The sequence below is a fragment of the Chenopodium quinoa genome, unplaced genomic scaffold (genome assembly GCF_001683475.1).
Source record: "Chenopodium quinoa cultivar QQ74 unplaced genomic scaffold, ASM168347v1, whole genome shotgun sequence".
Lineage (NCBI taxonomy): Eukaryota > Viridiplantae > Streptophyta > Magnoliopsida > Caryophyllales > Amaranthaceae > Chenopodium > Chenopodium quinoa.
In genome coordinates this window covers 1,704,349-1,776,437 of record NW_018745533.1, presented here as the reverse complement: position 1 = coordinate 1,776,437, position 72,089 = coordinate 1,704,349, and the positions used below count along the sequence as shown (strand labels likewise).

Genomic DNA, 72,089 nt, shown 5'->3' with positions numbered 1-72,089 from the left:
TACAGGTTTACATCATGTCCCATAGTTTGTAGGGCTGGCAATCCCTGACCCGACCCGATAAACCGAACGAACCCGACCCGAAGTTACTGAGAGAAACCCGAACCCGACCCGACCCGAACCCGAATAACCCGAATTCGACCCGATTTGACCAAATTTTCATATTTCGTAATAATATTTAGTTTTACACTATTTTTGATTGTTTTTAAGTATAACCTGAAATCGACCCGAAATCTGATCCGAAGCTGACCCACTGACCCGAATTGCCACCCCTAATAATTTGTGTCCCACTGGTGTTCCACTAAATATGATTGGTTCTTAAAATATTTATTTGCCTTTTAAAATTTGAGAAGTGGGACCTTGTAATTATTACAACCAATAATATTAAGTGGAACACAAATGGAACATGAAAAATAGGACAGGGGATTTAAACCCACTTTTTACATGATGATTTACAAAAATATAGCTTTTAAGAAACTTATTTACAATTTTGCATTGGAATGAAACTTATTTACGAAAATATAGTCCACGTAAGATTGGAGATACATTTGGGGTACTTTTTTTCTTTAGAGACAAACCGCTACCTTAAGTAGCGGTTATAGTCTAAAACCGCTACTTGAGGTAGCGGTTTGTCATTAGTACTCTTAGTAAAGATACATTTAATCAATTTATGAAGGGTAAAACCGCTACCTCAAGTAGCGGTTTTAGTACATAAACCGCTACCTGAGGTAGCGGTTTTACTTTGAAAAATAAAAAAATAAAATAAAAACTTATCCGAGCCTACGTGGACAGTAATTTCGTAATTAAGTTTCATTCCGACGCAAAAGTATAAATAAGTTTTAAAATAACCATACTTTCGTAAATCATCCCTTTTTACATGCTTCTTTCAAATTTAGAATTCCAACTTGTAGTTTTTTTTTTTTTGACAACACTTAGAGTTGTTTTGTTGATTACAAATTGGATAAATGATGTTGAATAAAGAATAATCGTTCACTTCGGCCGACCTTTCGTTGTTTCGTTCCTGGTGAAGTGAGCTCTCTATTCTTAATTCTAGCACAGAGCAACGTCCAATTTTCTAAGGAATTTTACTAATTTTCCTTTTTCAAAAATTTATCAATCATATTTCTTGCATTCAATACATGTATTGATTTTTTTTTTGCAAAAATTGACCTCAACACCTTAAAGTATGGCTTAGATGCACTGAGCACCATGAACTCTGCTTAGTAGCCAAAACACCACTAACTATGGTAACCGGAATTTTTCATTTAAGACACATGGCGCACTTAACAGCATAATTGTTGATGTTTTGGCTACTACACAAAGTTCAAGGTGCTTAGTGCGCTTAAGTCATACTTTAGGGTGTTGCAACCAATTTTGGCTAATTTTTTTTGTTTATCATGTATTTTAAAAAAACACAAACTTTACAAAAAGCCCGATTTACAGTAAATTATTGAATGGCGAAAGACTTACTACTTGTACTTCTTTTTTCTTCCTCTTTCAAGATCATCTTCCTCTTCAAATATATGGCAGCCAACAGAAAAATTAGACTTGGCGACATCAACCATCTTCATCTACTAAAAAAAAAACACTACCTTTGCACTAACTCTGAAATATTAATCCAACTCTTCAATCTTCTTTTTCTCAAATTTTAATAAAAATTTCATAATTCTTCCCACTTTCTCTCTCCTCCCAATCGATTCCCAATGTACATCAATCTACATAACTCAAAATCAATTCAATTGTTTTTCCCTTTAATTCTATATTATCAATTGTGAGAAATGATATATAGATACTACAATAACTAGGTTTTGTTTCTTCACTTTTCTGGGTTGATTCGGGGTTACGACTTACGAGATTGATAAAGTTCACGATATCAATGGCAATGTCAGAACTCTTGAGTAATTTTTTTTTTAATTTTTATTTTTTTGTTGTTATGTGATTTTGATCTTTAATTGTTATTTTGATCTGTTTGAGTGATTGTACTATTTTTTCATGACTATTGTTAATTTTGTGTTTATTTTTGTTGATTTTGATACTCTGTTTTGCATAAGTAGCTTGATTACTTTTGTGAAGAAAAAAAAATGGTCACTTTTGTGGAAAAAAAGGAGTCACTTTTGTGAAAAAAAATGGTCACTTTTGTGAAAAAAATGGTCACTTTTGTTAAAAAAAAAGGGGTCACTTCTATAAGAAAAAAGGGTCACTTTTCGCAAAATGCTCGATGTACAATACAATTATTGTAATCCGGGGGCATACAAAAGTTTTTGTTAAAAAAATGTAATGTTATATGTTACCCTTAGGATTAAGAATAAGCATTTAATATCTTTTCTAATAATATCAAATTAGGATAAATGATAAAATCACGCACATATTAGTCTAATTAATGTTATTTTTTTCATTTTAAACTCCTTATATGTAGCCCTTAGTATATACTCCCTCTGTCCCGAAATAGCTACCATAGTCAAACTTTATGGGACACACTAGTTTGACTTATTTTTCCATCATTATATATTAATGAAAATTATTTTAAAATTACATTATGAAACTTTAAATCAATAGATTTAATACCTATATAACATATAACTTATAATAATAAAAAAAACAAACATTTTTATTATGCTAGTAAAACGTTATAGTCAAATCTTATATATGAATAGTGAAAAAAAAGTCCAACGGTCAAGTTATTATGGGAAGGAAGGAGTATAACAATTTCTTTTAAAAAAAATGAGGTTTGAATACACTAAAGTGGCTAACGCGCGCGATGCGTGCGCCGCCATAGCTAATCATGATCGGAGAGTTTTTTCACGTTTTAGTTACATATTTAATAAGGAAAAATATATATACAAATATTATTTTAGGGGTATAAATGTCCGCACACTATTTTAAATATTCACAAAAAAATAGAAATCATTATCATTGAAAGCAGAAAAAAAAACCAATTAAATTAATGAAGGCAAAATTAATTTTTTTTGCATATTAATGTGGGTAAATATATAAAAGCACATTTTTAAATGGTACAATACAACACACTATTTATAAGAGGTTTTTATTTTTTATTTTTTTTTTAATTTTTTTTAAGTGTGATTTTATAAAGTAGGAAAGTATTGAAAATTGTATTAAAAAAACAAATGAGACAAATAGAAAATATTTGTGGGAGTAAGTATTTAAGTAGCTAATAATAACCCTTGAATATTTAAAGTCTACTCTACTTTTCGAGATTAAAGAACATCGATTAGGCTTTGTTACAGTTTGACTTAGGATATGTTCACATTTACTGAACTGAACTGAACTAATTGGAGCTGAACTGAACTGGATTGATTGGAGCTGAACTGAACTGAACTGAGCTAAAATAAATATTTTATGAGAGAGGGAAATTAAGAGCTGAACTGAAGTGAACTGCTTGGAGCTGAAATGAACTGAACTGAACTGAACTAAACTGAACTAATTGGAGTTGAGCTGAACTGAACTGAAGTTAGGTAAATGTGAACAGGCCCTTAATTTGTATGACTTTATTACATTTTCACTTAGGGTCTGTTCTCATTGACTAAACTCAGCTGAATTGAACTGAAATGAACTGAACCGAACTGAGGTGAGCTGAACTGAACTAAACTAAACTTATTAATTAGTAATTTTTAACTACGGATTAGTGATCTATGATTATTTATTATTATACATGTGTATATTATTATTATTATTATTATTATTATTATTATTATTATTATTATTATTATTATTATTATTATTATCGTTGTTGTAATAAGAGCTTACAAGAATGAAATTTGGCTTTATATCATTAGCAATATCATTAGACTTAAACTAAACTGAACTAAACTGAGTTGAACTGAACTGAAAATAAACGTATGAAAACAGGGTCTTGGTTTGTATGAACTTATTAGAACTTCTGGAACGTATGCTATGTAAACTAATTTTATTGTACTAGTAGTAAACTTGTTTTCACTTATGAGATTTTTTTGTGAAGTTATGAGAATTATTTGTGACGGTATCATAATTTATTTTCAATCAATGTGATAATGTGATATTACTTAGGGTCTGTTCTCATATGATTATTTTCAATTCAGTTCAGTTCAACTCGAATAAGTTCAGTTCAGTTCAGTTAAGTTAAATTCAGTTTAGTTCAACTGAGTTCAGTCAATGAGAACATGCCCTTACTCCATATCTTATTGAACTTATTTTCTTCCCCGTTCATCCATTTTTAGGTGTCCTGATGTAGTAATGTACTTTTTTTTGGGGGGTGTTATATACCGCCATCCAAAATGATCAAAACCGCCAACATATAGTATGAATTGACAACCATACCCTTAGTACTTCATGACTATCTTCCCTCTTGTCACCAATCACTAACACCTTGACACCACCACCCCAATTGATGACTACCACCACCACACTGACGGGCGACGACGACCACCACCACAACCACCCTGATCAGCGACCTACCACATCCCCCTCAAAAATGACCCACCACCTTCCTTCTTTGGCGGAAAGGTGGTGGTTTTTTTTTACAACCGTACCAACCGGAGCTCAAAACCGGTTACCGGACACGATAACCGATTTTGGGCTCCGGTTACCATGGAATCGGTTAAGGTGCACGGTAACCGGAGCCCAAAACCGATTACCGTGCGTGGTAATCGAAGCCTAAAACCAGTTACCGTGCGTGATAACCGGAATCCAAAACCGGTTACCATGCACGATAACCGGTTTTGGGCTCCGATTATCGCGCACGGTAACCGGTTTTGGGCTTCGGTTACCGCGGTTGCCTGAAATTAAATATATATATATATATATATATATATATATATATATATATATATATATATATATATATATATATATATATATATATATATATATATATATATATATATATATATATATATATATATATATATATATTAAACCACCACCTTCCCACCGGCGAGGGAAGGTGGTGGGTCGTCATAGAGGAGGGTATGGTGGGTCGCCGATCAGGGTGGTGGTGGTCATCGCCGATCAGAAGGAGTTATGGGTCGTCGGGAGGAAAAGGGGTGGTGAAGTAATAAGGGTACGATTGTCCATTCACACCGAATGTTGGCGGTGATGATCATTTTTGTTGGCGGTGTTTAGCAATTCACTTTTTTTTTTCTATTCATGTACAATTGTACATTATTTTAACTCATGTTTTTGCTTAATACTGTACATAATATCAAATATAGTTATATGAGTATTTGCTGAATCGTTTCAATTTTTAGTCTTCGAAACTCAATTAAATATTATCAATCAGGGTTACAAGTTATCATTTGTGTTGATCAAAATGAAACAGTACACTTAAAAAAAAAATTATTTTTACCAAGTAAAGTTTTGAGTTATTGAAAATGTTTACATTTCAAAACTATGAGATCAGATATCAAACTTTGTTATGAATTTATGAGTCTAGTAGATTTTCTTAACCTGCCCCCACGAGTAAGTATTACCCACTATCAAATATAGGTAATACTATCCAATATCACAATTTTTTTTCCCTTTCCTCTTCATCTTTTTTAGGGATGTTAATGGGGTGGGGCGGGGCGGATGTTGGCCTTCCCATCCCCATCCCCATCCCCACCTAATATTTTCATCCCCATCCCCATCCCCGCGGCGGGTCCAATTTTCATCCCCATCCCCGCCCCACCGGGTACAACTCCAAAACCATCCCCGCCCCACCCCCCACTTGGATATCCATCCCCACCTAATCCCCACCAAAGACCCGCCTAATCCCCACCCAAGATCCACCTAATATCCATATCTCAAATACACAATCTTACATAATTAATACGAATTATAAAATAAAACATTCTATATACATTTTTGTGTTATAATATAAGTGTCGTACAAAGTGTTATAATTATTCTTGTATTTCATGTAATTATTTTATAAATAGAATAAAAGTATGTAATTTTACTTTAAATGATATATAGATGTGAGTATGAGGTGGGGATGGGGCGGGTACGAAGCGGGGCGGGTGGGGCCGTGCGGGGCGGGGATGGGGCGGGTACAACTTAAAATCCACCCCCGCCCCATCACCCATGGCGGGTATTGTTTTTATCCCCATCCTCGCCCCACCACCCGACAAACCGAGACCCATCCCCGCCCCATTGGGGCGGGGATGGGGCGGGTCTCCTACTTGACCCGCCCCACTGACATCCCTAATCTTCTTCCTTCCTTAAACCCTTTCTCCACCTCCATGAATAGCTCCCATTACCGGCCAAACCTACGCCCACCACACCTTCACCTCCAACAGCAAGAAACCCACCCCACCAGCAAAAACACGCAACTACCTCCATTAAAAATTACCGGAAACCACCCAAAAAAACATAACCCAAAAATGAGAGACACAAACCTTTTGCTTTATTAGCCATAAAAAACGGTGAGTTCTATGCTGGAAATCGTTGAGTTCGATCGAAATTGACGACGGTAATTGTTTGTTGGTGCTCAGTTATTATTAATTTCTATGCTGTTATTATTAGTTTTTATACTGTTATTCTTGGTTTGTATACTATTATTATTCTTAATTTATATACTATTATTGAGAGGAGAGAGAATACATTTTTACAACATGAGTAAGTAATATGTGAAATTACATTTTTATCCCCGGTATGAGCCCAACGAGCCCATTACTATGGTGATTTTTAAGGGAGGTAGTTGCGTGTTTAGGATTTCGACCAAGGTAGTAGCTGGTGGGGTGGGTTTTTTGCTGTTGGAGGTGAAGGTGTGGTGGGCGGAGGTTTGGCCAGCAATGGGTGCTATCCATGGAGGTGGAGAAAGGTTTTAAGGAAGGAAGAAGATGAAGAGGAAAGGGAAAAAAAAAAAGGGAAAAAAAATTGTGGTATCGGGTAGTATTACGGTATTACTTACTCCTAAGGAGTGTTAGTGAAACCCTAAGACTTATTGGTAAATATGTACACATTGTGTGACAGTCTCTTTTACTGAGTCAAGTTGAAATTCATTTTTAAGGGCTGACTAATGACTACGTAAGTATTGTAAAAAGTCGTTATAATCCTTTTAAAAAAAGGATAAAGGGTTGATTACGACTTGCGTACATGGTAATACTACTTCGTACGTAGTATTGGAAAAAAGTCTTTCTTATGGGCCTCATTCATGCTGCTAATATGCTATATTTCTCTTTTTGACCTCAATGCTGCTAATATGCTATATTTCTCTTTTTGACCTCAATGCTGCTAATATGCTATATTTCTTTCCAGCTTCCCCCCTTTATTTTTTTTGTTGGAGAAAACGCATTAAGCTTATTATACTAATTAAGAGACAAGGTGTCTGTGAAATTGAGAATACATGAGAGTGAGGGATAGCTAGAGTACTTAGAGCTTTTCTCTCAGTTTCAGGAGATCATGCGATCAATTCTCACTCTCACCCTCACTCTTTGTGGCTTTTTAAACGCAAAAAAAAACATAGGTATTTGTAGGGAATAATTTCAAGCCTTTAAAATCCCACTAGCTTGAACCCCACTGTGATCATACACTAAAGTACGGTGGCGTCCAAAAGGTAAGAAGATAGAGCAAAAGAGTCGCCAACAAGTTTTTAAGGAACTTGTAAACCGTTCACGAGGTGAAGGTTACACCCCTTAACAATCCAAGAGATCGTCAACTCCATAAGGTCATGAACCAAATAAGGGTTCGGGGATGAAGGTACAAATCCAACCTAAAAGAGATTGAACCTGCCCTAATAATAGGCCTCTACTTTATTCTGCTCGTATTCATGTGCGCTTTCTGACTAACATGCAATCAATAAGATCAACCCTAAACCTGTTTAATCTATGTTGGTTGAATTTAATGCACAAATAAACTATTATTGGCGATCACTTGAATTATAAATACAATTAACCTAACAAGATTATTAATTATCTTATTAAGCGTGATTGCAAGTATAAAATTCCCTTTAACATGCAATAAAGGTGATCAAGCAATAACAATATAAAATACAATACATATCAAGCAACATAATAAATAATCAATATCATTAATAACAATAATATTAATCATAATTATAATAATCATGATCATGTTAAAGCATAGCAAGATCCTAGGCATGATACTAACAAGATTAATAACAAACCCTAACATGTCACTAAGCAATAAAAATCAAAGCCTTAGCCCTAACATGATACTAATAATAATAAATATTAGGAAGAAACTAAAAGGCGTCATAGCAATCATATTTAATATTAAAATTACCCTAGACATGATACTAGGAATGATAACAACAACATAAACATGGTATCTACATCGTAAATCAATTAATCAATTAAAGTACTTACTTGGATGCCTCGTACCTCTTTCTAATAACAAAATACACGCGTTAGTAACTTCAAGGAAAATAATAAACAAAACAATTCAATTAAATAATTGAAATAGAGATTTGGGACCAAACCCTCAGAAATTAAACCTTTCACGTCTAGGGCGAAGGCAACTTCGAATATGGCTAGGTGTTTCTAGATCTAATGAATGCGGAATTTTGTATTAAAAAGCAAAAGAAAGAAAAGAAAGAATGAATGTTAATGAAAGTTGATGAAAAGAGATGAATGAAAAGGATTATTTGACTGTAGATGAATGCTAATTGATGAATAATTTGTGAATGAAGAGAGTGGATGATCGATGATGCTTGTTGATGAATAATGAAGATAGTTGGTGAATCCAGACGGAATTTTTGATACGATATTTATAGAGAAAATCATCCAAAAAAGATAATTTAACAAAACAGAGTCTGAAAATCGAAAATCAACATTGGCGCCAGCCTTGGCTAATTGGCGCCAGCACCAGGCGCCAATGGCTAGCGCCTGGCGCCAATCCTGGTTCCAGGCGCCAAGGCCTGGGGTTGGACGCCAAAGCGGTTTTCCACGCGTTTTCGAAAATCTGATAAATTTCCTGTACTGGAAGATAAAATAGTATAATTCCAATCGAAAATGCTATTTGATCTTGATTAAAACTCTGAAGAATCCTAACTAAATTAGGAATGAAAAGAACCTTCTAGAATGTTCTAGAAGACTAAAACCATTCCTAATTGCATTAGGAATGATAAATTACATTAGGCCCTCCCCTAGATCATTAGGCCGTACTTAAAGCTCAAACCGGGCCCAGTTTAGTAAATTGGCCATAACTTCCTCAATATTCATCGGAATTGGGCTTATAATATATCGTTGGAAAAGTCTTTGCAAGCCCCATCCAAATACACCATTATTGGACCCATATCATGGACCAACCAATTGGATTGTCTGTTTTCTTAAAATAAAGTTTTCAAAAACAGAGAGAAGAGAAAAGAAATAAAACTTTCCGCAACACTAGACCTTTCCACACTTTCGTTTCATTCGATCATGATTCGACGTGAAAGGCACTCATCACTGGGTTTGGTTTTGGGGAGACACAAATGGGTGTCTACATAAGCCCCCACTTTGACTGAGTTTGGAGAAACGCAAGTTTCGAAAACGAAAGTCAAAGTAACGATAGGGACGGAGAATGATTCAGAACGTTCTGCGATCTAAATCAATCTTATAACGCCGATACCTGCAAAACAAACATTAGTTAAACAGATAAAAGAGTTAAGAAACGCGTATCTTGCACCGTCGAGCACACGTCTCTGAAAGTAACCGATTGTTGTCGTTGCTGTTGTTTTGATGACCTCCTGCAAGCTAGAGAATGCCATCCCGCCTGAAAACCGCTACGCCTTGTAACTGCTTCCAAATTAGAAGATTGCTTCGCCCAAAACTATCTTCCCCTCTATGATAATATTCCACGTCCAAGGGAACATCATCAAAAACTATTTCTTTTGAAATAATTCTCACCCGCATTACGATCATCTTCCATGCCTCAGGAATTATGATCGAAGACGACTTCGCCCGAAATTACCTTCAGCTGTTTGTGACAACTTTCCGCAAGCCAGGGAATGATGCCGAAGACATCTTCTCTTGAAGTCATCCTCATTTCATGCGATAATTTTCCAAAGGAAATTACCGAAGATCCACGCCTGTCGATCCTTAAAAGTTTGCCTGAACTTTGCTTTTGCTATGCCTATACGTCGACGCTCTTTTGCTTTGAATCTGTATGTCAGTGCCCTTTGCTCTTAAACCTATATGTCGGTGCTTTTTGCTAATGAGCCAATGCTTAGGCGCTTTAAGCTAAGTGAGACGATCTTTTCATCAGGTCGATCACTTTACGTAATCAAGCCGATTACCTAATCAGGTCAAATTTCTTAGAGGGGCTAACTGGCGTACCAAGAAACCAAAAATATGTTGCAGAAGGCTAGCACAACCTCAACAGGTGGCTGGATGCTTTGGCGTCGCTGAAAAACAATCAGCGCCAACCTTATGGCATTAGCGCCATGCGCTGGCATTGGCGTCTGGCGCCAAGCACAGAATGTGACGCCAATGCCTAGGGACTGGCGCCAGCACGGATTCTTCTTTAAATTCAATTTTCCGTTTTATTTCTTGCTCTGTTCGTCGCGAAACAGCCCGAGAGAAGTCCGAAAACTTCAATTGATCGTTGCTCACTCATTTCTCAACCGAATTCACTCAAATTTGTTGCAAATCAAAGCTCTTCTCATCCATATTCCCGATCTATTTAATTTTTCCTCCAACTCACACCGGTTTTTATGAATTCTTGGCATGTTCATTCACGAATTTCATGAAAATCCGAAACTTATAATGCTCAATTTGCTAAATTTTATGCCATGAAATTGCTTGTTTATGTTTGTATATTGCCTTGGGAGTAATTTGAGACTTGTTTGACTCAATTTGGTGAAGAAATGAGCAATTTGCCATTGTTAAAACTCTTAAGGTCGTGAAGAACAATATGACTCGTTCTTGATGTTTTTGCTAGCAATCCTCGTTCAATTTGTCACAATAATCACTATAGTGTTGCAAGAAATTGTTTGATTGCTTGAAAAAATGCTGTCATGCTCAATTTGAATTTGTGCTCTATTTTAGTACTACTTACTCTGTTTTTGTGAACATAGTATCATGCGGCTAGGGAAACCTTTAGATACTATAGAACCTTAATTTATGATGATTCTGCACAATGTAGCATGGCTAGACAAAGAGGCTCAGGTTCACGGTCCCGAAACACTAGACGGGAGCATGAGCCCGTGGAGGACGACACTACACCGTCCACTTCGCTTGGTCGGTTCCCAGAGTGGGATGAGCAGACCTTGTTCTTTGCCCCTATCCACCACATTTCCGAAAGGGTGAGACGGGGAACCGAGCCTGGGAGGACACGACATCACGGCTCCGGCTGTGATGGTCTAGGCGATTTGTATAGGATGCACATCGCCAGAGATCGAGAGACGAGACTCCTATGGGATTCTTGCGGACTGGTTGCCCTGTTCGAGACCTCCGAGGCTATGGTCGCCTCCAGCGGGGGGCACCACGTAGTACGCGCTCTAGTGGAGTTCTTCTGGGACACCACCAACACTTTTCATTTTCCATGGGGCGAGATGATGGTCACTCCTACAGACTTCAGTCTCATCACAGGACTAGAGTTCTCTTCTGTGCTGCTGCCATTCGACGACAGTATCGACGTCTTTTCTCCGCAGGTCGAGGAGCTGTTAGGGCCGATTGTTGTTTGGGCCCGAGCTGAGGTCGAGACGACTCAGATCAGCGCTAGAAAGATTCGCCGCTCGACGCTGGCAGCGGCTCTTGATGACGATGCGACCACCCGAGAGCAGCGAGTGCGCATCTTCGTGCTGATGTTGTTGTCAGGGACACTCTCCCCTAACAGGGGTAGTAGGGCATTGCTTTACTACCTCCCTGCTGTTCGCGATCTCCAGCGGATCGGGACTTATGATTAGGCCAGCTTGGCCTATACTGACTTCGTTCGCGCACTGAGGGACTCGTGTCGCCATCGGTCCTTTAGGACGAACGTTGCTTTGTCTGCTTTCTGGAAAGTCGTAGAGGTAAACATTATTCCCTATAAAGTTTAGCCCTATATGTTAGTTAGCATTTACTCACGCGTTTAATTTCTTGTAGATCTGGTTCTATGAGTACTTCCCTTCCATTGTGCCGGCGAGACCATCGCCGAGGGGGTATCCGGTGAGCGCCTCTTGGGGCGGCCACCACGTGGACCTGTCTACTGCACGCGTCCGGAGTCGGATCATCTCGGTACAAATTTTAGTGTTTATCTTACTCTCCTGCGACGTTTTAGACATGTTCTTACCCGATTGGTATTTTTATAGGGACCTGAGGTAGTATATCGACCATGGGGCGGTTGGACAGTCCCTGGATTAGCCGCACAGTACTCTGCTGAGCGCCGCTACTTTCTGGGGACCTACGGAGCGGTTGTGTACTTAGGAGAGAGAGTTGCTAGACAGCACTCTTCCGATATTTTTGTTGTTCCTGCTCCTCCACCACGTCACATGTTCGACGAGAGAGAGTTGTCAAGCATGGCTGAGGAGTCTTGTTCCCTCTGGCGGTCCCATGTGATCCTTGGGCGGAGTTATGCTGAGGAGCTACTTCCTTTGTTGGCTCCAGCCCCTGTACCGGCCGAGGATGTGAGGGTAAGATCCTTAACTTTTTGTTTTTCGCTGAGTAGCCCCCAAGTAATACCTTACTGATTTCTTTCTATTTTATCAGGATGGTCCCACTGAGTTTGTGCCACCCCGTATGTCCATCCACTACCACGGGATGTACGAGCCGTTCGAGAAGATGATTTATCCGGCTCCTGAGGGCGAGCGCTTCGTGGAGCGGTCGATTCCTCGTCACCAGACTAGGGTAAGTCTAGTTCTAATTCAGAATCTTGTATTCAGTTATCATGCATTTTTACTGACTTAACTTTCCTTGACAGTTCTCACGCGAGGTGGTTTCGGCTATGGCACGATGCATAGATGCCTTCCGGAGCCAACTCGTTCGGATGAGGAATGCGGCAACCTGTCGTCGAGACGACACTGTCCGAGAGGTAACTTTTCTTTATTTATTATTTCTGCACTATGCTTCAGTTTTTACCTTGTTTCTGATCTAATTCTTTTTGCAGGGTCAGCCGATCGCTTCTCACACCTGCACGAGGCCTGAGGGGCGGAAAGATTCGGCGAGGTCTAGCTCGAGACGTCGTCGCACTTCGTCTGGAGGTAGAGGTGGTCGTTCCGAGGCTACTCGAGCCGATGTTGCTGAGGGCTCAGGGTCTTCTTCTGAGGGTGCTCCTGCTGTACCTGTAAGAGAGGCTACCTCGGCTTTCAACGGTGGTGGGATGCACGAGGTTGGCTCGTCATCGCAACAGCCTCCGCGGTCTCAGCCTCAGGTTGACCTTGGCTGGAGCGGTCCTATTTTGAGTTTCCCTCCTCCTACGGAGACTGGAGCTGGTGCTGAGGCCGGAGCTGGCGGAGAGGTGACTCCTCGGACGGCGCAGTTTTATGGCATGATGGGCCTACGTCCTCCGGCGCCGTAGTTTATTTCTGTATATGCATTTTATTTTGGCTTTTTATAGAACTTTGCTTTTGACTTATTATTTAGACACTTTGTTTATTGTTAATTCATTATTATCTATTATTATGTTAGTGTATGTTAGTGTATGCAAATGTGATAACTTTTTTGCGCAAAAATTCCGTCATTTTTATTATTGATGGAGGGTATTATCATTTTTATTATTGATGGAGGGTATGATCCGACTCTCTCCCCCAAAAAGAAAAAATAAAAAGGAAAAATAAAACGGAGAAAAAAGCTGATTTTTGAAAATTAATATAAAATTCAAAAAGAAATAAAAATTAACTAAAAATAATTGCTATATTTAATTAATTAAGAAAAGGATAGAAAAATATTTAGAAGAAATTAAAACGGGGCCATAAAGTCATTAACCGACTCCAATTTAATATCAAAACGCAAACTGAGCACGCGCGGCCGTCCTACTGACGTGGCGCCAGCCTGTGGCGCGTGGCGCCAGGCGCTACACCTAGCGTGTGGCGCCATAAGCTGTTGTGTGACGCCAATATCGGGGTTTTGACGCCAATGGACGCTGACTCCGTATTTCATTCAGATTGAAATTCCTCGTAATTTGTGCATAAATAATCCCCTGCTCGGCCGATTCTTCACATAATTCCAGCGAAGAAATTATTCTTCTCTTTAGAAAAAATAATAATCATGTCTTTAGCCACTAAAATCTTCACCCAATATTCTCATGAATGGTGTCGATCTCTCAATGCTAGAGAAAGAAAAGAATTGGATTTATTTCACATGGGGGGAATTTATGGCATCAAAGGGGTAGATTTAGACATAGACTTCATACATACCGCTTTGGAATATTGGAACATTGATACACATTGTTTTAGAATAGGGTATGATGAAATTAGCCCTTTGTCAGAGGAATTTGGTGCTATTTTAGGCTTCCCTGCAATAGACCTGGTAGTAATCCCTAGAGTTGATGCATATTACTATAAGGATTTTGAGCTCTTCTTTAACTTGAAGGAAAGGGATTTAACAAAAATAGTAGATGGCAATGTAGTGAACTTAAAAGAATTCGCACGCTATTATTTTGATAAACCGCTTTCTGAATCTTTTCACATATATAGAAGAAAGGCGTTCTTATTCTGCATGCTTAATCAATATTGTCTTAGTAGTGGTAAAATTAACAAGGGTCAATCAATTATAACCACTGTGCTAGAAAAATTGAATCAGGGAGAAATCCAATGTCATTGATAGTTGGAGAGACTATGATTAGTCTAGATGAATTGAAAAGGGACCCAAAAGCACTTCTTCGCGGTTCTCCAATTTTATTACAGGTAGAAAATAAATATTTTTAATTACAGAAATCAAAAAATATATTTTTGTATTGTAATATTAATTTATTTGCATTGGAATTTTTTTTTACTGATGTGGCTAATGGAGAGGCTAGGATTAATTAGCCCTCCGGACGACATTGAAAATTATACGCCCACTTGCTTTGTGAGAAGGAAGAAACGCATTCCCAAAATTGGGCGCCATGGTGGAGAAAAGTCTTTGAATCACGTGATTTTGCTATCAAGTGGGTCATCCCATGGTGGAAAATAAAAAGGATGGTTGGTGTTAACAAGCAACCTTTCTGCCGTCTCCCAAGCTTGTCTCGCGTGACATATTATTATCCCTGCAGGGTAAAGAGACAATATGGCTTGCTCCAAAATATTCCTTCCGGGGATCTTCGTCCTCCCTATGAGTATCCCATATCTCAAGAAGTAGATAAATTTGACACTTACTGGAGCGCTAGACCTTTATGGGAAGTGATTACCCAAACGGTTCCCCCTTCTTTACCTAATGATGTAAAGAAGTGGTTGCTGAAGAAGTTTTCAATTGATCAGGGTAGGTCCGATGTGAAGAATCGTCTAGGTGACAGGGTGACACCGGCCAAGGAACGCTTAGGTGCAAGAATTGAGTTCAAGACACCTACAATGCCTAAGAAGAAGAATACTACTAAAGACAAGGGGAAAAGGAAAGCTACAGACAAGAAGGTTTGGGTGGAAAAGAAGCATGGGGTGCTAGCTGAGGGAGAAACAATCTATTCTAAGATTGAATGTAGGTCCTCTAAAGGATGTCTACTAGCTAAAGTAATGGATGAAGAGGAGGAAACGGAAAAGAATTGGAAAAGGGCAAAGAAGGAGAAGAAAGACTAGAACATTGCTTAGCTTTAGATTTATAATCTTTATTTAAAGTTGATTTATTTCAGCCTTATTTAAATTCCATTAACAATGTAATTTTGTTTTATTAATGAAATTTCAGCTTTCAATTAAATTGTCACTTTAAATTTATTTTATTAAAGCAATGAAAAACCGAAAAAAAATAATTTTCCAAAAATCTTTCGAGTACGGAAGTCGAAAATTTTCCGAAAAACACCGAAATTCGCCCAGATTTTATTATCGAGCTGGCGCCAGTAATTGTAGATTGGCGCCAACTATTAAGGTCTAGCGCCAGGCGCCAATACCATTGGCTGGCGCTAATGGCCTATTGCTGGCGCCAGGTTATGCTCTGTGACGCCAGTTGCTTTTCCGACTTTTGTTGACTTCTAGTCGGTTTTGGAACGCGGAGATGTTGAAATAATAAAGTGGCCGCACCCGTAATGGGTTGCCTACGTATCCTTTCATAAGGAATCAGGCCGAACGTAGCTCTTTTGAGTGTCCTACTCAAGTAATTATGGGTAGTATTTTTTAAGTTGGTCAAGATTGGTCATGTTTGAGAATTCATTGCCATCCATGTCAGTTAATTTTGCTGTACCACCTGACAGGATTGTTTTGACAATGTAGGGGCCAGACCAATTAGGTCTAAACTTTCCCCTTGGATCTAAAACATTTTTCCTTAACGCTTTTAATACCACATCTCCTATTTTGATATTTCTTGTCTTGACCTTCTTATTAAAATGTCTAGCCATACGAGTTTGATAGCACTGAGTGTGATGTAGAGCTTCTAGTTGTTTTTAGTCGAGTAGGATCAATTCTTTATATCGTGCCCTAGTCCATTCGACTTCATCGAGTTTACTCTCTAGTGCAATACGTAGAGATGGTATTTCTAGTTCGACAGGTTGTACGACATCCATTCCATATACCAAAGAAAATGGTGTATTTCTTATTGACGTACGGATTGACGTGCGATAACCCCACAATGCAAAGTGAAGCTTGTCAGGCCAATCCTTATAATTTTCTGTCATTTTCTCGATGATAGTCTTTAAATTCTTATTAGCTGCCTCGACTGCTCCGTTTTCTTGAGGTCTATAAGAGGACGAATGATGATGTTGGATACCATATTTATGTAGCAATTCTTCACATTCGGCTTGAAAGTGAGTTCCATTGTCACTTATCATTTCATGTGGGACTTCATATCGACAAATGATATTTCTCTCGATTAAGAGTGCTACATGTTTTGCAGTGAGTTTAGCATATGATTGCGCTTCAACCCACTTCGTAAAGTAATCAATTGCTACTAGAATAAATTCGTGGCCTCTTGTCCCTGGGGGAGTGATCTTGCCGATTATGTCAATTCCCCACGTAGAGAATGGCCATGGTGATGTGTAGGTGTAGAGAAAAGATGGAGGAACGTGTTGTAAATTGGCATAAATTTGACACTTTGGGCATCTTTTCACATATTGATGGCAGTCCCTATTCATGGTAGTCCAATAATACCCTTCTCGCATTATTTTCTGGACTAACATTTTTTCATTTATATGAGTTCCACAGATTCCTTCGTGGACCATTCTCATTATTTTTTGTGCATCCACCTTCCCTACACATAGGAGAGCTCGACCTTTAGGTACCCTTTTATGTAGCTCGTTGTCTATGAGTACATATTGAGAAGCCAAAAGTCTTAAGGCTCGTTTCGCTCTTTTGTCAGCATGAGGGGGGTATTCTCCATTGGTGACATAGTTGAGAATGTCTGTGTACCATGGTTCTTCTTCTTGTTCTTCATCTTCGTCTTGGACTGGGTTGTCGTCTTCTATAGCCTGTTTATATGCTGGTTTGTGCCTTTTTTCAATAGTTAGAGGCATTTGCTCGATATCCGTGGGAATCCTAACCATTGAGGCTAATCTTGCCAAGGCATCAGCAAATTGGTTTTCTTCTCTAGGTAGATATGTGTATTCCACCTTCTCTAACTGATCGGTAAGAGTTTCCAGATAAGTTTGGTAAGAGTCTAGGATTTCGCTCCTTACTTTCCACCTTTTAGATATTTGATTGATGATTAGAGAGGAATCTCCGAATATCCTTAATTTCTTTACTCCCAGTGCCAGAGCTGTTTCAAGACCTACCACACATGCTTCATATTCAGCAGCATTGTTGGTAACGTCGAAATCAAGCTTTATTGAGATTGGGACATGTTCTTCCTTAGGTGATACTAGTAGCACTCCGACACCACATCCCTTTTGGTTTGAGGCTCCGTCGAAATACAAGGTCCAAGTATCATCTTCGGTGACCATCAAATCTTCATCTGGAAATTCATTGTCCTGTATTGGTGTCGAGTCTTCTATTGGAAAATCTGCCAGAAAGTCTGACACCACAGATCCTTTAATAGCTTTTTGTGGCATAAACTACACATCGAACTGGGCTAAGTTGACTATCCATCTTGAAATACGTCCATTGATCGTTGATTTCTCGAACAATTATTTGAGTGGATCTAATCGAGATACCACGAAAATGGTATGCACCAACATGTAATGTCTCAACTTAGTTGTGGCCCACACCAAAGCGAGGCACAATTTCTCGAGTGGTGTATAGCGTGTTTCGTATTCGAGCATCTTCTTACTTAAGTAATAGATTGCATTCTCATTGTTTTCTACCTCTTGTGCTAGCATGGCTCCCATTGTCTCTTTGGTAACCGTCAAATATAACCTAAGAGGTATTCTGGGAAGTGCTGGCGCTAATACGGGAGGATTTGCGAGATAGGCTTTGATCGTCAAAGGCTTTTTGACACTCATCATCCCATATTACTGGTACATTCTTCTTGAGCTTTTTGAAGATTGGTTCACATATCGTTGTTAGTTTTGATATGAACCTACTTATGTATTGCAACCGGCCAATGAATCCTCGAATCTGTTTCTCGGTCTTGGGCGGTGGCATTGACATGATTGCTTTAATCTTGGTTGGATCTATCTCTATTCCTCTAGAGCTTATGACGTACCCCAAGAGCTTGCCTGAGGTGACTCCAAAAGCACATTTTGATGGATTCAACCTCATATTGTATTTTCTTAACCTTTCGAAAAATTTCCTTAAGGCTACTTGATGGCCTGGACGGACCTTTGATTTCACAATCATGTCGTCGACATATACTTCAACTTCTTTGTGCATCATTTCATGAAGCAAGGCAGTTGCTGCACGTTGGTATAGCACCTGCGTTTTTCAACCCAAATGGCATTACCGTGTAACAGTAAGTGCCCCATGGTGTGATGAAAGTTGTCTTCTCCATGTCTTCTTCTGCCATGAGAATCTGATTGTACCCTTCATATCCGCCCATGAATGAGAGAAGCGCGTGATTTACCGTGTTTTCTATCAGAATATCGATGTGTGGCAAAGGGAAGTCGTCCTTTGGACTTGCCTTATTTAGATCTCGATAGTCGACACACATCCTTACCCTTCCGTCTTTCTTTGGAACTGGGACGACGTTGGCTACCCATTCGGGGTATTTGGATACCTTGATGAAACCTGCAGTTATTTGTTTTTGAACTTCTTCTTTTATTTTAAGTGCTACGTCGAGTTTCATTCGACGCAACTTTTGTTTTACAGGTTTCATTCCTGGTATTAATGGTATAATGTGTTAAGCTATTTCTCTGTTAATGCCTGGCATATCTTCATATGACCAAGCAAATACATCGATAAATTCTTTAAGCAAGTTAGTTAAATTGGTACTTTCTTGTTTATTCAATGTTAGTCCGATTTTAACTTCTCTTTTATGAGTTGAATCATTTGAGATGTCAACTGTTTCGGTCTCTTCAATTACTGGTGTTTTCTTTTCAAGTGTTTCCATTGCTTTAATAAATTCTTTAACTTTTTCATCGTTAGCTAAGCAATGTTCGTCATCTTGGGTTAGGGAAGAACACGAGAAGTAAGAAGAATGGGCGATATTATTATACTCTGAGATCATTACATCAAAGAGTGATATGTCCTTAGGGACTGGATCACTAACTATCCTAGGAGAAGAGATAGGAAGGGGAGGCGTTATAGCTAAAGACCTAGAAGATTCTACAGGAAAAGACTCTGACTCGGACTCTGACTCTGACTCCGACGATTCTTCAAACATCGGCCCTTGCCCTGTCGTGATCGATATCTTCCTCCCACTCGGAGTAGTCACCTTGATAGTCTTGCGCCACCCTTGCAGCGATCCTTCGGCTGGAGTAATTAGCTTTGAGGGGTCGAAGTTTTCACTTTGTAGGACCCTGTGAATGAGTGAAGAGTTTTCTTCCTCATAAACTGACTCATTCTTTTCTCGCCCAAACAGTAATCCCATGACGTTAAAGTCAAAGCATGGGGGTGCTTTCTCCTTATGGACGCGAGTTGGGACTTCGTCCGTGGAATAGCAATCCAAGAAAATCTCGAATCCTGGTTGTCGTATGCCATTCACAACAAATGGTTCGGGAAATTCATGGCATGGATAGTCCTCTCCTACTTTTATAAACTGATCGTTAAGCGTAAGGGGGTACTGATCCATTGGAATTGCTTTCTTTTGAATGCGAGCGTCCCTACGTGCTTTCAATTTGTCCGGGGCTCGCTTGAGATCTTTCCGATTCGGTTCGAAACCAAGTCCGAAAGTATCTAGTTTAGGGAGGCCAGGTGACTCTATCGATTTTTCTATTCCCTTCTTCTTTCCTAAGGTCATCCCAGGGAAGTGTCCTTGTTTCTTCAGCATAGTGTTGATAATCATGTTGGAATGGGGGTCGTAGCAAAGAGATGTCCTTTCATCCTCTTAGATTAAGGAGACTTCTTCGTTAAAGCCCCATAAGTCTTCATCATCTTCGTCGTGCTCCACGTTGATGATTGGATTCTCTATTGATTTGATCCTCATTGGCGAAGCATCAATAGTGATGGGGATTCCTCCAACTATGGCTTTCACTTGTTGGTGGAGAGATAAAGGGACGGCCTTTAGATCATGGAGCCAAGGGCGTCCTAACAACAGATTGAATGAGGCTTTGATGTCTACCACTTGAAAAGTAGTAGCATGTTCTATTGCTTTTGCCGTCACATTTAGGGTTATTTTGCCAAGAGCTTGACGTCGAGTATTATTGTAAGCTCTTATTCCTTGTGTGGACGGAGTTAAATCCTCATCTCTTATGCCAAGCATCCTTGCAGTCCTAAGTGGACAGACATTAATAGCCGATCCATTGTCTACAAGAGTCATGGGAACATTCATCCTTTTGCAGACTACTGTGAGGTTTAACGCCTTGTAGTGTTTGTCACCTTCCGGGGGTAAATCTTTATCAGAGAAGGTAATTAGATTAATCGGACTAGGGAGGTCACTCGTGAGGAAGTTAGCTAGTCCCTCAGGAGTGGTGTCAGAATCTATCCCGATTTTATCCAAGGCATTCATCACAGCTAACCTATGTTCTCGAGATGTTGCCAGAAGCTTCCACACATTCATCTCAACTTTTGTCTTCTTGAATTGTTTAACGATGTCATTATCTTTGATGATAGGTATGGGAACTTGTTGTACAATAGGCATAGGTTGTGTTGAAACGGGAGGTTGTATTCTCCCGGATCTTGTGAGGACGTCTATTGATGAATCTTCTTCAGCCCAAATGTCGTCCGTGGTGTATGATACAGAAGGTGAAGGTCCTAATATGTCTTTTAGATAGACATCTTCTTCATCACTGTCCCATACTCCATTAACATTTATGTCCTCTTCTTGTTGAACTTGGACTAGTTCCTTTCTATCAATCATTTTCTGCACCAAATCCTTGAACTTGAGGCAGTTTTCTAGGGTATGTCCTCCTGACTGATGGTACTGACAGTAATATCTATCTGTCCTTTTTAATGATTCAAATGGTCTCGGTTCGAGAGGTTTGATCTTGCCATTCTCGGAGAGCATCTCAAACATTTGTGTATACGGGATCCCAATTGGAGTATAAACTTTATTGCTCTTCTTGGGTCTTTCGGTGACTTGTAAGGGAAAGTGTTTTGCCTTATAAGTTGTTTTTACTGGTGTGAATTCTCTCTTAAGTTCATCCATAATATTGAGAGTTTCACGTAACAGTTGTGATGTTTCCCTCATATACAATGTGAGCACTCGTATATCTACCTCATTTGCTGGTTCTGGAAGATTATCTTTGACATCGAAAAAGATCTCTTCTTCTTCCTCTTCGACATTGGTTGCTTTGACAGGCTTAATGAGAGATGAGGGGTCAACTTTGCTTTCTTCATCGGAAATAGCCAAAGTATGAGCTAGAGGTGCATTGTCAATACTCGGTTTCATATTCGCAGGGGGCAACGGTAGCTTGTTACTGTCAATTAGGTCTTGAATAGCTTCCTTAAGCTTCCAACAGCTTTCAGTAGAATGGCCCCTACCTTGATGATATTTGCAATGTGCATTGGGGTTCCAGTTAGGCGATCTCTTCTCGACTGGTAGATCTCCAAATGGTCCAATGGGAGTTATAAGACCTTTTGCATTTAGTCGATCAAACGCGGTGTCATAACTCATGCCAATAGGAGTGAAGTTTCTCCTAAACGGTTTCTTTTGTCCTTGGTTGTTCATGGCGGGACTTCTCCCGGGTTAAAGGCGCTAACATTATTTGAGTGGGCGGTTTTGGAAGAAGAAGGATTGTCGTTCTTCTTTCCTTTCCAGCCACTGTTGGAGTTATTGTTGGCAGCTTTAGATTTAGCCAAGTCATCTTCGATATTAATCCCAATATCATAAACAGCCTTAAAGGTATGAAGGTTATTTTGATATTTAAGATGTTTTGAATATTTTTCTTGGAGGTTTTTATTGAACAGTCTCACGGACTCTTTTTCACTTGGTACCTCAATCATTTTAGCTGAGGTTTCTCTCCACTTGTTAAAGAAAGATGTGAAGCCTTCATTCTCCTTCTGTTTGAGGATTTCAAGTTCTCTCTGGTCAGTTTCGACTTGAATGTTGCACTTGTACCTATCAACAAAAGCGTTTGCTATGGATTCCCAGGTAGAGGTCTTTTCTTTTTCAAGAGAAAAGAACTATTGTTGGCAAACGGTCTCAAGAGATAGCGAGAACAGAGAAGGGAAGACTTTCTTATCGATACCCTTGATACTCATTATTGTTTCAAATGCCCTTAGATGGAAGTAGGGGTTGTCGATTGCCCTAAATTTTGGGATGTCGTTGGCGCTGAACTTTTGCGGAAGAAGATCTTTATCCACCGAGACCCCTTGGGATGTAAGTTCTTGAAACTTGTAGTCGCTGGACAACTTGCTTAGGATTTCTTGCATGAGGTCCATTTGTTGTTTGCTTCACAGGATCCTCGATCTTAAGTGCGAGAAGCTTCAGTGTCTCAGTTACAGTAGCCAGTTGGTTCTTGAGATCGTTAACTTCTTCCTGAGTTTCCATTATGACTCTTGCTTACCTCTTGCGGGCTATAGGTTTGTCAAAAAGTTGGACTTGTACGAAGAGGTTATCTTTGATTAATCGTCCTTCCTTTCTTGACCACGCGCTGTAAATTAAGCCATTTTGCGTTTTAATTACTCGACTCGAATCAATTTGACTTTATGGTTTTTATTTTAAAAAAGGGTATGCAAAAAGTATGCATATTTTTAGGGAGCAATAATGTACATGTGTTTAGGGAACTTAAGTATTATTATTTATTGGAGGATTAATATCCGACTTACCCCCCTAAAAAAATGACGAAAAATGACGTGCGCACACAAGACTCCCTTAATCATGGTCAAGACATGTGTATTGGTGTGTGTATTGAGTGTAAGTGACATGCTTGGACTCTTGTGTAAGACCATGGGACTTAGTGCCTAAACTCGAATATTAATTTAATTAGGCATTATTGCCAGCAAAATTAACTGAATTAAACAGGAAACTGATTAATTAGACATTAGGTGATGACTCGACAAATAATCCGAACTGTCGGCCAAGCGACAGGACTGGCGTCACAATATGGCGGTTGGCGCCAGACTTTTTAGTAAATGTCTGGCGCTACACACCATACAGTGGCGCTACAGCTCAGATTTTGGCACCAATATTGGAGCCTCGGTCTGGGACTGTTTTCGATATTATTAGTCAACTGGGGTATGCCTAAAGTCGTACTAGGTCAATTCCGATTAAAAGTAGAAAAAACTTTATTGACTCGAATTAATTAATTAATTAATTAGGCAAAGTTCTTTAAGTCATCCATTATAATCTCAACACAAATCAAAAAACGGTTAAGAGGAGCATAGAATATATATGCACAACAAATAATGCACAATTAGTCAAATAGGCACGATATGATGCAATGAGTTCGCAACCTAACCATGGCTCTAGTTCTCTAAAGTTCGGGATATGGTTTAGCCAAACAGGGTCCATGGTTAATTGTCCAGATGCACCGCGTAGAAGCCTAACCGTGAAGGGTTAACGCGTGTGGATAGAACACTGCGAGTTTTTAGAAAAAACTCACTTCCATGGTTTGGTGAATTCAACCTCTCAGATGTACCCTTTGTTGCCAGGAGCATTCAATCGGGTAGATAGAGCATGAATTCCCAGAGGGTTATGTCCATATGTAGAACACATATGGGTTTCAGAAAAGTGAGAAAAAATTCAATCAGGAAGTAGGATCGAGCAAACAATACGAAAAACCGGTCGAAATTAGAACGCATATTTCTGGCTCGGTATTGGGGGAAATTGGCGCCAGCAAATAGAGACTGGCGCCAACTTTTAACTTTAGCGCCTAACGCCAATATTGGCGTCTGGCGCTACGGCTAAATGTTTGGCGCCAAGCTCTGGCCCCTGACGCTACTTCCCACATGCCTCAACAGCTTTTGGTGCTCAATAAAATCACCCAGTTTCGCGCGGTGTTATTTCAGTCCTAGTTGTGAAAGGCATTTCTCAAATTTCCTACGTGTAAAAATCCTATATTTTTTACTCATTACGGATGGTCTTTCCAATGAGAACCTTTTTATACATATGACAATAATGTTAATCAAAATTACGCACATGAAATACTTAGAACTTTTCGAGTCTCATCCACTCATTCTAAATCATTGCCGAAACAAATTCAGGAATTAAAATAGAAATCCTCCACAGTGGAGTCGCCAAAAACTGTAGGGAATAATTTAAAGCCTTTAAAATCCCACTAGCTTGAACCCCACTGTGATCATACACTAAAGTATGGTGGCGTCCAAAAGGTAAGAAGATAGAGCAAAAGAGTCGCCAACAAGTTTTTAAGGAACTTGTAAACCGTTCACGAGGTGAAGGTTACACCCCTTAACGATCCAAGAGATCGTCAACTCCATAAGGTCATGAACCAAATAAGGGTTCGGGGATGAAGGTACAAATCCAACCTAAAAGAGATTGAACCTGCCCTAATAATAGGCCTCTACTTTATTCTGCTCGTATTCATGTGCGCTTTCTGACTAACATGCAATCAATAAGATCAACCCTAAACCTGTTTAATCTATGTTGGTTGAATTTAATGCACAAATAAACTATTATTGGCGATCACTTGAATTATAATCACAATTAACCTAACAAGATTATTAATTATCTTATTAAGCGTGATTGCAAGTACAAAATTCCCTTTAACATGCAATAAAGGTGATCAAGCAATAACAATATAAAATACAATACATATCAAGCAACATAATAAATAATCAATATCATTAATAACAATAATATTAATCATAATTATAATAATCATGATCATGTTAAAGCATAGCAAGATCCTAGGCATGATACTAACAAGACTAATAACAAACCCTAGCATGTCACTAAGAAATAAAAATCAAAGCTTTAGCCCTAACATGATACTAACAATCATAAATATTAGGAAGAAACTAAAAGGCATCATAGCAATCATATTTAATATTAAAATTACCCTAGACATGATACTAGGAATCATAACAACATAAACATGATATCTACATCGTAAATCAATTAATCAATTAAAGTACTTACTTGGATGCCTCGTACCTCTTTCTAATAACAAAATACACGCGTTAGTAACTTCAAGGAAAATAATAAACAAAACAATTCAATTAAATAATTGAAATAGAGATATGGGACCAAACCCTCAGAAATTAAACCTTTCACGTCTAGGGCGAAGGCAACTTCGAATATGGCTAGGTGTTTCTAGATCTAATGAATGCGGAATTTTGTATTAAAAAGCAAAAGAAAGAAAAGAAAGAATGAATGTTAATGTAAGTTGATGAAAAGAGATGAATGAAAAGGATTATTTGACTGTAGATGAATGCTAATTGATGAATAATTTGTGAATGAAGAGAGTTGATGATCGATGATGCTTGTTGATGAATGATGAAGATAGTTGGTGAATCCAAACGGAATTTTTGATACGATATTTATAGAGAAAATCATCCAAAAAAGATAATTTAACAAAACAGAGTCTGAAAATCGAAAATCAACATTGGCGCCAGCACCAGTGGCTAGCACCAGGCGCCAATGGCTAGCGCCTGGCGCCAGTCCTAGTTCCAGGCGCCAAGGCCTGGGGTTGGACGCCAAAGCGGTTTTCCACGCGTTTTCGAAAATCTGATAAATTTCCTGTACTGTAAGATAAAATAGTATAATTCCAATCGAAAATGCTATTTGATCTTGATTAAAACTCTGAAGAATCCTAACTGAATTAGGAATGAAAAGAACCTTCTAGAATGTTCTAGAAGACTAAAACCATTCCTAATTTCATTAGGAATGATAAATTATATTAGGCCCTCCCCTAGATCATTAGGCCGTACTTAAAGCTCAAACCGGGCCCAGTTTAGTAAATTGGTCATAACTTTCTCAATATTCATCGGAATTGGGCTTATAATATATCGTTGGAAAAGTCTTTGCAAGCCCCATCCAAATACACCATTATTGGACCCATATCATGGACCATATACTAGGTTAGCTCCTGTGCAATGCACGGTGATCTACAGTTATATGTAATTATAGATTATTGATTGATAAATATTTTATTATAAATTAGTCGAGAAATAATAAAAGTATGTGATATGTCGATTTTTTAATTGTAGCTTCTAATACACAACTAAAACAAAAGTAGGCAAAAAATCAAAGCTATATATTTTCTTGCTATAAAGTAGGTCACAAATTACTGCGAGTATAATTTTTGGTTTATATTTTAGAAAGATTTGTGGAATCTTTTTATTGTAAATATTATGATTACTACTTATTACTATGGAATATGTATATAAAATAATGTTATTTTTGTAAATAATTTGATTTCCTTAATCAATAATTTTTGGAAAATTCTCTTTGGTAGACCTCTAATAATAAACATTCTCAGTGGTAAAATGCAAAAAAAGTTATTATCCTTGGTGAACCACATTTTAAAAAGTTTAGTCATTGGTAACATTAAGCAAGGTAATTAGGCATTTCTTTAACTATAGTTAGTTTATTTATGTATTTTATTATTATTTTTAACTTTAAAAAAAAAAAGAAATAATTTTTTTAACAAAAAAAATAGCCACCCTTTCCCTCACTAACCAGCCACCACTCCCCGCCTTCACCCAGGCCCTTTTTCGCGCCGGTGTCCCCTTTACCCTGAATCGACCACCCAAATCGAAAGCATACAACTGCAACCTAGAACCTCGAATATCGATCACCCTTTCCCCCACCAACCAGCCACCACCCTCCTCAACCACCACCAACCTTGAACCTCAAACCACAACCGTCCTCTCTCTCTATCCTCCTTCCACGCAACCACAACCACCTATAACCCCTCCCCTGGCTTACGACCCCCTATTCCCTCCCTTGCCAAAATCCCCTTCACCGATTCCCCGAATCCCGATATCTACCCAAAACCGTAATCCTAATATAATCCCCAATTTCTCTCTAGCAACTCCCAATTTGGAAGATCGACAGCAAAGAAACCACCCATCAATCTCAACGAAGAGAAAGGAGGTCGAAATGGATGCGAATTGATCGAAAAAAGACGTCGGCGATTGAAGTTGAAGGTCGAAATTAAGGGCGGGGAAGGTGGTTATCATGTAATTAAGGGCGTTGGTGGTGGTATAGGAGGTGTTTTTGGCGTCAATGGTGGTGTGGCTTTGGCGTCAGTGGTGGTGTTGTGGTTAGGGCGTTGGTGGTGGTTTGTAGTTTGGGCGTTGGTGGTGGTATGTGGTTTGGGCGTTGGTGGTTGTCGGGGTTGGTGTTCGGTCAGTAGATCGAGAGAGGAGAGGCCTTTTTTTTAAAGTTAAAAATAATAATAAAATACATAAATAAACTAACTATAGTTAAAGAAATGCCTAATTACCTTGCTTAATGTTACCAATGACTAAACTTTTTAAAATATGGTTCACCATGGATAATAACTTTTTTTGCATTTTACCACTGAGAATGTTTATTATTAGAGGTCTACCAAAGAGAATTTCCCAAAAAATACAACAATGGAACAAAATCAGATAGCCCTGTCTGTGTCAAAGGAGAAGACCCTGTGAAGTCGACACATACATCACGACCACGATCCCATGAATAAAGTAACACATCGACAGGTCTAAAGGCCCCGTCATTCCCTCCAGACAATCCTATGTCAACCTCCTTTCTTGCTGAAATCCCATATCTGTAGCAAATATCAAAAAAAGTATCCCGAACAACATTGTGCTGATGTTTAATACATACAATGCCAGCACACGACACCGCATGGTCGCCGAATACATCCCTAGTAAAAACTCGAGAGCAAGAAGAACACGGTGTCGAGACAGAGAACAATGGAACACCCATCCGATAATACAGCACACATCGGTATGTCTTAGCGTTCATCGCCTGACCCAATCCAGAAATAGGGACTGCCCGAAGCCAAAAAGAGGTGTGATCACCCTGCTGCGACTTCCACAATGCTGACTGCTGAGGAGACAAAGAAAAGGTGGATTCTGCAGAAGCGGTAACCTTTGTGAAATATATATCTGTCAATTTCTTCATGAGTTTAGAGCACTAGTAGAAAAACACAAATGGCACCGAGTTAATGGCACCGGTTCTTAAAAACTGGTGGCAAAAAAATTAGGCGAGATTAGCATAAAAGAAATGCCACCGGTTCAAACCAAACCGTTGCCAAATTGGTGAAATGGCACCGGTTTGAACCGGTGGCAAATAATTAAAAAAAACCGCCCCCTCTCTTTTCTTTCTCTTGCCGCGTTCTCTTTCTCAGCTCTTTCCTCACGCTCACTCTCTCTCTCTCTATCTCTCTATCTATCTATCTCTCTCTTATTTATCCTCTCTCCTTGATTTCGCGATCTCCCTCTTCCTTTTTTCTTTCCGTCGTCCATTCCACCTCGCCGGCGCACTCTCCTCTCAGCTCTCTGTCTATCATCCATCCCACCTCGGATTCACTCTACTCTCAGCTCTCTATTTCTCTATTTCATTTACCCTCGCACTAACCATCGCGACGGCGAAGGTGACGAGTCTATTTCTTCACCGGCGTCGGATCTTTGTAGTGGTGGTGCATCTCTTCACGAAGGTATGTGCTCTTTGATTTAAAATCTAGGGTTTCTGATTTTTATTTACTTTTTTAGGGCTTCATTCCAGCCATTTAGGGTTTTTGTTTCGCCGCGTTTTAAGCCGTTGTCATCATTGAGAGAAAGCTTGTGGTAAGTGCTTAATCTTCCTTTTAATGTTGACAGTGCTGAACTTGCTGGGTTGTTTAGTGCTGCTGGTACTATTGAAATGGTCGAGGTAATTTCAAACTTCCTGTTTTATTTTATGGGTTTTTGTTGAATTAATTTTTATTGTAATTTAATGGGGATTTTTTTGTTTAATTATGTGGGGTTTTAGGGTTGTTTTGCATGTAATTTTGGTTTAAATTTTTTATTTTGAAAATTTTTAGAATATGTCATTTGGGTAACTGTAAGCGTCGTTTGAAGTGCGCCTACGTTAAGCATGTGGTGAATATGCTTGGCACTCCTAGGAAGTGCCAAGCAGCTTAACACCATGCAATGGTCGAGCAATAGAAGGGGGAAAAACACCCACAAGCCTGCTTCGAGGGTCTTCTGTAGGCCAGAAAACTTAAGTTTTTTCCACATTGAGATGCAACCCAAAACGAGGTCCTTCCTCCATAATCAACTGTAGAACCTTTCCTACCACCAAAGTGTCTCCAATAATATTGTCATCATCTAAATACCACGTCTGAAGACATACCTCAAAAGCATCTTTGATTTTACACACAAGAGGTTGTAAAACCAAAGAAAAAAGGAGAGGACCAAGGGGATCACCCTGCTGCACCCCCTGAGACGACCATAAGGTGTGGTCCCCATAATACAATCTGGTTGGATTAGAGTAGCAAAAATCAACCCATCGCGAAATACCCGGTCAACGACGATGGACTTCACGTAACATGACCATACGATCAACTAGATTGAAAGCATTTTGAAAATCCACCAACAACATAGAAAGACCAACGTTAGAACCACGATCCCCAATCAACTGATTTACAACATGAAGAATAGCCTCACCCCCTGAAGAAACCCCAACGCCAAATTGAAAACCATCAAAGTAACTGCTCAAAGACTGGACAACCATAACATCACCGACCTTCGAAACCAAACGTCGCCAAACAGTAACCACGGCTATAGGATGTATACCACCACCGGGCTTGATAAGTGGTGTGAGAAGAGCACTAGCAATATACTTTCCTAGTTCCATAGGACATCTGCCAACAAGAAATAGATTAACTACCCCGGAAATAGAGGCAACCAACTCATCTGAGACAGCCACAACAGCACCACTCAAGCAATCCATAAGGTGTTGAGCACGTAAACCGTCCCTACCACATGAAGTACCACGCGGAAAACTCTTAATCCGATCCAAAACGACAGCAGAAGTAGCAACGAGATGAAAATCCCCATACGGGAAAAAGTAACGTCCGCCTCAGTATAAACGACCAAGTTAGAAGTAAGAGAATGCCCTGTGATATCCCGCGCACCAATACAACAATGGCGATCATGAAGATGCTTGATTAAAGAACTTTTAGTAAGGCCATTTCTGTTTCCATCTTGACAGCCACTAAGACCCAAAAGGACAATGAAACTGCACCATAGCAGTTGTCAAAGCTACACACAACCAACCACGAATTTGAAAGCAAGAACCCCAACAAAAACCCACAATCTGGTGGCACAAACCCGCCACAAACAAAGAGCACCAACACCCACCACTAGCCAAGAACAAGCCACACCAAAACAAAGAGTATCAAAACTATGCAAAAACCCCGAATACAGCCACAAAGAGAAGCACAACAATATATAACAACACCAAACACAAACTGAACAGTGCAAGAGAATAATAAAGCAATGCGATAAAGTAATACCTGATCGCATAAAAAGACCGAACACTACAACTAGAAGCACCAAGCACAAGCAGTTCGAACCAACTGATTCCAAAAAAGCACCCGCGCTAGAACAAAAACTGACCACAACAACCTATAACAGAACACCAACAAGAAGCACCCAAAACTGCTACAGAATTGCACCTAAACTGCTACTGAAGTGCACCGAAATTGCTACTGAATTGCACCCCAAAACTGCTACTGAATTGCACCCCAAAACTGCACCAAAATGCGCCCTTAAAACTCTAGACACTGCCATAAAATACGGCCAATAACACCAAAAAACTGAACACTACCGCAGCCTGAGGAAACCCCTTGAATAGACGCCAAATATCGGCTTGAAAAACGCCAGAAATAGCCTAAAAATTTGCCCCTAAAACGCCTGAATTTCTGCCTGAAACCGCCTGAAAAAAGAACCACCGTCGAGTGACCTTCGCGGGACCTTCAAGGACGATGAAACCACCGCCTGAAAACCGCTACTACTACTACTACTACTACTACTACTACTACTACTACTACTACTACTACTACTACTACTACTACTACTACTACCACTACTACTACCACTACTACCACTACTACTACTACCACTACCACTACCACTACTACCACTACCACTACTACCACTACCACCACTACCACTACCACTACTACTACCACTACTACTACTACCACTACTACCACTACCACCACCACTACCACCACCACCACCACCACCACCACCACCACCACCACCACCACCACCCCTACCCCCCACCGCACTTCCCACCCTAGCACCACCAACACCCACATTCTCCACAAGATAACATCACCTTCGACACATCCGACCACCCTACCACCGCCAACACCCACATACTCCAGCAGCACGACCACCGCATGCCACCTTCGACCCATTCGACCACCCTCTCACCACTACAAGATCTGAACCATGCCTAAAACCCACCATACCCAACTCACAACCACCAAAAACCCACCGTGTAACTACCTTCTCAAGCACCACCACAAGATCAAAAACCACCAAAAACCCATCACGTTCTTACACACCACCACCAAGATCCGAAACCACCAAAAACCCACCACACGTTCTCACGCACCATCACCAAGATTCGAAACCCCCACGCACCATAAACACCAAAACCCCACCCCACCTAAGTCACAGCCACCAAAAACCCCACCCCACCTAAGTCATAGCCACAAAAAACCCCACCCAACCTAACTACCCTGATCCGAAACCCCATCACCATTTTCGCTTAGATATGAATTTCAAGGAGGACCGGCGACTTTGATAAGGAAAGCAAGTCCAAAACCCCATCACAATTTTCGCTTAGATATGAATTTCAAGGAGGACTAACGACTTTGATAAGGGAAGCAAGAAGCCGGCGACTTTGATCAGGGGAGGAGAAAATGCCGGTGATTGTCATGAGTAAGAGGCGGCGAGTGTCACGAGTAAGGGGCGGCGTCTGTCACGAGTAAGAGGTGGCGCTGGATCTGGATCTGAGTGGTGGTGGTGGAGTGTGTTGCTAGTGGTTGAGACTCTTGAGAGGGATGAGAGAGAAAAGTGTGTTGCTAGTGGTTGAGAGGGAGGAGAGAAAAGATGGTGATGTTGGTGGTGGATGTGGGCTATGAGGGAGGAGAGAGAATATGGGTTAGGGTTTAATTATGAATACATTAATTTAGGTTAATAAGTTAATAGGTGGTTTATTGAAGTTAAGTTAGAGTTTGTTGGTAAATTTATACAAAATTTTTTTACTATATTAGGAAAGTTTTTTTTGTTGCACATAATTTGTAGTTTCTGTTTTGGGAAATTGTTGCAGATTTTATTAAACGGAGATAGTACTATAAAAACAGACAAATTCATACAACCTATAAAATATAAATATAGATGAGAAGTCGAGATACAATCTGGACCCCGCTCCTCTAGCTGTAGGAAAAGATATCCTAGTGAAAATATGAGCAACACCATGATCCGCTTCAGCAACGCAACAACATCCTTATATAACTCCCCAAGAGAAGAGAAAGAGAAAGGAAGGAAGCCATATCCAATTGCTCGACAACTGGATTCGTACTTGACCTGCTTCCGATTGGTTGCATCAGTCACTACCCGTCCGGGAACAAAGTCAGAAAGCCCAGACTGTGTCAATGAAGAAGTCCCTGTCAAGTCAACACAGACATCGCGACCACAATTCCGTGAATAAATTAGTCGTCGAATTATTATTATTATTATTATTATAAAATTAGTCGTCAAATTATTTACTACTTCGTTTATTGTTGTTAAAATTTTCGATACAATTGACCTAATTCGCAATCCGACCAATTTGATCCGACATTTAAGATATTCAGTATGATTTTTTGTGTTTCGGATATTTTTGATCTGATTCGAATCTAATTTTTGAATTTCGTAAATCTGAAATATCCAAGTTTTGTATTTTTTTTAAAGTATTTATTAAAAATAAAATATTTTAAAAAATACTTATTAAAATTTTCGGATATTCGAAAAAACCTAGATCTTTGATCCGAAATATTATTGGATATCTGATTTAGTTTTTTTAGGTTTGGATATCCATATCCAAATTATTTTCAGATCAAATTTTTCTTGATTCGAAAATTTCAGAACGGGTATCCAATTTTGCCACCTCGTTTATAACTTATTACTTTATTAGGCTGTGATTTGGCCAATTTGCGCATTACTTAAGGCTGGTGACTTGGTGAGGGTCGTTGTCCAAATATTTATGTGAATGAATTAGGGATGTCAATTCGACTGATCGGATCGAGTCTGATACAGTCGGGTGTGGTAAATTTTTAAAGTTAACTCATATTAATTTGTTATGTCTACTCGAGTTCAAATCTGAATTGGATATTTTTTGGATCAGTTTTGGATCGGGTCGGATCGGGTGTGCTTTTCACACCTCTAGTATGAACCATTCAAGTTCAAATTCAAGTTCAAGTTCAAGTTTTAAGTGTTGAGGTTCAAGTTGACGTATTCTTCCCGGCAAAACTCCGCCAATGTTATTTCGCTAGTACCGTCGTTTCTCTCTCTTACATTGTTGGAATTTCTCCTGCAATTTTAGGTTTGCGATTCTTTCACCTTTTCTCTTTCCTTCATGATCGAATTATGTTGTTTTCGAACGACGACGACCTCATTTTATAGCTCTAATCATCGTTCAATTAATTCTAAAATTGTTGATTATTATTATCTAAAATCTATCTTTGATTCCCTAATTCATGTTTTTTGTTTCAATGCATTTTGAATTTTGATGTTAATTCTTTGTATCTTAGTTATTGCTGGATTAATTGTTTGTTTAATCTGCGTATATTGCTTTAATTTAGGTAACTGGCGTTATAATGGTTGATTATTTTTTTTTTGATATTGATACTCTAATTGCGTCTAGGTCACTTTTACTCTACATGCCTTTTAGCAATTTGTATCGAAATTTCGGAACTTTTTGCAGTTTCAATGCCATTGTTTGGTGTAATGGCCTTGTTGATTATGTTGTATATTTATCTTTTAATGTTTATTTACTACCTCCGTTTCTTATGTACTTTTCTTATTATGTTTTCTTATTATGTGGAACAAAGGAGTATTATTTGTGAAACATAAAATATTCCTTTGTTGCACGTAATAAGAAACAGGCGTCATCCCTTTCACTCTTTCTTGTGATTTTTATGTCTGATTTGTGACACCAATGCTGATTTTATTTGGATGCTACCCTCTTAACGTTCTTTTGGTTTGTAAATTTGAAATTGAAGTTGGTAGTTAATTACTGGAGTTATGACATTCGTATAATCTTATGCCTTAAAGAGTCAGATTGTCATCCATAGTGCATAATAATTGTTGGACTTGTTATCAATCAATTTAGTTTAAACGCTTGGGACTAAGAAGTTTGATAAGTAAATATGTGGTAGAATTGGATGAGTTGGTTTGTAGTTTCTGTTTGGTGCAGTTTGTTTTTGCTGGTGATGCATTCCTTTCAATTCAATTTGCTCCTTTATCGTTTTCTATGCTTCTTCTGAAAACCTTTTTCTGATCAGTTCAAAACGTGTAACTTTTTTATTCACTTACTGGCCTACTGGGTCTTGTAGGTAGTTTTTGTTAATAGCTAATAGTGATCAATGCTGTGAAATCTTTGAACCTCTGAATACCAACAAATAACTGGTTACCCAAGTAAACTCCCGGAGTAGGTTATTCTGGTAAAATTATAGTACCATTAAGTTTCCCTATTTATAAATAATTCTCCATGATGTTTTGTATTGAAGGGTTCGAATCCCAGAATTAAAATGAAGAAATCACCATTACCTGTGCAAAATATATGCGGGACACCAAAGAATAAATATGGGAAGGAAGCTTTGGTCAAAATATTGAGATGGCATTTTGGGCATTCTGAATTTCGAGGCAAGCAGCTAGAGGCCATCGAAGCTGTTTTATCAGGTTTTAATCTTCCAGTTCAGTGTTGCTAATTGTGTTATGCTACTGAAGTACTGTATGCAATTTGACGATATATGATGCTCTAAGCATCAATTTGATGTACTGGTTACGACTTTTGATCCTTGTATACAGGAAGGGATTGTTTTTGTCTTATGCCCACTGGAGGGGGGAAGTCAATGTGTTATCAGATTCCTGCCCTTGCAAATAATGGCATTGTCCTTGTTGTTTGCCCTTTAATAGGTGAATGTCATTTGTCTTGTTTAATTGTTTTATCTTGAGGAGTATTGTATACCATATTTGATTTATGGCTGAATTGCAATTCTAGGACTAAAATTGATCACTTCCATTTTCGTGGTCAGCTTTGATGGTAAGGGCATTGTATTTGTTATAGAATTATCTATTTCTCTTTTATTATGATTGTCTTTATTACCATTTACCAGGCTCTGGTGTAACATACACTGAAAATTATCTTATTTAGGAAAACCAAGTGAAGGCCTTGAAGGAGAAGGGCATTGGAGCTGAGTTTCTCTCCTCAACTCAGAGATCTGCTGTCAGAGAGAGGGTATGTTTTTGAGTTCTGTCATTCCATGTTGCCATTTGCGAAAGGTTGATTACAACTGAAAGTTAGAAACCAAACATTTCATCAGTGTAGGCACAATTGAATTTTGGCGTTGTCTCTATAATTATTGTATATCTGATTATCTGACACAAATTTTATATGCTTGAGGGTCAACTTCATAAGGGACTTTGTTGTTTCCAATATAAGCTCTATTCTTAGTGTTCTTAAACTGTGGTGGTGCTGTTCATTCCCGTACAGATTCTGTTGGACTAAGCTTAATGTATTATTTGGTATAAATCGATAGAGGTAACTCTAGGCATCCATTGGCGATTTATTTAAACACTGATGAATTAAAAAAAAAAAAAAACTTATGGCAAGTATTACTTTTAGACATTGCATTTGATCCAATTTCTGATCTCAATGCATTGAGTTCTAGTGTTGTTCTAAGAAGTAAATATTTGTGGATTTTATGCGGTTCCCTTCTACTTGTGAAAGTTGTATTTGGTAGACCATTTGTATTTTTAGAAATTTACATGGTACCCTTGTAATTTTTACCAGATGTTATGTCATGACCGTTTATCATGCTCACCTCCTCTTTCTGTTATGAAAATGCTAGTCAGATTTTGTTAAAAATTGTCATTTGAAACAAATTGTTGGATGTAGCCTTCTTCATTAATGAGATGTTATGTTTGATTATAAATACTTGGATTATTTGTCTTATATCCAGTTTATCTTTAATTTCAACCATTAGAATTTTACATCTTCATTAACTACCCTTTAATTATCAGAAATGTCTTATTTTGAATGCTAAATAATACCCATTAATGGTACGTGATGCACCCCAATTAATAGTTGGTGGTGTTCCAGCTACTAGTCAAAGTTGGGTGCACCCAAGCTATGGTTTAGGGTGTTAAGGCCAATTTTGCCTATACACACACACACACAGACACACACACACACACACACACACACACACACACACACACACACACATATATATATATTTATATTTCCCCCCTTATATACTAATACTATTTCTGTTTCATATTATGTGCAACAAAGGCCTTGACACGGACGCATAGAAAGATAGAGATGCACATGATAAGAAGAGAGGTTGTGGGAAACGACAACTTAAAAAGGGAAGAAGACATTTGTTGTACATAATGTTTAGCAATTGTTTTTAGTGAATGTTACACATAATATGAAATGAAGGTAGTAATAAATTAAAATTATCAACATGTATTATCTTCTCAAAAAATTCATTAGGAAAAGTAATATTTGATGAATAGGTTACAAAAGTAGTATTTTCCACTTGTGAAGGCTCTTATTGCTGGACAGTATCAGTTTGACTGTTTTTGGGGTGGTGGCCCTCCAAATGGTAACTAAGGAGTGCAAAGATTTTTTTGGGGAAACATGGATATTGGCAAAAGTATTGACTGCAAAACTCACCAGTTGATCAGGGTTGAAAGTCAGGTGTATATACCCAGATTACAAAAAGCCTAGCCACTTCAGAGGCTTTCTTCATGTGGATCACCAATCAATGTGTAATGAAGATAGAATAAATTTTAGATGATGATGGACTGATGGTAGTGGCTTGTATATGCTCTGAAATGGTCACTTGTTGGATATAATTATTATTCTGTCAATTTGGTGATTAGACCAAAGCAACCTTTTCCGTTAGGATACAATCAGGAGCTCACATGTGTGTGGGATCATTCAATCACCATTATGCACTTTGTGGATTCCAAACTGAACTACTCTTCTTATGTTTTTGCCTTACTATGTTTTCCTTAGCTTTGCTGTGCCAAATTATGATCAATCTTACCAGTTTTGTCTCTTTTATTCTGTTCTCTCCTTTTCCCTATAGCTTCCCATTTGCATTGATCTTGTTGTCTTTTTTCTAGATTTACGAGGACCTGAGCTCTGGAAAACCTTCCCTGAAGCTGCTGTATGTGACTCCGGAGTTGATAGCTACATCGGGTTTCAGCGTTAAGTTGTCAAAAATTCATGGCAGGGGGCTGTTGCATTTGATTGCCATAGATGAGGTGTGCTGTAATCTCTGTGTAGTGATTGGAATTCAAGAATTAATTACCTTGAAGTATTAACTGTGTGTGTGTGTTTTTTTTTTTCCCTTTTTTTCTGTTCAAATGTTTCAGGCGCATTGTATATCATCATGGGGTCATGACTTCAGGTTTGTGCTATAATATGGGTTCACCTCAAGCAAATGACTTCACAAATGCGCTAGTTTAATTGTTTTTTCATTAACAGTTAATTTATCTTATAGACCAAGCTACCGGAAACTGTCTTCTTTAAGAGACATCCTTCCAGATGTCCCAATTTTGGCATTGACAGCAACGGCTGCACCAAAGTAAGCTGCACATATTACTCTTATTCATCACTTCTTTCAAAGTCCTCCAGTGGTGGCTAGACTTGCTACAATAAATCATAGTATTTCTGTATAATAATACTCACACATGATGCATTTTTACAATAATACATGAATAAATAAATCAATACTGAAGTTTATAAATAAATAAATTCCCAAACATGGCTCGATTTTAAAATCAATAGCAATTGAAATATGTAAGTCTCTAGAGAAATTTAACTTTATAGTCAATTACATTAAATACATGAATAAATAGATAATGAAGTTCCTAGGCCAACTAATGATTCAGCCGGAAAAAAAAATCCCTCCAAAAACTCCACTTTAGTATAGGTGTTAGTTGAGACGAACACTACAAGAGGGGTGGGGGTGAATTGTATGTGAGTTCATAGTGACTACTTTTGCGGAATGTAAAACAAAATGTAAAGGAACTTGCAATGCACATAATATTTTACGAGGAAACCTTCCGGGGCCAACTGGAAGTAAAACCTCGATCCTTCTAAGGGATTTCCAAAGCCAAATCAATTCACTATAATAGGAAAAACACACAAGTTACAACCTATTATAATCAGACCTACACAGCAGGACCCTATCCTACCAACCTAAGTCCCTGACTTAGATTCACTCGTACTCCCTGAGTGTGTACATCAACCTAGAAGCCTACAATACTGTATGCAAAGATTGATTACACACACACCCAAGAACCCAACCAATACAAAATATAAATCTAGAAAAAAGACAACAAGATCAATGCAAATGGTAAGCTACGCGTGAAACCCGAAACAAATATGACAAAGTTATGGACTTGGAAAACTTACACAATTAAGCACACTTCGATTTCTTCACGCATAATCTCACACAAAATAATGAAATGAGATTCTACAATTTATACAAGACTTGCTCATATAGAAACTAGAGTTTTCAAAAAATAAAAATATGTTATTTTACCAAAATCCCAAAACACGGATTTAAGTAAATCTATTTGAAAGAAAATCTTTTAGAAAACTTATCAAAGATAAATTATCAAAAAGAATAATATCTTTTTGATAATCAGTTTTTAAGAAGTAAATCATTTAGAAAATCTTTTCCTAAAAACTTATCTTTTTTAAACTTTCCTATTTTAAGAAGCTTGCCAAGCTTTTTGTCACGTTTCTAATAAGTCTCACGCGTAAACCTAACAATCATATTTTCAGCAAATCTACAAGATAAAAACTTAACAAAACTAATTTGCTACGCTGATATTCTGTAATGTAGGATACTTGGGCTTCACGTAGTCCAGGACTAAGTTCCTGCTGTCACTTGCACTCCAGTTCTACACTAGAACTTCGCAGGCCTAGTTCTTCCAGAACTTGTTGTCTTCAACGCAGACCTAGTCAACACTTTTAACTTGCTGTCTTCAACGCAGACCTAGTCAACACTTTTAACTTGCTGTCTTCAAGTTCTTGTTAGGGAACTCAGTTAATTCCTGTTAGAGAACTCTTCTTCTATCTTGATTAACCTTTCCTTGGAATCTCTTCATGTCTTCTTAGATTAGGCTACTCTTCTACTTCTAAAGTCTACTTCACCTGTTCTAATTACAACACTTAGAAAAACCTTTATTAGTTGAAGTTTGCTTAGTTTGAGTTCATCATCATCAAAACCTTTAAGCTTCAACAATAGGTATATAGATACTTGAGTACTTCAACTGTTTGCTACATTGTAATCTATGATATTCGTCAAATTTATGCTGTATCAATTAATATATGTGGCCATCAGATCATGTTATTATGGGTTTCAGAGAAGCATTCTAGTAACAAAATCATGGTGGATAGATGCATTCAGATTAGAATAATTACTGATTAATGATAAAGTAAGGCATATGTACCTGTAAATCAAACATAGCTGCAAAATTAGATTGCTTGTAGAATTAATGGGATTGAATTTTCGTCGTGTTAAGAATTGTGTTGAACTTCTATCTATTCCTGACTACTAACTTTGTTTTATCCTTTATTTATATTGTTTCTCTTTCTTCTTTCGAGTGCAGGGTTCAGACTGATGTCATTCAATCATTGTGCTTGCAAAATCCTTTAGTCCTAAAATCATCCTTCAATCGCCCTAACATACATTATGAAGGTGAATTCCTTAAAATTTTGTTATTTAGTTTCTCATTCATTTGCTGGTTTTATCATCTGTATATCAGCAAAAGTAAGTATTATGAATTTATATTATTTCATTCAGAGAATAAGATTTTGAAAAAAGATAGAAAAGGGGAAAACTTAGAATCTGTTCCATGTGTGCTATCGGCCTTTTTAGAAAATTTAAAAAGCATACGGTGGTGAGGGGTATTATGGTTTTATGTATTTGGATTCCAGGTAGACCATAGACTCTTAGTCCAGAGATCAAATACTTTCAAAGTTTTATTAGTCATAGTTTTTGTGTATTTGTAAAGCATGTAGTTTAATTTAGTCTTAACTCGAAGTGATGCACATGATCATATATTCAAATACTTATTGGATTGTTGCTGATGGTTGTCAATATATTTTTTTAAACCTGTCACTTGTTGTGGTACTACTTCTTCCTTTAGGCTCGTGTATATCAGCATTATGTTTCTTCGTTTGTCGATATAAAACTTCTTTGAGTGTTAGAAGTTTTCCGTACATTTTGAAATTTTTGAATACAAACACGAAGTCACTATCACAATTTTATTTAAGTGCTTGTTAATCTTGAACCTTCTGGTGGATTTTATATCAGAGAAAAAATTGTGAGTGCTCATGTAATGATCTGAGAAGATAGTAATAAATTGATGTTCTCTTGAGTTGATGGCTATGGCACTATGCAGCCTATGCTTATTGAAATAATTAGTGTTTATGAGATGCTTCACAACAATCACAAGTTCAAAGTTTACGTGGTAATGTATCTGTACTTGAAACAGAAAATTTCTCCCTTTTCTTATTTTTTTCTTCCCTCCTTACATACTTTGTTTTCCCCTTATTTTCTTTCTTTTAATTTTATCCAGATATTCTGATTGCAGCATCTGTCAGTTATTTTGTATGAGATACTCCCTCCATCCCTTTTTGCTCGTCCCATATTTCTTGTTTGGATGTCCCAATGTTAGCTTTATTTCCTAATATGGTTACTTTTTTTCTCTAATGTCGGAGCCCGCACACAACCATTATCCTTTTCTCTCTACCTTATACTTTCATTAAAAAAAAACAAACAAAGATAGAGGGATTAGGTTATTGTTACTCTTGTATTTTGTATGTCATTGATTTGGTCATACTGTTGAGTAAGCTTTTATTGATGCAGTTCGATATAAAGATCTTCTAGATGATAGCTATGCTGATTTATGTGGGGTAATGAAATCCTGTGGAGATGTCTGTGGAATTATTTACTGCCTTGAGAGATCAGCTTGTGATGCTCTGGCTGTTCACTTGTCAAGTAATGGCATATCATGCGCTGGTAACTAATATGGTCTTTCTTGTGATGTTTTTCAATATATATCTTCTTATGATGTTTTCTATACACTTAAATTGTGATGTTTCTTTTGCCCTTTCCTTAGCTTACCATGCTGGTTTGAACAATAAATTACGAAGCTCTGTCTTAGATGATTGGATTTCTTCGAAGATACAAGTTGTTGTGGCCACAGTTGCTTTTGGGTATGACTTTCTTAGATACAAATATAGCATTGCACTTCAATGATTTCTGGGTTGGTGCTTATAAAAAAAATCAAATACGAATGTAAGCTGATATCAAGTGAGATTGAACCAATATAGTGTAACTATAGCAGCAATAGAGAAAGACGATTGGCTGAATATGCATTTGTTAACTAGAACAATAAAATTGGACAATAAAAAAAGAAACTGCGCCACTTTCTTCTTTATAGTAGTATTTCAAATGGTGTCTGCCTACTTCTACATTTATATCATTTTTATTTTTACATGTATATTTATCTTTGGGCCTTATGGACGGCTTATTAGGCATTGTATGAACTGCTGCGGGGGTTTAGCACAACCTAGCTATCTTGGCACTTTTGTTCTTATCATCTCTACATGTACGTATTTGGCAAACTGATTTGATCTATGTTGGTGAATTTCATATAATTAAGAAGTGATGACTTAAGTTAAAATCATTTACACTTGCATTATTGGACTATTCTGATTAATTTATGTCAATGTCCTCGCAAGAATTAAGTTGTGCTGTGTTTTCTTTTCTCATTTTGGCACAGCGTAGCTGTTAATATTTTAATACTTCAACGCTGAAACTTAAAGATAATTTTTTTTATGCATTCACTGTATTACTTGCTGCAATTTGGGACGGAGCTCTGTAAGAGACTTTAAAGTGATAGAAGATGACATGTTTCACGCAGAATGGTACGTGTTTCTGTAAATATTAAGCAGGGGAATCACAACTATTGACACTTTACTATATTGTTAAAATGAACTCTAGCAGTAAGTAATTTGTGACTCTTTTGGCTGAACTTTAGGGAATAGATAGAAAGGATGTTCGAATTGTATGTCACTTCAATATCCCAAAGTCAATGGAAGCATTTTATCAAGAGTCTGGTAGAGCTGGACGTGATCAGTTGCCATGTCGAAGTGTTTTATATTATAGCATTGATGATCGCAAGAGGATGGTTGGATTTTTATGTCCTGATTTTTTTTTTCAGGCTACAATAAGGCTACATAATTGCTGAAATCTTAACTGCAATAATTTCAATATTGCAGGAATTTATTCTGAAGAATCCTCAAAACAAAAAATTGAAGTCCTCAAGTTTGGAAGATGCATCGTCAAAGAAGTCATTTGATGATTTTAGACAGGTGGTTTTTTCACAAAGGCAAGACGAGGTGAGGGGAAATAATGGAATAGTGAACTGATTTTGGCTGGTCGTGATTACAGATGGTTGAGTACTGTGAAGGTTCTGATTGCCGTAGGAAGAAAATTCTTCAGAGCTTTGGGGAACAGGTGTGCTGGGCATTTTTTTTTTTTTTTTTAATTAATTTATGCAGTTTGTACTTTATGTATATCATCCTTTTCACAACAAAGAAAAATTATTAAATTCTATATAGACTTCATAGTTTTTTTTTGCTCCATTTAAACTGAACTCTTATTTCCTTTTGTTCTTTTCTACTCAAACTGTAGGCCCCTGCATCTCTCTGTAGAAAAACATGTGATGCCTGCAAACAGCCAAATTTAGTGGCCAAGAACCTGGAGCAGTTAAGTTCCTCAGCAGCTCGACAGAAAAACGTGCTTGCCAGAGTTGTTATAAACAGGTAGTATGGTTTGTATTATTTGATAAATTTATCATGATATTGTCATTGACTAAATATTGTGGAGTCAGAGAGTTACTGAGTTTATATGGAAATTCCTTGAAGACACTACTGCTTTATCTGTGGTACTTAACCTGGGTTAATTCATTTACGAAGTATATTTTATCCATTAACATTTCTTAACTCCTAAACATCTTGCACATCTTTCTCTCATCTCTTTGCTGGTGTTTTGTGAGGCTTATGAGTTATGATAAAGTGCTAACTTTGTCAGTAGGAATCAGTCATCCAGTCATGTTGGAATATTTTTATTCTTTATTATATGTTGTCCTCTTTTTGCAATGTTCTTATTTGCTTCTTTTTGTGCTAATATTAATATGTTCCTATTTTTCTGTGAAGTTCTTCAAACAATGTTGATGGAGAAAGGTATAGTGAATTCTGGAATCGTAGTGATGATAAATCTTGTGATTCTGAAGAAGAAATATCAGATTCTGATGGTAATAACCTATCTGGTTTATTGGTTGAAGTTCACTATAGAGCCTTATGAGCTGGCAGTTTTTTGTGATTGAATTTTGATTGAGCTTGGTACAAATATACAATAGCCTTTTTTTTAGTTATATCACCATCTCATTATCATCACTGAATACTTTCTTAATTCAGAGGAAGGGGAAGCATTAAAAAGCCTGAGCTACTCAGGCTTGCCATCAAGATCTCGGTTAAGTGAAAAACTTGATATATTGCAGCGAGCAGAAGAAAAGTATTATCAGAACCAAGGCTCTCAGAAAGAGGTCTGTTTCTCTTTTATATATTATATTCTTATGCCTTTGCCAATGCATGTAGTCATATGCATTTAGTTGGCCTTGTGTCTCCCTTTCTTTTCTTTATTGTACATTCTTATATCCTATGTAATTTTATCACTAATTACAGACTAGTAGAAAAGACAAAAATTTGATATCCAACACATTAAGAGAATCATGCAAGCAACGACTGGCAAATGCTTTAAAGGAAAATCAACGACTTGGCAGGTTTCATTTGTAGCTTACCCTCGATTTCAAACCATATGCTTAATTCTTAGTCTCTTTCGTTTAATCTTTTTTTGCCGGTTCCTTTCTCCTATAATTATTTTAAACTAATTTTGTGTCTCAAAATAACTTTCATGTGAACATTCCTGCTATATTCACATTATACCTATGAAGCGACAGGGTTCTGTTTGGTTCTTTGTCTTTTTAATTGAAGGATTGAATCAGGAATGGGTGATACTCATGTGGCATAATGTGAGTCTAGGCAACTGAAGCCTTTATACTAAGATGTTTCTTTCATGTCCCTTCAAAAAAAGATTTGCCTTTCAACTGATACAAATGTTTTTCAATATATCTGCCCCAAATCCTTTGCTCTTTAACTTGAGGGCAGTGGTCACATTACTGTATTTTTTTCACTCCCTTGAGAGAAGCTACCTATTGCTTGTTTATTTCCATACCTTTGATAGAATGAACAGGAGGGGATAATATTAGCTACTTCTGTGTGGTTTTTTTTAATACTCGGGTATTACATCTTATTGATGAGGCCGATTCCTTCTTTTTCTGTAATACTATGAAGTAGTTATTTTCTAGTGGAATCTTGGCCAACTCTTTTCCTTGATTACCATTTTACAGTGTTGACATTGAATCAGCGGTCACAATCCTTGAAAAGGAATGCTACAAGAAATGTGAAAAAGGCGGGAAAACGTTTTATCTATCACAGATGGCTAGTACAGCAAGGTGGCTTTCAACTGCAAGTGTAAATGATTTAACTAACAAGCTGCAGTCCAGCACCCCAAATACAGATAACTTGAAGAAAAAGGACGTTTCCATTCTGGAGCCAACTTCCTCAAATAATTCCAGTAAACCTGTGAAAGAAATTATCTATGAAAAAACTAGAATTGGTCCATCCGCAACTGCTCAAACATCGGAAAGCATAGCACAAAGAATAGTGCTACCGCCTGTTCCTTCCTTCTCTGACTTTGTGAGAAGCAACAAAGCGAAAGATGGTCAAGCCACTCATCATTCTAACTCAAAAAGGAATTCAGCAGATATTTCTGGTACTGCCGATAAGAGGATGAGGTCGCAGTAGTCTTACATTAGTAGTTCATTTTTCTCTTCATTTGCCTTCTTAAATACTGTACTTTATTTCTTCAGTACCTCCGGTCATTGAGAATAAGTATTTATCTGATCTTCAGGCTGCCCTTCTATGAACTGAACTGAACTGAAATGAATATTTTATAAAGAAGGAAATTAGGAGCTGAGTTGAACTGAGCTGACTGAACTGAACTGAACTGAATTTCAACGTAAGAGAACATGTCCTTAAGTCATGTTAATGTTAATTCAAGTATACTATGTCAAAAAAAATGTTAATTCAAGTATTAGGGTCGGATCAAATTGGATTGATTCTGAATTAGGGCATCACCTCATTCTATACTTCTACATGTTGTCTAAGTCATTTGAGTTGAGATAGTTTTGTTACGTCTAGGCAAAGTTAATGGTTATAAAAACAATTCGAGTCACTTGAGCTGGGATATTAACTACTACTTTGTATTTGTTAATACCTTTAGCTATCATGGGTATTAGAGCTTGAATTCTACATGGTTAAGGGAAGAGGATACGATACTTTTTTTTTATCATTTTTCAATTGAACAATCAATCCTAAAAATTATCAGGTGGAAGATGCTTATTAACTAATTTAGCCCTCAAAACCAAAATTACAATCAAGTGAAAGAAATGTGTTTTATTTTCACAGCATTATAGATTACAAAGTGGTTATTCTTCAAAATTGACAAACATTCATGTTATAGGTACAGACCGGCCTACATGCTGTAGCCACTGCTCTCTAGAAGGCAGTAGCGTATCCAGGATTTCCGAACAGTGGGTTCGGAATAAAAAAAAAAGAAAAAAAGGAACGCGAATACATTAATTAAATATTCAGTACATTAGTTCAAATTTCGGATTACAAATGAATTACACTTAGAAAAATGAAAAAAAAAAATAAATTAAAAAAAAAACCTAAAAAAGCATTCTTCGAGTTTTCCTACTTTGGAAGCGTATCAATATATCATCATCACTCACTCTAGCAAATAAGTCTCTCTCAAAAAAAGTGACTAAACTATCATTCAATAATTGATCGCCCATACTATTCCGTAACTTATTTTTTACATAAGTCATTGATGAAAACACTCGTTCCACACTTGCAGTCGCCACCGGAAGGATCAATGCTAGTATTGAACTATATAGAATTGTTTCCACCTCAACAATCTAAGTATTCACCGTGAGTGGTGTGACTGGTGTCGGCGTGCCGCGGTGGCCGGTGGGGTGGAGGTGAGGAGAGGCAGGGAGGTGAGTTGGGTTATGGGAGGGTTCGAACCCGTGTCTTCTTTGTAAGAGGGGAGGTAAAGGCGCGCAAGGGAAATCACCACTAGGCTGAACATTGTTTTGTTGATATTTAGTGTAAAGATATTGTATTTAACCCTTTTTTCTTTTTCTTTTTTTTTAAAAAAAAAATTTGTAATTTTTTTTCAAAAATTCAGTGGGTTCAATGAACCCAACTTGTATCCGCCCCTAGCTCAGCTCAGTTTAGTTCAGATGAGTTCAGTCAATGAGAACAAACCCTAATATAAGCAAAAATCAAATATTGATTGGACTTATTAAACCACAACTTCAATCAAATCCAATTTTGACACACAATTAAATCCAATTTAAACGACTACACAATAGTCAATACTCACTAAAAACACTCGACCAAACCAATTGGTTGTTGGTGTAGTGGTGATTGGGACTACACTTGGTAGGGAGGACTCGTGTTTGATCCCCCGCAACAACAATCGGGAGGAGACTGGAACCTAACCACCCAGAACTGATCCCCGAATCCGGATTAGCCCAAAGGGTCAATCGAGTAGAACACCAAAAAAAAAAAAAACACTCGACCAAACAACTCATTTACCACCTCTATTCTCGTGAAACGCTAAACATCGCCCGCAAATTACCATATAAAGCCCACAAATATGATATGGTTTGACCATTATGCCCTTTTTCTAAAATTGAAATAATCTCGGTGTAAAAAATGTGGAGCCGTACTGGCTCGCCGGGGGAGACCGGAGGGCAGGCCGGAGATGCGGGGGACGCCGGAGGTACGTCGTCGTCGACGGAAAACGAGGTAAGTCACCGTTAAAATTCACGGTTTACCGTCGGAGTGGCTCCGGCGCCTAGGGTGGATGCCCAAACCGTAGCCTGGACGTCCAAGCCAGACGCCAGAACCACCAGAGTGGCGTCCAGCCCAGACGCCCAGACCACCAGACTGGCGTCCTGGGCAGACGCCACTCCACTGGGTGAGGCGGCCCTGCCAGGCGCCAGTCCAGTGGCTGTGGCAGCCCTGGCAGACGCCACCTTTAATAATTAATTTTTTTTTTTCTTTTTTGATTTTGATGTTGTTTTTTATTTAATTTTTTTGTAAAAAAAAAAATCGAAAATGATTTTTTAAAAAAATTCGAAATGGGTTTTTTTTTAAATTAAATTTGAAAATTCGAAATGGTATATTTTTAAATTTAGTTTGAAAATTCGAATTGGGTTTTTATAAAAATTAAGTTTGATTATATATAATTATGTTTTTTTTTTGTGTTAATTCTGTGTAAATATAGAAATTAAATGTATTATCCGTTAAATGTATTTATTGTAATATATAATTGATGCAGGAATATGGTGGAGACGGAAATGATTACAGTGGGATATTTGGACATGATGGTCCATTCGAAGAAGCTCAACAGGCGATTGATTGGGCAAAAGAGGTTGCAATTGCAGCTGGATTTTGCTTGGTAGTAGTAACTCATAAATCTCAACGGGATGGTAGAATGGATCGCATTTTGAGATGTGACCGTTATCGCAAAAGAGAAGAAAGAGATTTTCGTACAGCCACTCGGTTTGATACAAAGCGGAAAGGTTGTGGGTGTGAGTTCAGAGTAAAGGTTCGACAACTACGGAGTCGTGACGGTTGGGAAGTGATTGGTTACTCTAAATGGGGGTATCACAACCATGAGATGATAGTATATGAAGAGGGTCATCGACAACTGAGCGGCTTAAGTCCTGCTGCGAAACTAGTTGTGAAAGAAATGAGTGATGCTCAAGTGAAGCCTGCTAAAATATTAGCATCTGTGTTAGAGAAATTTCCAGAAGACCATCCAAACCGAAGACACATCTACAACGTCAGACAGCAACTTAGGTTTGAACGGTCAGAGGGAAGGAACCCTATACAGCAGCTGCTACACCAGGCACAATCACGTGGTTACCTGTTCTGGTTTGATTCTGATGAAGATACAGCGGAGGTGACTCATCTTTTCCTTGTGCATCCTGATTGTGCTGATATGATCAAGTCTTGGCCATTTGTGATTTTGATCGACTCAACGTACAAGACAAACAAGTACAAGTTCCCACTGGTTGAGATGGTTGGGATGGCTCCAACGAACCAGAACTTTCTGATTGGTCATGCAATCATCAGGGATGAGACGGCTCCAAGTTATTATTGGGTGTTGGAGAAGCTGAGAAACTACATCGGGCCTAATGTTCATCCAGCAGCCATCGTCAGCGACTGTGAGGGAGGTCTCTTTGCCCCCATAGCAGAGCTGTTTCCCGAATCGAACCACTTATTGTGCACATGGCACATCAACAACTGCGTGAAAGTGAAAGCCTACAACCTTTTCAAGAAGAATTTGGAAATGGCAGAGAGATTGGTGAATGGTAAGTGGCGGAAGATCCTACAGGCTACCACAGAGGAAGCGTATGAGCGAGCATTGGCTAACTTCAGGGATTCGTACCAGTGGTGTCCGGCACTGGTGGACTATGTGATGCATCAATGGGTCCCTCACAGGGAAAAGTTTGTCAAATATTGGACAAACCAGGTACTTCATTTTGGGAACACTACAACATGTAGAGTTGAGAGCGCTCATAGAGCTACCAAGGACTGGAATTATTCATCGACCGCTGCTTTGGATACACTGTTCGCTAGACTGAACAAGTCAATTGAAACTCAGAAGAACGACATCAGGAACTCTCTAGAGGTCTCCAGACGACGACATGGTACGATGTATAGCCATTTTATATTTAAGATTCTCCATGGTCGTGTGTCGCACTACTGCTTGGGGTTGATTCTCACTGAGCTGAACAGGGTGAGGGACTTGGCTGACGAAGTGTATACTCGGTGTGGGTGTACTATTTCAGTAACTCATGGATTACCTTGCGCATGCACCATTCACCGCGTTATTACAGAAGAAAGGGCGTCGTTACATGTTGATCAGGTCCATTCATTCTGGAGGACGCTTGTTATTGGTGAGCATGCAGACAATCAAACGGCCGACCGTGAACAGGAGGAGTTGGAGCAGTTCCGTTCGATGTACGACCGAGTGTCCTCCAGCCATCCTTCTATTATTCGTGACGCTACTCATGTACTTCATGACATGTTCCACCCGTCTAACTTAGATCATCATGTCGTACTTGGAAGGGTGGAATGATGTAATCGGAGATGGTAACTGCGGATTCCGGGTCGTGGCTGATGTTTTTCAAATGGGCGAAGACAACTACGGTTTGGTGCGTGAGTTGATGTACAGCGAAATTGCCTCTAACCGAAATGTTTATCGTCATGTGTACCAGGATGACTTGGATGGCGCTCTGCGGCGTATCCGGTGGGGAGGTGGACCTTGCGGCGAAAATCATTATTTTGACGCGCCCCTAGATCTGTTTGCCGTTGCAAACATTTACAAATGCACAGTCATGCATTTCGGCCTGGGAGTGCATAGTCAAGCTTATTATCCTTGTACCACGGTTCTCCCTTGGCGGTCGCGTGAGACTGTCACCACACCGGTCAGAGAGCTAGCTATTGCGTTTCTTGGGTCGTCATACAGACATTTCATCCGACTAGACATGTCAACCGATTTTCCAGTGCCACCGATTATACCTCGGTGGTACAACATTCGCACAGCGAGCGTAGAGGGTTGGGATGCGCTATATAATGACCGGATCCACGAATGGAACACCCTAGCTGCATTTTAGTTTTTCATGTTTACATTCTTTATTTGTAATCTTATTTGTACGTTGCTCTTTTAATGAGAACATTAATATTTTATATTGTATTGCTTACTGCATTCTATATGTTGCATGGGTAAGTTGCGCGGATCCACGAACGGTTATATCAAAATTTAAAAACAGCACTGATAATATGTTTAAGTTGGAAGCTAAAAGAACAATCTAAAATGTTACAATTTTACAACATAATGTCCAACATAATGCTCTATAAATAAAATGACAAAACCATCAGTAATCCCTCCTCGACGACAACTCCCACTGCGCAAGGGTCTGTTCCAGACTATCAACAACAGCTCTCCCTGTTGCACTCATGCTGTCCTTCTCAAGAGAGAGTTTCTGTACGTCCTGCATTATCTTTCCCATCCACTGCATACAACAAAAAACAGAAGATGAAATACAATAACAACAAATAAAACTTAATTAAAAGACAACGATAAATATAATAAAAGACATACCGCTTCCGTGGCAGTAGGCGGTGGCACATAATCATCATCGCTGTGGTCGAGATCAGCGATCAACCTCGGGTGCGAATACCGGTTGAACCATTCCATGTAGTAATGGTCACACATGGGAGTAACCCCAGAGAGCGGCCGCTGCAACTCCGCAGTCCATAAGCGGGCCACCAAGGAAACTGGTCCCACGTCCCGGTCATGATATCTGGCCATTCCACGACGTAGTCCCTCGACGATGCAGGTCGGACCGCCTTCATCGGGCACGCCGAGGGAGGAGGGACAACTTGGACAAATCCAAGCTGGCGAAGACAACGCTGGGGCATGTATGCCTCGACGATGTCACGATACTGAATGAGTCCCGTGTACAGGGTCCTGGGTACCCTAACACTAGGGTTCGGGCCGAAAGGCATCCAGTTCACCTGTACAATAACAACATATAAAATTTAATAACATGAATATAATATGTGCAAATAATAAAATGTAGACTCTATAAATAAACGTTACCTCTAAGGGGGACAACCTGTCCAGCAATAACCGTATCGATCGGAGGCGGTCAACGGACTTCTTCTCCGAGCGCGGACTCCACGCACAAGCACGCGGCATCCCCTCATCAATAGGAACTGGGTCACGATGTGGTCGCAATGCAGGAAAGTACTCGTATATCCAGGTCTGTAATAGAGTCAGACACCCAGTGATACCTGCCGCGTCAGCCTGACTCGCAAATCCTAGTTGGCGATACAAATACGCCAACGTAGCCGATCCCCAGGAAAACTAGCCTACACTGTCGGGGTCACACGCCTCTACGATGTCGCGTGGCCTGAGCTTGTTTCCGCCGCTCTTATCCGGAAACAAGGTACATCCGAGGAGTAGAAAAACATAAGCACTCAGCTGTGCGTCGGGCGTCCTACGTGCACTGGGGTACAAACACCGCTGCAACACGGATGCGATCTTCACACCTCCGTGTTCCCAAACACCTAGCGCCACGGTGTACAGTGCAGCCCTGTCCACCGCCAACAACTCCGCCAGCGAATCTGCCTGATCCGCATCAGCCACAGCACAAAGTCGTTTACCCTCAACACGAATCCCCAGAATGGCCTCGACGTCATGTAACATGATCGTCATCTCACCGAACGGAAGGTGGAAAGAGTTTGTATCCGGCTGCCATCGCTCAATGAAAGCCGTGATCAGCGTACTGTCAATCTTATCGTGCATGGTGGCAGGAACGTGATTCACCCCAGTGCCCTCCAGTCGCTCGAACATCTCGCTCTCCGCCGGCCAGGCCTCAGCCCATGTACGCAAAAAGCTACAAGTCTTTTCCCGGGTATGACATTTCAACAACCCCGTAACTGAAGGCCTCTCCTGGTCCTCCCAAATACGGGCAGCTATGTGTCCTAGAAAGCTAGGAATCACACTCCCGTCAACAGGCCCACCGGGCACCTCACTCCTAACAACCCAAGAATCATTACCGACCCTCGACCGTTTCCTGCTTGCCCCAGATACAGTGGACGCAGATGATGTGCCAGATCTACTAACAAACCTACCACCCCTACCCTTACGCACCTCCACCATATGCGTCTCGTACATGTCATCAACCCTCTGACTGAATGGACCGTAATCATCATACGGTCCACTGCCATCGTCCACATCCTCATCCTCATCTGCGCCCTCCTCCTGCTCCTCCTCCTGGTCACCCTCCTCAGCATCATCATCGTCATCGTCATCCTCATCCCGACGGTGGATCCGTTCTCTACGAACTGAGGCCGAAATACCACGGGATCTGACATGTCTATGCCCCGACCTCTCCACTGAATAACTTCTACTAAGAAGCTCTATATTCTTCCCCGCACCATGACGACCCAGTGAATTCTACACAAAATTTTAAAATATATAAACATACAAAAATTTATACGATAAATAATCATCATCGCAAATCAAATAAACTAAAAACATACAAATAATTGTAAACAAAATATAAACGTAGAAAAAATACAACGAAATTGAAAAAATTTATAAAAATAAACAACAAAATATAAAAACAATTCAAAATTATATTACACAAAAAAAAAAAAAAAATTAAAAACAATTTTTTTTAAAAAAAAAAAAAAAAAATGGGGGGGGGCGCCCTGGCTGGACGCCCAGCCAGCGGTGGTGGCGCCAGCTGCAGACGCCGCCACCAGTTGGCTGGCGCCTGGGCTGGACGCCACAGCCACGGCTGCAGCGCCTTGAATAAACGCCACAACCGTGGCTGTGGCGTCCAGCCCAGGCGCCAGCCAACTGGTGGCGGCGTCTGCAGCTGGCGCCACCACCGCTGGCTGGGCGTCCAGCCAGGGCGCCCCACCGCGGTCACGGCGGTTTTTCCCTTTTTTTTTTTTTTTTTAAACAAAATGTACCTTTCCTCCTTGGGACATCCTTCCCTCCGCCGCCGCCGCCAATTCCTTGCCTTGTCGCCTCGACATTGCCGTTATTTGAATTTTTTTTTTTTTAGAGAGGTTGAAAGAAGATGAGCAATGAGAGTGTGAGTGATGAGAGTGTGAGTGTTTTTTTTTTTTAAGGTCAAGGGCAATTTTGGCAAACCAAGTGAATTTTGTGGGCTTTGTGTAGTAATTTGTGGGCGATGTTTAACAAATGATACTAAAATCACGAGGACGGTATCGGTAATTAGCAACGGCATAAAAGCAAAGACGAGGCTGGCTTGCGCAAAAAGGCACCAAAAGCGCTACTACTTCCCCACTTTAAACCCCCAAAATTCTTTTCCTCATTTCCCAAACTCACTCTCTCCCTATTTTCTCTCTCCTAAATTTACACTTGATTCAGCAGAACAACAACAAACAAGCATGAGTAGAGGCAGCGGAGCAGGCTATGATCGACACATTACGATCTTCTCTCCTGAAGGTCGTCTCTTCCAAGTTGGTATGCTCAATTTCATCCTCAAGATCTATCATTTTAATCTCAATTTTTCATATATATTAGATCAATTTTTAGGGTTTATCGCTGATTTTATTTTTGTTTTTGGGTATCAGAATATGCGTTTAAGGCAGTGAAATCTGGTGGAATTACATCGATTGCTGTTCGTGGGAAAGATTCAGTTTGTGTCGTTACCCAGAAGAAAGTTCCTGTTAGTAATTTTTCTTTTTAATTTGATTTTTTTCCATTAATTTTTAATGTTTTGGGGGTGATTTTTTGATTGTTTTTGGTTGATGTTTGGATTACAGGACAAGCTTTTGGATCAAACTAGTGTTTCACACCTTTTCAAAATCACCAAGTTTATAGGGTTGCTTGCCACTGGAATGACAGGTGGGTGATTTGTTGTTCTTAATGATTTTGGTTTTCCAATTATTAAAATGGAGAACAAATGATTGAAAAATGTTGGGATGACAATATGTAAGTAGAAATTTGAAGGCTTGAGTCATGTTAACTTGAACTCATAGTGTTTATGGATTGAAGATAGTTTTAATTGAAATATTTTAAAAGTCTGGAATTGTTCTCGGTTCGAGTTCTTGGATGATGTTGTTGTGATGGGTTAGTCATGGTCATTGCTATATGAGCTTTGTTTTCGATGAGTGAATAGAGAAGCTATTGTGGATCATGTGTCTAATATTGTTTTTACTATAGAGTATTTATAATTAAATTTGATTGCTCAATGGAATTGGTTGAGGAAATTATTGATTTGACAATATTAGATTTAATGAATCGATTGTTTCAAAAGCTTCTACCATTAATGAGGTGGATTCTTTGATCAGCTGATTCTAGGAATTTGGTTCAACAAGCAAGGAATGAAGCAGCTGAGTTTCGTCATAAATATGGATACGAAATGCCAGTGGATTCATTGGCTAGATGGTATGTATTTTTTATTTCCTAATTTCTCTTGGATATGGATGATCGATTTTTCATTAGGTGAGAAATTCTTGTTGAAATTTATAGGTTGCCTTTGTATTGTGTTTGCTGTTAAGGCTTGTAATTTGTAAGAATGTACTTATAAAAGAGGCTTTGAATAGAAAGTTGGAGGTTTCTGGTTTCATTGGTTACTTGGGTAAACTATATTTTCAAAATTATAGCACTGTACTTTGTTAGCTGAGGTGCAACATCTTTTTTTTAGACCCTGGTTCTGTTCACTTGTCCTCCAGTTGTGCCACATGTTGAACAGAATCACTGAAATGAGAAATTATTCAACCTTAAATTGAACATAATTAAAAATGTGGTTACATGATGCATTTGTTCTGCTTCATGTCCAATGACTAATGGTGTGTGCTGGATATGTTTTCCTTGTCTATTAGCATGTTTATTTGAAATTTGTGTATTATAATCAAAATATTGTTGCCGGGTCGTTGCTTTTGGTTGATGACTTTCTGAATTTGTTAAATTTTTTGAAAAAGCCTAATGATGGAAAATCTATATGATTTTATTGATTTCATATAAGCCTCCTTTTCATGAGCTGCAGCTTTGGTTCTTGGCAATTTGGCAATGTAAACTACCACCACCTCCACCACAATTACCACCTTCTTCATTGTCGTCTTCGTCTTCTTTCTCATTACAATTATTATTACGGAGTATTATTGTTATTGTTGTTATTATTATTATTATTGCCATTGTCATCTTGTCAGTATTGCTGCTGCTCTGGAAGGGACTGGCTTTAGTGAAATGTGTAAACATAAGACCAGTTTGAACAAGTTCAATAAGAGCAAGTTCAATAAGAGCTGAGGGCTTGATTTTTGATAAACTTTACATATTTATCTTTTAGGATTCTTATTGTTGATCTTTTTTTGATCTTTAACTTTGCTAGAATTGTGATTTAAAAAAATAATTATTTATCTATTTTTCAAAGAAATAAGAAAAAATTTATTTACCCCCGTGTGCTCCCGTGCCTGCGTTCAAGCAAGATGCTTTACTTTCCTTGACTTACTGAGCCATGCAACTAAGTACAGTAATGAATTAATATACGGGTTCTGTTGATGTTAAGTCCCCCCACCCCTCCTGTTTTGGTTAATTGTTATTTTCAGGTGACACGATAGTTTTTTTGACTATTCAACTTTTGCTATGTGATTTTGATGTTATAACTCGTTTGTTGTTTGTGTATAGGATTGCAGATAAGTCTCAAGTATATACTCAGCATGCCTACATGAGACCTCTTGGAGTAGGTGTGTGCCAAGTCTGCTTCTGCTTGTCATAATAAATCTTTTTCCTCTGAGCTTTATTTTGTGATTTTACATTTGGCCTTTCCTAAATGCCTTTATATTTTCCTATACATGTAGTGGCTATTGTTATTGGAATTGATGAAGAGAATGGACCTCAACTATTTAAATGTGATCCCGCTGGACACTTTTATGGTCACAAGGTATTCTTTTTGGACTGCAATATGCTCCTCTCATATAGAGATTTTTAATATCTATTGGTGAGTCATGACAACTTAGAATAGAGCTCATATGGTGTGGTCATTGCTTGGTGTTGGTGTTAACTTGAGCTGCAAAGTTTAAGTTAAAATAAACTTATAAGTAAGGTTGGAAAAAGGCTAGAATCTTTATGTTGCATTGAATTGAAGGCTCCCTCAAACCTATTGTGATTTTCATACATCAAAACGTCTACTTTCGAGTTTCTACTTGATGCAAGATTCTTAAACAATAACTACCTTTTGTTGAGGGGATTATTCTCATAACCATCCTTAAGGCCTTAAGTCCTCATTTGAATTCTCAAAGCCACATTTCACCATCAATCACCAAGTCTGTAATTAAAATCCCTTCTTCAACCCTAAATCCCTTTATTGAAGTCTGGTACTTGTATGATTTTGCAGTTTTGACTTAATTCGGAATGGATACAAAGCCCATGATTTCAAAAAGAGAGAAATATAAACATCATTTAGTAACAATCTAAGTTCTTCTATCCTCCCCTTTCTCTTAATTTCTTTCATTCAATTCATCAACATTTTGTGAATTACTCTTAAACAATTGTTCTCAATTTGCAATTTATCTCTCTTTTTAAGCCTGGCAATTTCCTTTTTCATCCGCTTCTGAATTTGCAACGTTACCTTATTTGATAATGAACCATTACTATTTTATTATTTTTCTTTCCCACCAACCCCTTTACACATTTTTTAGAAAAAATTTCTCACTATTAATTAAATATACCCCCACTATGGTGCTAACTATACTTCATATTACCTTTAAAAAAACCTAATCTTATGTTATAAAATTCACACTTTTAATTAAAGGGTCCAAACCCTTTAATTTTCCTAAACCTCTGTGCAACGCTTATTATTACAATTAATATGAAACGGAAGGAGTAAATACTAATTGTTCTCATAGAAAGGAAAGTGGTGACTGGTTTGAGTGATCAATAGCTGTCCTTCTTGGTGATCATAGATGCACACCATCATTTCTATCTGCCATATGACAGAGAGAGACTGAGATCAGGTTGTGTTATGTATTGTTCTTTAGATTTTTTGTTCACTTGGGTGGTCATTGTGTTTGATTTGGACTTTTGGTGGTTGAAGATGGTGATTGCAGCCTAAATTAAAGAGTAATGTTTCTAGTTTGATCAACATGATTACTTGATAGATAAAATGGGGCTCTTAAGGATTTTTATCTAGAGAAATTCGATCAGATTCCAATATAGGGTTTGTAGCCATTTAGTGGTTATTTAGTTGCTAATTGTTTGATTAGTGGTAGTTGGTGGGTATGAGAATACAATTAAAGACTTGAGGGTAGCGAATCTATGTTGGTTGGTTTTTTATTCCAAGTTAGGGATGATTTTGTGAATTGTGTCTAAAACTGGCACTTTTTTTTTGGTAGAAATTAGCCAGGTATAACTTATGTCAGTTTTATTGTAGCAATACTGCAAAAGTTTGGAAACAATTTTGATTATATGCTTGTTTATTATAGGCCACAAGCGCTGGAGCTAAAGATCAAGAAGCCATTAATTTTCTGGAGAAAAAAATGAAAAATGATCCTGCTTTCTCCTTTGAGGAAACTGTGCAGGTATGCAATCTAGCCTGCTTTTCTTTTGTATCCTCAATTGCTGCAACAATATGCGTCTTCTCTTTCTTACATTCTAGTGTGAAGGGAAATATGGAAGGGGGGAAGTGATTGTCAAATGTGAAATCAGCAGTGCTATACTGATTAATTATTTATTTGGAGGATCCACTTCTTTTACTTGCAGATTTTGTGTAAAATATGTCTTTGCATTGGGGCCTTGAGGCTAAGAAAATGTTTATTTCAACTAATAGTTGTTAGTGTTATGTTATTGCTTTGTTTTGTAAATTCTTATTTATAAGAGGGTGTTGTGCCATTGCATTCTTACTGCTTCATGCCATGCGCTGGGAAATTCCCGAGTTATATTGTTAAGTTGGTGAAAAGCTTGAATCTGTCCTGTATATATATGTTATGGTACTTGTAAACGTGGTAATTTATGTTTATGAAAATTTACCTACAAAAAGTATTTGTCACCAATCACCATTTGGTGCTGTTGACATTTACGGTGTTTACTAGTTAACGTCTGTGATCAGCCATTACTCATTACTAAATTTTTATTTGTAGATATGTTGATGGATACATCTTGTGCTAATAATAGACTATTTTTTGATGAAAACAATAGATCTTGATGTGACTGAAAGTTGTGTGTTTTTCTTCCTTGCAGACTGCGATCTCTGCTCTTCAGTCTGTTCTGCAAGAGGATTTTAAGGCCACTGAGATTGAGGTACATCTCATGAAGTTTGCTTTGTATTTATTGAGTTTGTTATGTCTGTTTATACTTTTGTTCTTAATGCAATACGTATCTTGGAAACAATGTTGGACATGGTTAACTAGTAGACTTGTAAACTGTCTTCATGGGTGCCCTTTGGGAAACAAAAATTCGAATTTTCATTGCAGAAACTTATTGCATTGGGAACTTCTGATGCAAAATCAGCTCATGAAATATGCTAGTCTGTTTAATTTTTAAAAAATTATGATTTTACTAGGGTTATAATCATAACAGAATGAGTTGCCAATTGTTTCCAGGTGGGAGTTGTTCAAGTTGGGAATCCAGTTTTCAGGTCGCTTGCAACCGAGGAGATTGATGAGCACTTGACAGCCATTAGTGAGCGTGATTGATTTGGATGTGTTTAACTAGGTGGCTGGCATAGTTTGCCAAGTGTGCTAGTACTGCTGATGTGAAAGATGTTCTCAACCTCCTAACCTGAAATTGCAGTAGCCGTTGGTAGAACTCTTTGCCTTTTATATTTACTGTAGCATCAGATAATTGTTGATGTTTCAAACTTAAAGGGATTATTATTTCAAAGAGCTTCTGTGCAAGTTGATGAAAATGGTTTAGATGCTTGGTAGCTTTGCACTAGTTTGCTTCCTTCTCGGCTGTCTCTATTTGGCAGTCAAGGCAGGTCATGCAGTAGGTCGTTTCCTTGGGTTTTACTTCGACAATCTTATTGTGCAATCTTTTGTATGAAACTTGAAGCTGCATCTTAGAGGTTGATTTTTCAATGTGAGATCATTTACCTCACTGTCCAAAATGCCTATTTTTCTAGCACTGTATTATAAGTAATTTCTCAACAGTTTTTCTTTTCTCTGTCTAGGGGCATTTGATTAAGTTAATCCATGTTATTTTTTTAGGAATTAATACAGCCTAGGAGTTAAAAAATTCTATACCTAAAACATTTCAATTGTCACAAATTAAATAACTCCCTAATTATTAAAGAAACCCATTAAGGGGCAACTTGCTAGTTCTTGTTCTTTTGGACTGAATAGAGTAATAAGATAATAATAAATAGTAAATATGTTAAGATGAGTTGAACTTAATTAAAACTGATTTGAGTTGAATTGAACTGATTATGATAAATAAGCCTAAAGGCTAAAAGTGTAGTATACTTTTACGTATACAAAAGCTTATACGTTGGGTGTACTTTGGAGTCGTACAACAATTTCTCAAGAGGCATGTGAATCTTGTAATGTTTAATGCCCAACGTAAAACACTAAAACTACCATCTCGATGCGTGGTCGGAATCTAGAATGTGAGCCCTTCGTTTCAAACACCATCATTTCTGAAAAATGTTGGACCATCCCAACCAAAATCTGCTTCGTAAAAGGTATCCTACTTCAAGAATTTATCTAAAGATTTGGACTGGTAACATCGTCTGCCCCAAGAAGAAGAACCATAGGATTCGAATGCGATGCTAAGTAATCAACCAAGTTTTCGACATCTTGTATTCTTTCTAGTGTCTCATGTATTTTATTTGTAGTGTACCACAGCGGCTTGCTTTGCTTACAATGTCTCCTACTTTGGCAATACAAGCTGTGAAGAAGACTAAGTTGCCGTAATACCCTTTTGGTAGGGTTAATCGGTTGATCTTGCATCAATTTCTAACTTGCTAATCCACGCGCCATACATGCACTCCGACACACGTCTTGCTAACCTTGATCAGTTGATCTACTGATTTGTGCGATGTTGCTTCTAGTTTCAATGCATTAATTTGAGGTTTAGAAAGACCGAAGAGATCCTTAATAGTGATTGCCGCATCACCTGATACATGTAGTAATGCTAAAACTCCTCACCAAAAGTCCAAAACTATGAGTATGTGTTAGAATATATGGATATATATTCTTTGACTTTGTATATATTAGTTTAGCTACTGTAATTATCCTAGCGTGATATTAGCCTTGATCCTAGCATGATCTCAGCCTAACTTGTAGCAAATCAATCATGATCTTAGCCTAACTTGTAGCTAATCAATACCGAGTATATCTCGGATACTTTGTATATATATACTCAAGAAAATCAATGACAAAGCATCGATCATATTACTTTCATGGTATCAGATTAAAGGTTTCGATCCTAACCTTCTTCTTTCCCTCTTACTCACGGCCCATCTCCTCCTCCTTCCTCAAATTTTCTTCGTCTTCCGCTGCAACATTCCATGGCAGACACTCCAAAATATCACCCTGCTTTTGCTATCACAAACGTAAAATCTCTCCTCCCGATCACTTTGGACACCGCTGGAATGTACCACTCCTGGGCCGCCCTCTTCAAGGTGCTTTGTAGGGTTCACGACCTTACATTTCACATCATACCTCCTACGGAGGCGACGGAACTCGCTACATACGAGAAAAACAAAACGGCAGACTTGGCCTATTGGAAACGCCTTGATGCCGCGGTCCTTAATTGGATCTACGGTTCTATTTCTCACAACCTCCTCACTGCCAATCCTTCTTAAAGATGACACCGCTCAAGGAGCTTGGGCTCGTCTCGAGTCTATGTTCCAAGACAACAAAGCAGCCCGAGCTTCCCATCTCGAACAAGAACATGCTGACCTTGATTTCGAGAATTTCACCTCCATTGACGACTATTGCAATCACATCAAATCCCTTGCTGATCGTCTTGCGGATGTTGATGCTCCGATTCCCGATACTCGTCTAATCCTAAAGATGACCTCCGGTCTTCCTGAAGCCTATGCCGGCACAGTTGATTTTATACAAAATCAAGAGCCACTTCCTTCCTTCGAGAGCTGCCGTTCCCGACTCAAGCTCGCCGAGCGCACCATCAAGAACCGCCTCGCCAAGGAGGGTGGTGCCACTAGCCGCCAGCAGGCCGCCCTCATCTCCTCCACCGGAAGTCAGAACCAAGCAGACACCTCTGGGAACTCATCTCGGGGGAACACCAGAAACAAGCAACAAAAGAAGTCTAATTCTAAGACTTCTAATAAAGGCCGCACGAATGGGCCAGCCCATCAGCAATCAGGCCCAAACCCAAGGCAGCCTTGGCCAATTTCCTCAAGGACCGTATTCATGGCCACCGTGGCTGGGCCAGTGGCCCAGTCCTCCATGCCCCTATCCAACTCAGTCGTGGGCTCCACGATCTGCTTCTTCTTCAACTGGTTCAAGGCCTAATGGGCCTGGTATATTGGGCCCACCTCCTCAAGCGTACAGTACTCAAGAAAATGGTCCGATTCCTACCCCTACTCATATTGAAGCTGCTATGCAAATGCTTGCTAATCTTAACCGTTCGGATCCCAATTATTACATGGACACTGGCGCCACATCTCATATGACGGTCGATCAAGGTATTCTCTCTACTTATGTCAATTCGAGCATTAAAAATCATAACATTGTTGTTGGTAGTGGTGATTTAGTTCCAATTATTGGTCATGGTAGTGCTACTTTGCCCTCCCCATACCCTCCATTTACCCTAAACCATGTTTTGCATGCTCCTAAAATAATAAAGAACTTGATATCCGTCCGTAAATTCACGACTGACAATATGGTTTCTATTTCCTTTGATCCTTATGGGTTTTCTGTGAATGATTTACAGACGGGGGCCCAACTAATGAGATGTGACAGTACTGGTGACCTATATCCAATAGTTCCAACAAGTCAAGCCAACTCTTCCGTCACACATTCCAATTTTTCTGCTCTTTCTTCCGATCTTTGGCATAATCGTTTAGGACACCCCGACAATGTCGTTCTTAGATCTTTAAGTAATCAGAAACTAATTAAATGTAATAAGGCTTGTAATTCTTTTTGTTCTTCGTGTCCTTTAGGGAAACAAGTTAAACTACCTTTTTCTAATTCTATGTCGCACACTTCTTTTCCATTTGATATTATTCATAGTGATATATGGACTTCGCCTATTCTTAGTTCATCAGGTCATGGTTATTATCTCTTGTTTCTTGATGATTACAACAAATTTTTGTGGACTTATCCTATTGCACGGAAATCCCAGGTTAAACATCTCTTTCAATCTTTTCATAAGATAGTCCAACTCAATTTGAACGTAACATTAAGACTTTTCAATGTGATAATGGCTCCGAGTATGTTAATGGTACTCATAAAACTTTTTTTGAAAATCATGGCATGCTCTTTCGTCTCTCTTGTCCTCACACATCTCCTCAAAATGGAAAAGCTGAACGCCACATAAAATCAATTAATAATATTATTCGGACCCTTCTTGCTCATGCTTCCTTGCCACATTCTTTTTGGCATCATGCTCTAGCCATGACTACTTATCTTCTAAACATTTTACCAACCAAGGTCTTAGGCTATAAGTCTCCTACTCAAGTTTTATACCGATGTGATCCAATTTATTCGGCATTACGAGTCTTTGGTTGCTTATGTTTTCCTCTCTTCCCTTCCACTTCTATCAACAAATTGCAAGAACGGTCCACTCCTTGTGTCTATCTTGGCCCTGAACCTAATCATCGTGGTTCGAAGTGCTATAATCTATCAAATGGGAAAATCATAATTTGTAGGCATGTGAAATTTATTGAATACGAATTTTCGTTCTCAAAATATCACCAACCGAAAATTAGTGATTATGATTTTTTGGACTACAATCCATTAAATCACCTACACCATTTGCGCACCACTCAACCCCCTAATCCTCCCTCTCCAGCCCAATTCGAGCCACTCCATGGGCTTTCTCCAGCCCAGTCCGTCCCATCTCATGGGCAGCCAAGTTTTCCCACATCTTCTGGGCCATCTCCCCCCTCTAGCCCATTATCCCACACTTCTGTCACAACTCTAAATGCGGGCTCCCAGCAAACCCAACAGCATACACCGGTTTTGCACCTTCCCCATTTTGACAGCCCATTTCCCAATTCCTCACAATGTGAGGAACCCACCTCCCCACTGACTGCCAACAGCCACACCACCCACGCTGCCATTGACAGTCCCGCCTCCACCACCCACACTCTCGGCCAGCAACCCACCCAATCCCATCCTATGACTACCCGAGCCAAAGATGGCATTGTCAAGCCTAACCCAAAATATTTTTCCAACCTAAACACGATGACCACTACCACCATTTCTCCTATCCCAAAGGACCCGGTTAGTGCTATCCGTGACCCTAATTGGAAAAATGCAATGTTAGACGAATATAATGCTCTTATTGATAATCATACATGGGATTTGGTTCCTCGGCCACCTAATGTGAATGTTATTCGTTCTATGTGGATATTTCGTCATAAACGAAATTCTGATGGTTCTTTTGAGCGGTATAAGGCTCGTCTTGTAGCTGATGGTAAGACTCAGCAGCAGGGTATTGATTGTGATGAGACTTTCAGTCCGATTGTCAAACTGGCTACCATTCGTACAGTTCTCAGCATTGCTATTCCTCACTCTTGGCCGATCCATCAACTGGATGTCAAGAATGCTTTTCTGCATGGTCATCTCAATGAAACAGTTTATATGCATCAGCCCATGGGTTTTCGCGACAAAAGTCGTCCTGATCATGTGTGTCTACTACGAGGATCCCTATATGGTCTCAAACAGGCTCCTCGAGCCTGGTATCAGCGGTTTGCAGATTTTGTCATCTCTATTGGATTTGCTAACAGTAAATCTGATAATTCTCAATTTATTTATAGGCAGGGATCTGATACTGCTTATATTCTGTTATATGTTGATGATATCATTCTTACAGCATCTTCTAACCGTCTCCGGACCCGTATTATGGATCTTTTGAGCTCCGAATTTGCAATGAAGGATTTAGGTCCTTTGAGTTTCTTTTTGGGCATCGTTGTAACTCGTGATGATAATGGTCTGTTCTTGTCTCAGACACAGTATGCTTCTTCTATCATTGATAAGGCCGGCATGTCTAACTGTAGTCCTTGTCCAACACCTGTTGACACGAAATCAAAGCTTAGTGCTTCTCATGATGCTCCATATGAGGATCCTACTAAGTACAGGAGTCTTGCAGGTGCTCTTCAGTATCTGACTTTTACTAGACCTGACATTTCTTATGCAGTTCAACAGGTGTGTCTCCATATGCATGATCCGCGCAATGCGCACATGTGAGCTCTGAAGCGTATCATACGCTACTTACAGGGTACTCTGTCTTATGGTTTGCATTTGTATAAGTCCTCTATTAATAAACTTGTGGCTTATACTGATGCGGATTGGGGGGGATGCCCCGACACCAGGCGATCTACTTTAGGTTATTGTGTATTTTAGGCGATAATTTGATTTCCTAGTCTTCTAAACGGCAACCAACATTATCTAAGTCTAGTGCAGAGGCCAAATATCGTGGGGTTGCTAATGTGGTATCTGATTCTTGTTGGATCAGAAATTTGTTACTTGAGCTCTATTTTCCTATTCGAACAACAACTATTGTTTATTGTGACAATGTGAGTGCCATCTACCTCTCTGGAAATCCAGTGCAACATCAACGCACAAAACACATTGAGATGGACATTCATTTTGTTTGTGAGAAAGTCGCAAAGGGCGAGGTACGCGTATTACATGTCCCTTCCCGTTACCAAATTGCAGATATTTTTACAAAAGGGCTTCCACGGGTATTATTTGATGACTTTCGTTCCAGTCTTAGCGTCCGTGATGCTCCCGCTACGACTGCGGGGGAGTGTTAGAATATATGGATGTATATTCTTTGACTTTGTATATATTAGTTTAGCTACTGTAATTATCCTAGCGTGATATTAGCCTTGATCCTAGCATGATCTCAGCGTAACTTGTAGCAAATCAATCATGATCTTAGCCTAACTTGTAGCTAATCAGATCAATACCGAGAATATCTCGGATACTTTGTATATATATACTCAAGAAAATCAATGACAAAGCATCGATCATATTACTTTCAGAATGTGTGGCATTCTATGTACACTTTTTATTGTGTAAAGATAGCTACAATGGATAAATGACATAGATGAGAATTGATTTTGACTTTAAATATATTCATGTAGGGAGAGAACTATATTTCAAGTGGTTTTATCTACTTCTATGCAGGAGAGTATTACGAAATGTAAAGAATGTGTGATAATGTCATAATATGTTTTTTTTTTTTTGGATAATTTTTCGGAAATTATACGGTTATTTCACCAAATGCCACCGACTACTTTAAAAATTCACCAAATGCCATCAGGTTTTTCAAAATTCACCAAATGCCACTGACAAACATTATATTATCATGGCGTGCCATTAATGAGGTATGGCCGTTAACTTTCCGTTACTACAATTCTTAATTCACCAAATGCCACCGACTACTTTTGAATTTTCATGAAATGCCATTAATTATATAAATTATTTATATATATTTTTCGTTAATTTTATTTGCTTTCTTTGTGATCCTTGTTTGAACACAAAATCCCCAACAAACAATGTGCTGTGTTTTTTGGTATCTTTTTTATGGACAGATTCTCTGTTATGTTTTGGGCATTTTGATGTAAACGATAAAGCAATTTTTCCAGCACTTGATTTAAACATTAAGCAATTATGCTTAAATGAATGTTCAATTTCCCACTTTATTCAATTTAATTGCAATTACAATAGTTTACTTTAACATTACGGTCACAACCATTACACACATCAGTACACCTAATTTAAAAACAGAATTGGGAATTTTTTGTTGGTGCACTAGTAGAAAAAACCTCATTGGTAACGGGCACAATTAAATTCGGTACAAAAGAGTTTTTGTAACATGCAATACTCATGATTATGCAAATAGAGGGCTACTTACTATATGTGTTCTAAGTATCAAATTTATACAACAAATTGGGTGTAACGGCTAGTTTACCCCAAATAAATTCAAAAAAGTTGAAACTAACTGGTCGTTATAACTCATTAGGTCATAGTTATATTGTGTAATTATTTATATAAATAATGGCATTTCATGAAAAATCAAAAGTAGTCCGTGGCATTTGGTAAATTAAGAATTGTAGTAACGGAAAATTGACGTCCATACATCATTAATGACACGTCATGACAATATAATGTTTGTCAGTTGTATTTGGTGAATTTTGAAAAACCCGATGGCATTTGGTGAATTTTTAAATTATTTAGTGGCATTTGGTGAAATAGCCATATTAAGTCTTGGACAAACCCTATTTTTAAAATTGAATATTTATTTTTATAATCGTAATAGGCGCTAAAAATTAATGTATTTTTAGGATTTTTAGATCGGATCCAAATGACCGATTTTTTATTTATTCGGATTGGATCTAATAGGAAAATTGAAAACCCAATTATATTTTGATACATCTTAACATGACTGAAAATTGTGTGCTTTTTGCTTGCAGACTGCGCTCTCTTCTCTTCAGTCTGTTCTGCAAGAGGATTTTAAGGCCATTGAGATTGGGGTACATCTCATGAACTTGCTTCGTATTTATTGAGTATATTATGTCAGTTTATACTTTTGTTCCTAATGCAATACGAGTCTTGGAAACAATGTTGAACTTGGTTAACTAATAGTCTTGTAAACTGCTGTCTTCAAGGGTGCCCTTCATATGAAACTTGAAGCTGTATCTTAGAGGAACTCTATAAATAGTAGGAACAAGGGTAGATGAGCTTCGAACCCATGACCTCTATGTCACGTTGGCTCTGATACGATATTAAAGGACCATCTCAACCACACTACTAGAAAACAGCCAAATTACGACGAAAATTTTCCGTCGGAAACACCTCGTTTTCCGTCGGAAAACCAGTTTCCGACGGAAATCCGTCGTAACTGGTTGTCGCGATATACTTTATCGGAAAAAACGCACTTTTCCAACGAAAATTCCGTTGGAAAAGCGTTTTTTCGACGGAAGTCCGTCTGAAGAGGTTTTCGGGCCTAGGAAAGTCCGTCGGAAATTTCTGACGGATATTATTCCGCCGGAAAATAACGACGGAAATTCCGTCGGAAAATTTAATTAAAAAAACAAAAAAAAACTGCACCCACCCAAAACCACCAGCCCCCACCCCAGAATCACCAGAACCACCAGACCCCACTCCAGAACCTCTAGATCGTTCTTATCCCACCACCACCGACACTACCACACCATTATCGAACCCCAAAAAATGAAAATAAATCCCGAAAACACCCAAAAAAACGAAAATTAAACACCAAAAAACGAAAATTAAACCCAACGAAACAAAAATCAACCCCAACGAAATGAAAATCCACCCCCAGATATTCGAAAATTAACACCACAACGAAAATTAGCCCAAAAATCTTAAATTAACAACGAAATCGAAAAAATCCACACAATTATCTAATAAAATTCATAAATTAACATAACAATTACAAAAATATACAATTAGCCAATAAAATTCATAAATTAACATAACAATTACAAAGAAATTAACTAGATCTATAATCTAACCTAAATTAAAACTAGATCTACAAAACAAAAACCTTGAAAATAGTCGGCTTTGTTATAATATTGTTGCGTCGTTGTTGTTGCTGTTACGTTGTAGCGTTGTTGATGTTGTTGCGGTCGATGTTGGTGGTGGTTTGGTGGTGGTTGATGGAGAAGATGGTTGATGTCGGTATTCCTTGGATTTTTAGGTCGACGTCGGTGGTTGATGTTGCAGATATACACAAGAGGAAGATAAGTGGAAAGGAAAGGGAAGAGGAGAGAAGAGGAAATGGAAGAGGAGAGGCGAAAGAGATTGAAAGAGGGAAGGGGCAGAGCCACAGAGGGAAAAGAGAAATAAGAAGAGGAGAGGAGAGAGAAAAGGGAGAAGAGAGGCGGATTGTGAATGAGGGGGGTTGGGGCGCCATTTTAGTATTAGGGTTTTGGGGGTTTTTTCCTTTTTTTTTAAAAAAAAATTAAATTCCGTCGGAAACGGGTTATAATCCGTCGTAAATTTACGACGGATTGAAAATCCGTCGTAAATTTACGACGGAATTAAATTCCGTCGTAAATTTCGTACTTTCCGACGGATTTTCTTGTCCGTCGGAACGGTTCCGTCGAAATTAAGCTGTTTTCTAGTAGTGCCAAAAGCTTAAGCAAATAATTAAGGTACAAGAATATGTTTTATACTCTCTCAAGTTGAATTGAACTGATTATGAAAAATAAGCCTGAAAGAACTGAACAGGGTATTTGTACATATTATACAAAACCCTATACCTTGGGTGTACTCTGGAAGTCATACAAGTATTTCTCGAAGAGAGGCATATGAATCTTGTAAAGATTAATGCTCAATGTAAAACTACCATCTCCATGCGTGGTTGGAATCAAGAATGCTAGCCCCTCGTATCGAACACCACCATTTCCGAAAAACGTTGGACAACCCCAACCAAAATCTGCTTCACATGAAGGTATCCTACCCCAAGAATTTATCAAAAGGTTTGGACTAGTAACACTATCTGCCCCACGAAGAACAACCAATGGATCCGATTGCAATTCTAAGTAATCAACGGCTGATTTCAAGTATTCTACATCTTGCATTCTTACTAATGTCTCATGTATCATACTTGCAGTATACCAAAGCGGTTTGCTCACAATGTCTCCTACTTTGGCAATACAAGCCGCAAAGAAGACCAAGTTTCCGTAATACCCTTTTAATAGTATGGTTGGATCCTTTAATCTTGTTCTTGCATCGATTGGTATGTAGAGTTTTACTTGTTGCTCATTTGCTAATCCGCGCGCCATACATGCACTTCGCCACACATGCCCTGCGACCACCTCGAATGTACTTAGTGTGTAACCTTGGTCTACTACTTTGTATGATGCTGCTTTTAGTTTCAATGCATTAATTTGAGGTTTAGAAAGACTGAAGAGACCCTCCATATTCATTGCCGCATCACCTGATACATGTAGTAATGTTGGTTATTTTTCATCAAAATTATGAGTTTGTGTATCATTTTATGTGCACTTTTTATAGTGTAGAAATAGATATAACAGATAAATGACGTAAATAAGATTTGATTTCGACTTTAAGTTTAATTGTACTATATAGGAGGTGAGCCATATAGTTTAATTGTACTATATAGGAGGTGAGCCATATTTCAAATGGTCTTTGCTACTTCTATTCGGGAGGAGAGTATTATAACAAATGTGTTGATAATGTTGTTATTAAATCTCAATCTTGTATTGTACCTCGATTTTTATTACTTGTATTATAATTAATCATCACTCCCCATCTCACACTCTAACCTAGAAACATTAAACTCTCTTTCTCACTTACTTCGTATCAAGCGCCTAATCGTTTATTAATACAAAGTTACTTGTAAGCGAAGCATAAAGCATTGAAGAAACTTAATTAAGTCTCATATGGAATACTACGTACGTCTGTTATTACTTAAGTGTCTTACTTTGACTTTCGCAATATTTACATATGCATCGCTTTGATCAATATATTTGTTCATTGTATACATAAGATAAAACATAATCAATGAGTACTTTTTAATCGTCTCAAAGCATAGTTTCCAACTATCAACTTTTTATAAATTATACTTATTGATAATTCAAAATACTGTTTTTCAAACTTGTGCATTGACAAGTGTGTAGGTTAAAGTGGAGCACTTAAATAAACTAGAGGGAGTACGATGGAATAGACAAAAGCTAAGGTTATAATATGTGTTGATAAAAAATACTACCTCCGTTAACATTTATTTGCAGCTTTGGAATATTTTATGTGTTCCAAATAATACCCAAAATTGCAAGTAAATGTTAACGGTGGTAGAAATAATAAAAAAAAAGGGAAATTAAATCTCCAAGTATGAAATTGTTGCTAGTTCTTTCACACGAATTAATTTGGAATATATATATTAGTACTAGCTATCATGCTACCTTTGGTTATAGCTTTATTATACTCTGTATTATATATGAGCATATAAGCACGCATATTGTCATAGTGAATAAGCAAATGTGTGATAATGTGATATGGTGCAATTTTGACTTAGGCACTATTCACTTGCATCACTTTAACCAATATATTTACCTTATAAGTAAGATATATTATAATCAATGAATACTTGTTGAAATCGTCTTAAAGCATTGTTTGCAAATATCAAGTTTTTATAATTTATAATTATACAATTAAAGATATTATTAGTTAAAGTAGTGCATTGACAAATGTACTGAACAAACCATGACACATAAATAAAAATAGATGGCGGAGTAGATAACTATTATCGTCTACTTACCTGATGAACAGCCGTTTGGTGATAAGGGTGGTAAACGTGGCTCAAACTCCAAGTGCCTAAACTTGACCTGTGGTGGGTTGCGAGGAGCAAGGTGGTGGATCAACGACCTCTCATGAACAGGAAAGACGGCGAGGTCAAGACCACGGGAAAGCCTTGCCCAAGAGCTAATGAAGTACGCATAAGCAATTCCATCACCAATATGATGGTGCATGGCTACACCCATGCATACACTACCGCATTTGAAGCGGGTAAATTGCACCATTATTAAGGGGATTGAAGAGAGCCCTTTGGTGTAATCCCATGTAGGATTTACCATTTTACGAAACTTACCATTAGGCTTAAAGACTCCGTCTTTATCTCCATCTCCATCTACGAAATCATTAAGGGCATAGGGTGTTTCGACCTCTATGAATAGCACCCCTTCCCCATTGCAATCTACTTCAATTTCATCATTACCCTCATTCTTCCTTAACCTACCCGCTAACGGATAGAATGACACTAAGGCTCTACTTAGAGCCTCTTACAACACGGCCGTGTTGAAAAAATTTGAGGAATCATTGTTTAGGTTATCTTGTGGCCGGTAAATGTATATAAAAGAGCTATGTGAAAAAGGTATACGTACCAGCATATCTAGGCGTGTGAGCCTAACAATTTGATTTGGGGTCTCCCCTGCCGGGCAAACCATGCTGCATTCTTGCACTTTCAAGCTCATATTTTTTTTTCCTCTCTTCATTTTTTGTGGCTTAGGAACAACTTTAATTAGGAATGGAGTGATGATGATTCAGATCTAGTTTGGAAAATAACGCTATTATAGTATTATCTATATTTCGTACATCAAAACTTGGGCTACCTTTTTAAACTCATTTTAACATAATTAGATCTGTTTGGGTCCAATTTAGTCCAATTGGGCCTAGGCATTAAATGATCCAATTAAAAGCCCAAGGTCAAGGTTCAACTCTCCAATTGTGCTAAAGTCAAAGGTCAGCCCTCAAAGCAAGCCAATTAGGCTAAGGCCCAACCTCTCCATGTATGAATAGGTATAAAAGCCATCAATATTCATATATTCACATACATTCACAGATTCACAGATTCTCATAGATTCCCATACATTCTCATATACTCAAATAAAGCCTCAAGCAACAAATTCTCATGCATAGTGTTCTCTTTCTACACATTGTACTGACTTTAGCATCGGAGGGGCCT

General features: G+C 38.4%; 3 protein-coding genes across 4 annotated transcripts; 2 read left to right on the top strand and 1 right to left on the bottom strand.

Annotated features, from left to right (window-relative positions):
* The first annotated feature begins 33,844 nt into the window (after nt 1–33,844).
* Nucleotides 33,845–45,715, top strand: LOC110715834 (ATP-dependent DNA helicase Q-like 3). 2 transcript variants are annotated; one of them, XM_021894449.1, is made up of 20 exons: nt 33,845–33,961; nt 35,148–35,319; nt 35,449–35,556; nt 35,676–35,683; nt 35,795–35,878; nt 37,780–37,920; nt 38,032–38,066; nt 38,160–38,243; nt 40,282–40,370; nt 41,544–41,696; nt 41,797–41,893; nt 42,604–42,607; nt 42,721–42,870; nt 42,962–43,054; nt 43,134–43,199; nt 43,377–43,507; nt 43,901–43,998; nt 44,162–44,289; nt 44,429–44,526; nt 45,154–45,715. In XM_021894449.1, exons 2-20 carry the CDS (start codon nt 35,169–35,171, stop codon nt 45,608–45,610), a joined length of 2,175 nt encoding a protein of 724 aa, XP_021750141.1. In that variant the 5' UTR covers nt 33,845–33,961; nt 35,148–35,168; the 3' UTR covers nt 45,611–45,715. The 2 variants fall into 2 exon arrangements, with proteins under 2 accessions (XP_021750141.1, XP_021750142.1); XM_021894450.1 differs by lacking the exons at nt 33,845–33,961; nt 35,148–35,319 and having other exon boundaries at nt 35,447–35,556; nt 35,642–35,683.
* Nucleotides 45,716–53,744: 8,029 nt separating this feature from the next.
* LOC110715735 (proteasome subunit alpha type-6-like) lies at nt 53,745–59,544 on the top strand. Its single transcript, XM_021894342.1, has 9 exons — nt 53,745–53,960; nt 54,071–54,165; nt 54,263–54,344; nt 54,791–54,887; nt 56,127–56,185; nt 56,300–56,382; nt 57,923–58,018; nt 58,677–58,736; nt 59,039–59,544. The coding sequence occupies exons 1-9, from the start codon at nt 53,885–53,887 to the stop codon at nt 59,129–59,131; spliced, it is 741 nt and encodes a 246-aa protein (XP_021750034.1). The 5' UTR covers nt 53,745–53,884; the 3' UTR covers nt 59,132–59,544.
* Nucleotides 59,545–68,859: 9,315 nt separating this feature from the next.
* LOC110715891 (anthranilate N-benzoyltransferase protein 3-like) lies at nt 68,860–71,202 on the bottom strand. Its single transcript, XM_021894512.1, has 2 exons — nt 70,887–71,202; nt 68,860–69,545 (listed from the first exon to the last, which is right to left on the bottom strand). The coding sequence occupies exons 1-2, from the start codon at nt 71,200–71,202 to the stop codon at nt 68,860–68,862; spliced, it is 1,002 nt and encodes a 333-aa protein (XP_021750204.1).
* Between the last annotated feature and the right edge of the window lie 887 nt (nt 71,203–72,089).

Bases quoted from the DNA above. Each gene is read 5' to 3' on its own strand.
- LOC110715834 (XM_021894449.1), top strand. From the start codon at position 35,169: ATGAAGAAATCACCATTACCTGTGCAAAATATATGCGGGACACCAAAG. The intron at 35,320-35,448 runs GTTTTAATCTTC...CCTTGTATACAG, and splicing joins CATCGAAGCTGTTTTATCAG to GAAGGGATTGTTTTTGTCTT. The intron at 43,508-43,900 runs GTAGTATGGTTT...TTTTCTGTGAAG, and splicing joins GCCAGAGTTGTTATAAACAG to TTCTTCAAACAATGTTGATG.
- LOC110715735 (XM_021894342.1), top strand. From the start codon at position 53,885: ATGAGTAGAGGCAGCGGAGCAGGCTATGATCGACACATTACGATCTTC. The intron at 54,888-56,126 runs GTATGTATTTTT...GTTTGTGTATAG, and splicing joins GTGGATTCATTGGCTAGATG to GATTGCAGATAAGTCTCAAG. The intron at 58,737-59,038 runs GTACATCTCATG...AATTGTTTCCAG, and splicing joins TTAAGGCCACTGAGATTGAG to GTGGGAGTTGTTCAAGTTGG.
- LOC110715891 (XM_021894512.1), bottom strand. From the start codon at position 71,202: ATGGTAAATCCTACATGGGATTACACCAAAGGGCTCTCTTCAATCCCC. The intron at 69,546-70,886 runs GTAAGTAGACGA...TACATGTATCAG, and splicing joins ACCAAACGGCTGTTCATCAG to GTGATGCGGCAATGAATATG.